At 41.9% G+C, this 60,948-nt stretch overlaps 1 protein-coding gene across 2 annotated transcripts; it reads right to left on the reverse strand.

Annotated features, from left to right (window-relative positions):
- Positions 1–24,360: 24,360 nt before the first annotated feature.
- On the reverse strand, positions 24,361–59,360 carry RCAN3 (RCAN family member 3). Of its 2 annotated transcripts, none has more exons than XM_060784411.2 (5): positions 59,293–59,360; positions 46,419–46,666; positions 36,219–36,392; positions 32,163–32,334; positions 24,361–28,463 (listed from the first exon to the last, which is right to left on the reverse strand). In XM_060784411.2, the coding sequence occupies exons 2-5, from the start codon at positions 46,611–46,613 to the stop codon at positions 28,255–28,257; spliced, it is 750 nt and encodes a 249-aa protein (XP_060640394.1). In that variant the 5' UTR covers positions 46,614–46,666; positions 59,293–59,360; the 3' UTR covers positions 24,361–28,254. The 2 variants fall into 2 exon arrangements, with proteins under 2 accessions (XP_060640394.1, XP_060640392.1); XM_060784409.2 differs by having other exon boundaries at positions 59,273–59,360.
- Positions 59,361–60,948: the final 1,588 nt, after the last annotated feature.

Here is a 60,948-nt window from a genome sequence, read left to right on the forward strand (position 1 = left end):
TGTAACTCCAGCCTGTCTGTCTGTCTGTCTGTCTGTCTCTCTCTCTGTGTATATTATATTATATTATATTATATTATATTATATTATATTATATTATATTATATATGCACAGACAGAGAGAGACACAGGTACATTTTGTAAGTGTAACTCCAGCCTGTCTGTCTGTTTGTCTGTGTGTGTGTGTGTGTGTGGTCTCTCTGGCCGGGGTGGTCCATGCCTTAGTCACCTCTAGACTGGATTACTGCAATGCGCTCTACGTGGGGCTGCCCTTGAAAACGGCTCGGAAATTCCAATTGGTCCAACGGGCAGCAGCCAGGATGTTAACTGGGGCCCATTACAGAGAGAGGTCAACCCTCCTGTTTAAGGAGCTCCACTGGCTGCCGTTTATTTTCCGAGCCCAATATAAGGTGCAGGTGCTTACCTACAAAGCCCTGAACGGTTTGGGACCACCCTACCTGCGTGACCGCATCGCTGTCTACGAACCCACACGCTCACTCCGGTCATCTGGAGAGGCCCTGCTTGTGATCCTGCCCGCGTCACAAGCGCGCTTGGTGGGGACGCGAGACAGGGCCTTCTCCGTGGTGGCCCCCCGCCTCTGGAACGCCCTCCCGAAAGATCTCAGACAAGCCCCTACACTGGCAGTCTTCAGAAAGAATTTGAAAACCTGGCTGTTCCAATGTGCCTTTTCAGATTAGGAATCTCCCAGTACCAAATCCCAGAAGCACTTTAGTACCAAAATCACCGCACACTGCACACCGCACTTATATCATAATCCCACACCCCTCCGATATATCAGCACTTTTAACCTTGTGCCCCTTCTCCGGCCGACTCAGTTTTTAATAATGTCTTGTCGTATTGTTATTGTCATTGTTTTTTTGCTTAACTGTTTTTATTTGCTAGATATTGTATTGTTGTATTATGTTGGGCTTCGGCCTGTTGTAAGCTGCATCGAATCCTTCGGGAGATGCTAGCGGGGTACAAATAAAGTTATAAATAAATAAATATATAAATAAATGCACAGACAGAGAGAGACACAGGTACATTTTGTAAATGTAACTCCAGTCTATCTATCTCTCTCTCTGTGTGTATCTGTACATATATGTGTGTGTATGTATTTCTGTGTGTGTGTGTATGCATGCATGTATGTATGTGCGTGTATATACACAAACACACACATACATATACACAGACACAGAGGTTTATAATTTGCATCATGTAAATATGAAAAATATAATTAACAAAATAATGTATGGAGTTTAAGTCAAGGCCATTAAAAGGAAAACAACAAATACACAGCGCAGCACTTTCTGGGAAGGCGCTTTCCCCTCTGAACTTTTTGTCCTTGAAGCATATGACAGCCTCTGTTCTCCCCAAGTAGAAAACAATTGAGATCACGGCTATTTCCAACCTATAGGACAAATATCTTAATCTTCAGCGTGGTTCCCCACATGTCCAAATCTAGTGATTGGACATGCCGCCCAACGAATCTGCAAGGAGAAATGTTGGAAGGTTTCTTTAACACTAAGCTGTATGAGATGTTTTTCCTAATCAAGGTTGACATTGGCCTAGTTGTGCAAAACAAAGAGAGGCAAAACAACAACAAAGGCCAAGCCTGCACTTGCTTCTGAGCGTGGGCAGCGCAATTGCATCAACGGAGACAACCTCACCCTTCCCAGAGCGGCAAAGGGACATTCATTGGGATCCTTCCAAAGTACGGGCAGAGTCTGACACACCCAGGTTGCATTGTGGGCAAACAGATGGTGATAAATGTCCTGAGCGCCTCTGATGTCTCGGGGCTCTCTCTGAAAAGAAACGCTTGGCCAGATCGCAATATTCTCTCTTTTGGCAAGACAGAGCCCTCACCATTTCCACAGGCTTTTTCTGTCTGTCCAAGTTGAAAGGTCTGTTACCTCAGTCCATAGCTGAGTGATCAGGCAGAGTCAGCAAGATACAGGACAAATCTGTATGTTTAGCTGCATCTTATTTGTGGATCTGATATATCCAACAGTGTATGTGCCGTCGCGCCTGGGGGCTCAATAAAGGAGGGATGGACGTGGCATCTTTCCCCCAGGGGATTGCTTCTTGCCCTCCTATAGGAAACTGGAACTCCCAAAAACCCAAAACGCTGTAAATAGCTCAAAATTAGTTTTATTGATCACAAAGTCATTTCTTCAAAGCAATAAGCTGGAAAACTTTAGAGGGGTGAAGAAAACATACTCTACAGTCTCAATTAGTCCTGGGTCCAAGGGGTTTGAAGCTGAGAAGCCTCACCAAGTTTCCTCTTTCCTCAATGGCTGTGAATGCCGGAGCAAACCACAACCCCAGTTCAGATGGCCTATGTCTTGAAGATTCAGAATCTTCCTCTGGTGCCAAAAGAACCGGCTTGAACGCGCCTGGGTCTCCTCAGTAATTGTCCAGGACGGTCTGGACATAAAGCATGAGTCCCAGGGGTAAAAAACCTCAGAACTGATGCTAAGAGGTAACTTAAATCAGGGTCCTTAAGAATGAAGTCTTTTACTCACGTCCATGTGGTATGATCTCTGAAGGCAGAATGAAGAGAAAGGAAGTTATCCCCTCTTGCAGGAAGAGGTGGAGCCAAACAGTACTGATTGACAGCTATAAGTAACCAATCCATACAACTGTACACAAGCAATGTAAAAAGGGGCAGGATTAAGCATGATACAACAGTTTAAGTCTTACAACTAACAGTTCTATACATAGGTGGCGCCACTCGCGCCGTCACAGTGTACAAAAGCCCCTTCATATCCACAGATTCTGCATCCATATGTTATTGAGAAATTGGACCCCCAAATTATGAATACACACATGCACACACACAGTGGAACCTTGAGCCACAAGAAGAGGTAGGTAAGAAATAATAATAATAATTGTAATTGTGCTGTCATGCGCTGGGCCTGTGAAAAGGTCTGTAGACAGGACGTGTTCTGTATGCCCAATGGGACGCCGGGGGTGCCTCAGATTAGAGGCCCTTTGGATTTCCCTAAACAAAGTCTTTAAAAACTTGGAAAGTTTAACAAAGTTCTTTATTAGTGCTTAGGTCTTCAATAAATCAAACAAATACTTCAAGGCTTTGAATCAACTGGTGGCTTTCTTAATCTTGTCCACAAGGGACAGGCAATTATCTTCATGAACTGTTTCTTCACTATCAGGGAAATCCTTGACCCTGGGCAATCTGGCTTAAGCTCTGCTGGCGTGGGCCCCTACACCCGGTACAAATTGCTTTATGGCTGCCGCGAGTGGTCCTTACCAAACATAGTCCTTTTGTAGATTTCCAAGAGGAAAGAAGGTCTTCAATTCCCAGCGAAGGCTGGCTGTAAAGCTCTGGGACTGGATTCCCCCAGCAAAGGCTATGCTTCTCTGTAGAGCTGTGGGACTGAATTTCCCCCAGCAAAAGCTGTAGAGCTGTGGGACTGGATCCCCCCCAGCAAAAGCTGTAAAAGACGAAGTTTTCTACAGGTGGAACTGATTCACGTCCTGTACGAAAGGCTTCTCTGTGTGAACTGAACTAGAGGTCCCCTTTTTCCCTCCTAAACCCAGAAAAAGGGGCGGAACTAAAGAACCTAATGATGATTGATGGGTCATTGGCCCTATAATTGCAAACCAAGGGAAGCCACCTTATTGCAAAATGCATGGAAGCTTGGAATACATGCAAACACTCAAAGAAAGAAAAAGAAGTTGGAGCTCCAGGTACAGCCTTACCAGAACAGTAATAATAATAATAATAATAATAATAATAATAACAACAACAATCTGACACGATATGAGGATTTAAAGATCGAACTGCAAAGACTCAGGCACAAGCCAGGCAACGTGGTCCCAGTGATGATCGGCACACTGGGTGCAGTGCCTAACGACCTTGGCCTGCACTTAAACACAATTGGCGCTGACAAAATTACCATCTGTCAGCTGCAGAAGGCCACCTTACTGAGATCTGCACACATTATTTGGCGATACATCACACAGTCCTAGACACTTGGGAAGTGTCCGACGTGTGATCCAATACAACAGCCAGCAGAATGTCTGCTATGGACTAATAATAATAATAATAATAATAATAATAATGTATTACTGTAATAATATACTTCATTTATATTCCGCTCTATCTCCCCAAGGGGACTCAGAATACATATAAGACAAACATTCAGTGTCATTATACAATTAACAACAAAGACAGACAGTACACAGACAGAGGTAAAGGCTTTCCTCTTTTTCATCTCTGGCATATGGAGGCTGTGCTCAACTCTGGCCATGGGGAGGTGCTCTTGTTCCATTTTCCATGCCAAGGAGCCTGTTGTCCATAGATGCCTTCCCAATCGAATTACCGGCATGTCTGCATGGGAGCCTTTTCCCTCCTCGCCAAAGCGGGATCTATTAATCTACTCACATTATTGTTTTTGAAGGAGCCCCCGGTGGTGACATGAAAAAGAAGTGATGTAATTGTGCCAGCAGGACTGAAGACCAACAGGTCCAGCCCCATGCGGGGACATGAGAGAAGCTGCCCGCAAGGATGGTAAAATATCAAAAAAGAAATCCAGGCATCCACTGGGCAATGTCCTTGCAGATGGCCAATTCTCTCACATTAGAAGTGACTTGCTCCTGACATGGAAAAAAAAAGTTTTCGAACTGCTAGGAAGGCAGAAGCTAGGGCTAACAGTGGGAGCTCACCCCAACCTGCGGCTTTTCATTACCAACTTTATTATTATTATTAGTAGTAGTAGTAGTAGTAGTATCTCAATTTGAGAATGTTTTGACGTCAGTACTGTCGCTTGGCCCAGGTTTCACTTTGATATAAGAGCAGCATTTTGAGTTAAGAGTGAGTGCCAGAGGATGCACCAGCACAAGAGGACAGCTTTAAGGCTTCAAGGGAGCCGCCTCCGGGCCTCATGCTCTTATCCACTTTGAGGAACTATGGGTTAGGACATTTTATGTGACTTTTATTCCTGGTATGTTTGGATGTCGGAAGGGTCGCCAAAGACCATCAGAAAAAACAGTATTTCTGTTGGTCATGCGGGTTCTGTGTGGGAAGTTTGGCCCACCTCTAGCATTGGTGGGGTTCAGAATGCTCTTTGATTGTAGGTGAACTATAAATCCCAGTAACTAAGTAACTACAACTCCCAAGTGTCAAGGTCTATTTCCCCCAAACTCCATCCTTGTTCATATTTGGGCATATGGAATATTTGTACCAAGTTTGGTCTAGACCCTTCATTGTTTGATTTCACAGTGCTCTCTGGATGTAGGTGAACCAGAACTCACAAACTCAATGTCAATGCCCACCAAACCTTTCCAGTGTTTTCTGTTGGTCATGGGAGTTCTGTGTGCCAAGTTTGGCCCAATTCTATCGTTGGTGGAGTTCAGAATGCTCTTTGATTGTAGGTTAACTATAAATCACAGCAACTACAACTCCCAAATGACAAAATCAAATTTTTTTGAGTGATGATCACTCCTTGGGTTAGTAGGTGTCTTGTGGCCAAATTTGGTGGCAATTAGCCCAGTGGTTTTTGAGTTATGACGTCACTCAAAACGAACAGAGCATTTATATATATAGAGAGAGAGATATAGTGAGAACTGCAGTAGATACCAAGGACCCAGTGTCTTTGAATGTGCTCAGTGGTTATCATGGCTGTGCAAAGAGCTTGGAGTTGGAAATGTCATTGTTTGGGAGGCTGATTCATTGAAAGCAAGAAGTATATTAGAGTTATCAGCATACCGATAGGACCTTGCCCCATGCGTAATAGTTTCATTAGCAGGAGGATTTCTAGATGGACTTAAAACTGTTTGGGCTCAACTTACCTGTCCAAATGCATCTCCCCTTATGAATCATCTAGGACTTTAAGATTGTCTGGGGAGGTCCTGCTCTCGATCCCGCCTTCGTCACAAATACGTTTGGCGGGGACGAGAGACAGAGCTTCTCAGTGGTGGCCCCTTGGCTATGGGACATTAGATTGCCCCCAGAAAAAAGTTAAGACTTGGCTGTTTGAGCAAGTGTTTGAAAATGCAGTGTACCAGACATAGGAATATGGAACAATTGGATAATGAGATTGGACAACGTTTTAACTAGGAGACACTAATGATTTATGTTTTTATTGATCTTGCTATGGTTTTATATTATACTAGCCGTCCCCTACCACCCATTGCTGTGGCCCAGTCTGGTGATCTGGAAAATAAAGTAATGAGAAAGTGTTGGTTTCTAATATATGTAATTTCTTTATGCTTGTGGGTAAACAGTATTTGATTACGTTTTCTTGCCTTGGTGAAGGGAGTTGGACTGGATGGCCTTAAATATTTTCTATTGGTCATAGGGGTTCTGTGTGGGAAGTTTGGCCCAATTCTATCATTCGTGGGGTTCAGAATGCTCTTTGAATGTAGGTGAACTATAAATCCCATTAACTACAACTCCCAAATGTCAAGGTCTATTTCCCCCAAACTCCATCTGTGTTCGTATTTGGGCATATGGAATATTCATGCCAAGTTTGGTCCAGATCCATCATTGTTTGAGTCCACAGTGGATGTAAGTGAACTGCAACTCCCAAACTCAAGGTCAATCTCCAGTATTTTCTCTTAGTCATGGGAGTCTGTATGCCACATTTGGTTCAATGCCATCATTGGTGGAGTTCAGAATGCTCTTTGATTGTAGGTGAACTATAAATCCCAGCAACTACAACTCCTAAATGACAAATCAATTTTTTTGAGTGATGGTCACTCGTTGGCCTAATAGGTGTATTGTGTCCAAATTTGGTGTCAATTCACCCAGTGGTTTTTGAGTTATGTTAATCCCACAAAGGAACATTACATTTTTATTTATATAGACTAGCCGTTCCCCTGCCACGTGTTGCTGTGGCCCAGTCAGGTGATCTGGAAAATAAAGTAATGAGAAAATGTTGGTTTCTAATTTATGTAATTTTTTTATACTTCTGGGTAAACAGTATTTCTTGCTGCTTCTTTGTCTGGTTTGCCTACTCTGGAATATGCAACATATAATTGTCCTTCTTTAGGGGTCCCTTTCAAATCTATGATACTATGTGTGTGTGTGTAAATTATACATATCAAACTATATCTATGGCTGGAGGAGTCTTTGTTAGGAGGGCTTTAATCACGTTTTCTTGCCCTGGTGAAGTTGGACTGGATGGCCTTAAGTATTTTCTGCTGGTCATTAAGGTTCTGTGTGGGAAGTTTGTCGTTGGTGGGGTTCAGAATGCTCTTTGCTTGTAGGTGAACTATAAATCCCAGCAACTACAACTCCCAAATGTCAAGATACTATTTTCCCCAAACTCCACCAGTGTTCACATTTAGGCATATTGAGTATTTGTGCAGTTTGGTCCAGATCCATCATTGTTTGAGTCCACAGTGATCTCTGGATGTAGGTGAACTACAACTCCTAAACTAAAGGTCAATGCCCACCAAACCTTTCCAGTACATTCTGTTGGTTAAGGGAGTTTTGTGTGCCAAGTTTGATTCAATTCCATCGTTGATGGAGTTCAGAGTGCTCTTTGATTGTAGGTGAACTATAAATCCCAACAACTACAACTCCCAAATGACGAAATCAATTTTTTTTGAGTGAAGGACATACATTGGGTTGCTAGGCATCTTGTGTCCAAATTTGGTGTCAATTTGTCCAGTGGTTTTTGAGTTCTGTTAATCCCACAAATGAACATTACATTTTTGTTTATATAGATGTTAATGTTTTAAAATGTTTTTATGGTGTTGTTGGGCATTGAATTGTTGCCTCTGTAAACGGCCTTGGGTCGTCTGTGGGCTGAGGGCAGTATAGAAATGCAGTAAATAAATAATAATAAATAAACTTAAGCCCATATATCACTTGTGTAAATAGCGTGCTAACTTATTATCTGATAGGATTATAACCAGGAATCCTATGGACACTTACATGGAAGTATACCCCACTGAATACAATGAGGACTCACATCTGAATGAGCATTCATAGGTTTGTGCAAGTAGCCATTTGATTGTTCAGGCTCTCTTTTTGTTCCATTACCGATCTTCTCTCCAAGCAATAAAGGTGATAATGCAGCACGACGTATGACATTCACTTCCTCCTTCCCAGCAGTGGCTTTGAGACCTGTCACATTATAGAGATAAGGGATCTTACTTTCTGTTGTGCAACGAAATGGGCTGAGCTGCATTGCTCTCACCTCATTGCTTCCCACAGGAAAACACCCAGAAACGGGCGGCTGTGATGTACTATTTTGGGAAGGACACTCCTCAGGAGGAATTCTGGAGTTCATGAGACAAGGGCTGAACACCAGCTCAAGAATAGTTTAAATTAGGGAAGTACTACACAAATATAATTTCAAAATGCGGGAAGTTCTGAGGAAGTGGAAGGAACCTTTTGCCACATGTGGTGATCATGCAAAAAAGCAAAAACTTTTTGGAATGAAATACATGACAATTTACAAAAAAATATATATTAAAAATAAAGATACCACTCAAACCAGAAATATTCTTATTGGGAACTAGCTGTCCCCTGCCACGCTTTGCTGTGGCCCAGTCTGGTGATCTGGAAAATAAAATAATCAGAAAGTGTTGGTTTCTAATATATGTAATTTCTTTATGCTTGTGGGTAAACAGTATTTCTTGCTGTTTCTTTGTCAGTGTTGATGTGGAAATTGTCTGGTTTGCCTACTCTTGCAACATATCATTGTCCTTCTTCAGGGGTCCCTTTCAAATCTATGATACTCTATCTGTGTGTGTGTGAATCATTATCTATATCTATGGCTGGATGGCTCTTTGTCAGGAGGGCTTTGATTACATTTTCTTGCCCTAGTGAAGGGAATTGGACTGGATGGCCTTGAGTATTTTCTGTTGGTCATGTGGGTTTCGTGTGGGAAGCTTGGCCCAATTCTGTCATTAGTCTGGTTCAGAACGCTCTTTGATTGTAGGTGAACTATAAATCCCAGTAACTACAACTCCCAAATGTCAAGGTCTGTTTTCCCCAAACTCAATCTGTGTTCATATTTGGGCATATGGAATATTCGTGCCAAGTTTGGTCCAGATCCATCATTGTTTGAGTCCCCAGTGCTCTCTGGATGTAGGTGAACTACAGCTCCCAAACTCAAGGTCAATGCCCACCAAACCCTTCCAGTATTTTCTGTTGGCCATGGGAGTTCTATGTGCCATATTTGGTTCAATTCCATCGTTGGTGGAGTTCAGAATGCCCTTTGATTGTCGGTGAACTATAAATCCCAGCAACTACAACTCCCAAATGACAAAATCATAATTTTTTGAGTGATGGTCACTCCTTGTGTTGTGAGATGTTTTGTTGCCAAATTTGGTGTGATTTCGTTCATTGGTTCTTTTGTTTTTAAGGTACACATTATGCACAGAGCATTTATATAGAGAGAGATTAACAAACAAAAAATGAACAGCAACACAGATAAACTCCTCTTCTTATCAATAATAGCCGCATAATATGCTATGCGAGGCTATGGAGAAAAAGTAAAATACCAAAAATCGAATACTGGAAAAAAATATTATGGATATAAGAAATATGGACAGATTAACCTACTTGATACGAAAATACAAAGAAATGATAGGGGAAGAGACAGACTGGACACTGATGATTGAATATCTACAGTAAGAACTATAAATAAGACAGCCAGAAGAATAGAAACCATCCATACACCAAAAGGAGACTTTATAGAAGAAAGGGAGAAAAAGTGATAAGAAGAAATACAAAGGTTGGAAAAAAAGGAAAAGGAAGAAAACCTCCAGGAAGAAGCCCAGAAGTGGTACCGATGCTTTACTTATTTTTTTCTTTATTTTTTATATTTTTTCTTTATTTTTATTTTTATTTTATTTTTGTCTATTTTCCTTCCTTCCCTTGCTTTCGTTTCCCCTCCTCTCCTCCCCCCATTTACTTCCCACCGTCTTTCCCCCCTCTTTTTACACTTTGTTTTCTTTATATACATGATCTTAAATTTTTACCTCTTTATTATATAAATACTCAATATATTTTTTTAAAAAGTAGTTTAAAGATCAGGAACTGTCCCAAGGAATATAGCTTATTATGATGATGATCATTGTTGTTGTCCACACTGCACATGGGCGGACAGAGATGGCACTTTGAAAATGGGTTGCTGTGAGTTTTCCAGGCTATCTGGCCATGTTCCAGAAGCATTCTCTCCTGATGTTTCCCCACATCTATGGCAGGCAGCCTCAGAGGTTGTGAGATCAGTTGGAAACTAAGCAAGTGAGGTTTATATATCTGTGGAATGTTCAGGGTGGAAGAATTCTTGTCTGCTTGAGGCAAGTGTGAATGTTGCAATTGGCCACCTTTATTAACATTTAATGGCCTCATAGCTTCAAAGTCTGGATAGTTGCTGCCTGAAGGATCCTTTGTTGGGAGGCATTAGCCTTGACTGATTCTTGTCTGAAATTCCCATTTTTTTAGTGTTGCTCTTTATTTATTAAACGGCGCTCCATGCAGTCATGCCGGCTACATGACCTTGGAGGTGTCTATGGACAACGTCGGCTCTTTAGCTTAGAAATGGAGATGAGCACCACACCCCAGAGTCGTACACAACTGGACTTAATGTCAGGGGAAAACCTTTACCTCTTTATTTATTGTCCTGATTTTGGAGTTTTTTAAAAAAAAAAAAATACTGGTAGATAAATAAACCCCACTTGCATAGTTTCCAACTGATCTCACAACCTCTGAGGATGCCTGCCATAGATGTGGGCAAAATGTCAGGAGATAATGCTTCTGCAACATGGTCAGACTGCCAGAAAACTCACAGCGACTCAGTGATTCCAGCCATGAAAGCCTTCGACAACACATTGTACTTTGAAAAGTTACTTATTTGGACTAAATCTTCCAAATCCTACAGCCAACAAGACCAGTGACTGAGGATTACTGGGGATTCCAAAAGTAATTTCCACAATTCCTGCAAATAGATCAGCTGGTTATTGTTTTTCCACATTGAAGAGAGAAGCCCATGGTAATGCTTAGGTAAAGGTTTTCCCCTGACATTAAGTCCAGTCATGCCCGACTCTGGGGGTTGGTGCTCATCTCAATGTCTAAGCCGAAGAGCCAGCGTTGTCCTTAGACACCTCCAAGGTCATGTGGCCAGCATGACTACATGGAATGCCGTTATCTTCCCGCCGGAGTGGTACCTATTGATCTACTCACATTTGCATGTTTTCGAACTGCTAGATTGGAAGAAGCTGGGGCTGACAGCGGAAGCTCACACCGCTCCCCGGATTCGAACATGTGACCTTTTGCTCAACAAGTTGAGCAGCTCAGCAGTTTAACCCCATGTGCCACCAAGGGCTCCTGTAACGCTTAACATTCACATAATCCTTCTAAAATCCCAATAGAGAGCTTCTTTGTAATAAATCTTGGCCTGGCTGCAACAACAACAACAACAATAACAATAATCTTTATTTATACCCCACCACTATCTCCCCAAAGGGGACTCGGGGCAGCTAACTTGAGGCCAAGCCCGAAGATACAATACAACAAAATAAAAATACAAAATGCAGACAACAAAAAATTACATCAGAATAAAATGCATACAGTAGCAAAATAAAATAAATAAAGCAAATTAACACAATACAAAATTGAACTGCAAAAAGCCAGTAGGGCTGATTCAGGAGATCTCTTGCACTGCCTGAAATGCCGAGACTGGTCTTTGAAAACAAAGCTATGAAACTCCTTCTTAGGAACAGTTTGTTTTTAATCATGTGCCTCCTTTTGTAAAGAGGAAGGACCAAAGAGCAGGCAACACCAGCACCAAGCTTTGCCTTCCTCCTGCCACCCACACAAGCCGAAAGACAAGGCAACAAACAGGCTTTCTTCTCATGTGAACAACAACAAAGGCTCCAATAACACTGTTCATTCAAAATGTCTTAGATGAAGGGTTAGATGGCATGCTCATCAAGTATGCAGACGGGACCAAATTGGGAGGGAGAGCCAATACTCCAGAAGACAGGAACAGAATTCAAAATGATCTGAACAGATTAAAGAGATCATTGGCCAAAACTAACACAATGAAGTTCAAAAGGGACAAATGCAAGAGACTCCACTTAAGCAGAAAAAAAAAATGAAAAGATACAGAATGGGGAATGATGTCTGACCCCAAAGACAGGAACGGAGCTATGTCAGTGAAACTGGTATCAACATGTTATAATTATGTAGTAATGCCTTTGGTTTTAAACAGACAACAAATATCCATTCACTTTAGAGAAGACCTGCTCCTGATAGAGGTAAACACTGCTAGAATTGTTTTGTTGGTGTGGATCAATGCCACTGTTTGCATATTTGAATCTCCTTAGGAATGTGTGGGTACTCTCATATGGGTTCTGACCCAATTTACCTGTCTGAACGTATCTCCTGTTACGAAGATCATCTGGAGAGGCCCTGATCTAGATCCCAACGCCATCGCAAATGCGATTCGTGGGGACGAGGGACAGGGCCTTCTCAGCAGTGGCCCCCCGTCTGTGGAACTCCCTCCCTAGGGACATCAGATTGGCCACCTCCCTCCTGTCTTTCAGAAGGAAACTCAAGACTTGGCTATGGGACAAAGCCTTCGATTATTGAATAGCAGCAAGTGAGAAGATTTAAGCTGATTTATTTATTTATTTAGTATCAAAAGCATTGCATAAATTAGCATAAAACTGACAAAAAAGAAGGTGTGCACACTGTGCAGGTGACTAAATATTTTTCGACCAAAAACAGGCAACAGCAACGGCATTTTCTGTAGCCTCTATCAATTCCTCCTCTATACATGAGGCAGGGCACAATGGACAAGAATACAGATGCAGAGTTGTCTGTTCTGCTCCACAGTCACACAAAGTATTGTTGTGACTCAGTTGGAATCAAAGAGTGTCTCTGGTGAGGATGATGGGACTCAGGTTCAAAATGTCCCTGTTATAGATGTCCCTGTTATAGACAGTGAAGAAGTGCAGTTTTCCACAGCAAGGAATGAGAGTGTGCCTCCTTTTGATCTACTCACATTTGCATGTTTTCGAACTGCTAGATTGGAAGAAGCTGGGGCTGACAGCGGAAGCTCATGCCAGGTGCAGGTGCAGATTGACTCAGAGAAGGAGGACAGTTCTCAGCCTGATAATGAGCAAGCACGGAAACAAGCTGACACGAACAAACTGACCTTGACGAAATGGGAACTTTTGATCGGGGTGACCGTTTGGAATTCAGAGTTCTAATGAGTGTGAGAATAGCTAACAAGAGGGAGGCCAGAGGCCAAAGAAACGCCTTCATATTTTGCAAAGGGTATTAAGCAGTGTGTTTGAGACCAAACCTTTGTCAAAGCAACTTTTCGTTCAACTAAGAAGCTTGCCTTTCCTTGTCTGGATATCTTACAGTTCTTGTGTTCATGGTTTCAGGACCTTGTCATGTTCTCTTGGGTTTCTGCTTTGCTGGTGCCTTTTTGGATTAAGCTTCAATGTGCTATCTTATATTGATCTTTTGAAACATTAACCTTTGCCTTTAAGAAGAAGAAACCACGAAAATGAACAAGATCTAGCTACCAGTATTATTTTTTTTAAAAAAACCCACTAAATTGTTGGCAATTTCTTCCTGGATGTTGGTCTTCAAATCTTGTAGGGTCCTTGGATGGTTCACATAAACACGGGATTTCAAAAAACCCCATAAAAAAAATCACAAGGGGCCAAATCTGGAGAGCGGGCCAGCCACTCCAAATCCCACCTAATTGAGATGAGTCGCTCTGGGAAGTGTTCCCTCAAAATAGCCATTGATGCTCTTGAAGTGTGTGCAGTTGCACCGTCTTGTTGGAACCAGATGTCCCCTAAGTCCAACCCATCTAGCCATAGGAAAAAAATTCCTGTAATATGTTTACATACTGGTCCGAATTCACCGTCACTGCGACTTCATTTTTCTCAAAGAACCAGGGACCAATAATTCCAGCTGAGGAAATTGCACACCACACTGTGATTTTAGATGAATGCAAAGGCTTTTGATGCAATTCTCGAGGATTGTTGTCAGCCCAGTAGCGCATGTTTTGTTTGTTGACGGAGCCACACAAATGAAAATGGGCTTCATCACTAAAAAAGGAGACCCGGTGGCGCAGTGGGTTAAACCCCTGTGCCGGCAGGACTGAAGACTGACAGGTTGCAGATTCAAATCCGGGGAGAGGCGGATGAGCTCCCTGTATCAGCTCCAGCTCCTCATGCAGGGACATGAGAGAAGCTTCCCACAAGGATAATAAAAAGATCAAAATCATCCGGGCGTCCCCTGGGCAACATCCTTGCAGACGGCCAATTCTCTCACACCAGAAACGACTTCTGACATGACAAAAAATTTTTACTAAAATAAACAATAGCATCCTCAGGAACGACTTCGAGAAGAACCTCACACGCGTTCCTCCGAGAATTGAAGTAACGTTCAGAAAGTTCCTGCACAATCGCCATCTTGTAAGGATGGAAATGAAGATCATCATGAAGAATTCTACTTACAGAACGATCGGAAAGTCCAAGGGCAGACACCGTGGTGTTCGCAACATTGAAGCTCTCACTGCCTCAATGTTCTCAGGTGATCTAATGGGCCAAGAGACTCCAGTTCTTCATCTTGTCGCACTTGCAGTTTGAATGTAGTGACCTATGTCACAATTGATTTCTGGTCTGGGACAGGGGCCAATGGGGCTAAGTTAAAGCGATTCCGAAAGGCGCGCTGGGTTGCGATCACAGAACATCCGCTCGAAGAGTAGGCCTCAATGGCAAAAGCATGCTCCTCACTATTCCAACGCATGATGGCGACTGAACTGTGTCAGGACAAAACTTTATACTCTCGAACAAGACCACTAGCGCTCCAATACGTCTTCAACCGACTGAATGGCACACATTTTAAAAAAGGAAGTTGTGTTGCCGCACCATGTATTTCCTTTTTGGAACATTCACAAAATGGCAAGTGGCTGATGTGAGCAATTCCATGCATTTAGGACAGTAATTACACCCAAGTTTTCAAGCAAAGACTAACTGAAATGTTTCAGCTAGTAGAATTTTTAAAAATGGCATTCTGCATATTATTAATTCCGTAATGTTAATGTAAACAAATGAGAATATGCTATTGTTAACTAAGCGTCTTATGCAACTGGAAATCCTATCACATTGAGAAGAGGATTAACTGTGGGCTTTTATAAGCAGATGTTGAGACAATTTACATGAGCCTTAAGTTAATATTTGTCTGAAATACACTGCAGCCTTGAAAATCAGGTATGTATGATTTAGAAAGGGAAACCACGTATTTATTTACAAAGAGGAGGTGCCTGTAACTTTCTATCAGCATGTATTCATTTGAGTGGGATGTGACGAATGTGACGTTTATTCTCAACTTTCCTAATGACATGACTCCTTAACACAGTTCCTCATGTTGTGGTGACTCCCAACCATAACATTACTTTAGTTGCTACTTCATAACTGTAATTTTGCTACTGTTATGAATCTAATGTAAATATCTGATATGCAAGATCATTCACTGGACCAAATTTGACACAAATGCCCAATACGCCAAAATTTGAATACTGGTGGGGTTGGGGGACGGGGATTAATGTACAGGGAGCGCACTACTCCTTTGTTGTGCCAGCTCCACTGGCTGCCAATTGGTTTCCGGGCCCAATTCAAAGTGCTGGTTTTAACCTTTAAAGCCCTGAACGGTTCTGGCCCAGATTACTTGTCCGAACATATCTCCTGCCATGAACCATCATGAAGCTTAAGATCGTCAGGAGAGGCCCTGCTCTCGATCCCACCACTCTCGCAAACGCGGTTGGTGGGGATGAGAGACAGGGCCTTCTTGGCAGTGGTCCCCTGTCTGTGGAACTCCCTCCCTAAGGGCATCAGGTTGGCCACCTCCCTCCTGTCCTTTAGAAGACAACTGAAGACCTGACTCTGGGGCCAGGCGTTTGATTAGATGAAAGTGACAATAGGAAAGGAATTTGGGTTTGTGACATTGGATTTCCTGATTCTTGATTCTTGATTTTTGGTTTTACTGGGATTTTAATATCATTGGTAAATGAATTTATTGACTGATGTGTACGATTAAAAAAAATATTAAATGCATTTCTACTTTAGTTTTACATAAAATCGGGGTAGACAAGAAAGGTAAGGTTTGGGCACAGAGATTGGGTTGGGGTATAGGTAAGTATTAGGTATTGAGTATTGTGCTTTCACAGGGGTGAGAAAGTGGACAAATAAGGAAGGTCTGAGGGATTGAGGGGAAGGGGATAAAAAGAAAACAAAGTGGGGGGGGGGGGGGGGAGGTTGAAAGGGGTTTCATTGACTTCCAAATCTCCTTCTCCGCATCTTCCGGTAGGATATGTTCCTATCTCGACTGCGCTCTTGGATCTCCTCCCCGCTTCTGAATCTGTTTGTGTTTTCCTTAATTCTCTTCTGTACCACTCCCTTATTCCGGACTATGTCGATCCTTTCTGCAGCTCTTTTTGTCTCTCTAACTCGGCCAAGTATTCATCGAATGCTTTCCAGTCAGTTTTCTTGATTGGTCTTCCATATGAGTCTTTTAAAGCAAAGGTCAGTTTATCCGCATCTCTTATTTCCTGAATTTTATTTAGCCATTCTTCCTTTGTTGATAGTTCTCTTTGTTTCCATTTTTTCGCGAGTACCATTCTCCCCCGGTGGCGCAGTGGGTTAAAGCACTGAGCTGCTGAGCTTGTTGATCGAAAGGTCGCAGGTTCGATTCCGGGGAGCGGCGTGAGCTTCCGCTGTCAGCCCTAGCTTCTGCCAACCTAGCAGTTCGAAAACATGCAAATGTGAGTAGATCAATAGGTACCGCTCCGGCGGGAAGGTAATGGCGCTCCATGCAGTCATGCCGGCCACATGACCTTGGAGGTGTCTATGGACAACGCTGGCTCTTCGGCTTAGAAATGGAGATGAGCACCACACCCCAGAGTCAGACATGACTGGACTTAATGTCAGGGGACTACCTTTACCTTTACCTTAACCTTACCATTCTAGCAGTGGTAATGAGTTACATGAATAAAATATCCTTATTTTGATCTAATTCAATTTCTTCATCCGTTAGTCCTAACAAAAAAATATTCAGGATTCAGCAGGATCTTTATTCTTAATATTTTTTCGCATAACTCTTGTATCATTTTCCAAAATGTTTTCACTTTGGGACATGTCCACCATGCACGATGGAATGTTCCAACTTGCATTTCGCACTTCCAACACTTGTTCTGAGCATTATTATACATTAAACCTAATTTTTGTGGGGTCATTTACCAGATATGTACGATGTTTTAAAGATGTTTTTACTGTTTTATTGTATTTGTATGATGTATATGTTGTAAGCATCGTTGACGCCTTTGTAAGGCCGTCCTGAGTCCGTCTTGTGGGGAGAAGGGTGGGATAGAAGTGTACGAAATAAATAAAAAATAAATAAATTTGGGAGTTGTAGTTGCTGGGATTTATCGTTCACCTACAATCAAAGAGCATTCTGAACTCCATCAACGATGGAATTGAACCAAACTTGGCAAACCAAACTGCCATGACCAACAGAAAATACTGGGTTTGGTGAGCATTGAACTTGAGTTTTGGAGTTGTAGTTCACCTATACCCAGAGAGCACTGTGGACTCAATGATAGATTTGGATCAAACTTGGCATAAATACTAAATATGCCCAAATGTGATCACTTGTGGAGTTTGGGGAAAATAGACCAAGATATTTGGGAGTTGTTGTTGCTGGGATGTATAGTTCACCTACAATCAAAGAGCATTCTGAACCCCACCAATGATAGAATTGGGCCAAACTTCCCACACAGAACCCCCATGACCAACAGAAAATACTTTAGCGACCCCTTTGACACACCCCTCATGACCCCCCCAGGGGTCCCGACCCCCAGGTTGAGAAATGCTGGCCTATACTTTGAGGATTCATTATAGCAGTGCAGTATTTTCACATTTCCACAGTGCTTATTCCTTATTCGTTTTTGTCCTAAAGCTTATTTGAGAAAATAAGAGGACATGGCAACACTATCGCCTATACTTTCTAAACCAGTGAGTTAGAAAAACTTTTTGCAATGAATAGTGCTCTTTTAGACTTCCCCCTTTTCATGCCCTGGGTAGAAAGAACCCAGGTAGTAACCTTCAAAAGGGCAGATTTCGCCCCAAGCATTGCCAGGTGCTGACCACTCTTATTCTGTTTTGCAAATGTAAGGATTCAGTTCCCTGACAGATACAATATATGGCGTCAGAATTGTACAAAAATGAGAATGGAAAGATCAAGTTCTGCAACCTGACAAATGTAGAAGTCTCACAAGATTTCTAAAAAAGAATCTGATGCCAGGTAACTAGTGGAATCAAGTTACGAGGGTTATCCGGAAAGTAAGGTTACAAGGTATGTAGCTCTTGTGGGGAACTTTCTCGGGGGAAATTGATCTTGCTGCAGTGAAGCAGGAAACCAACAAAAGTTAAAAAAAAAATTGTCGTGTCAGGAGTGACTCCTGGTGTGAGAGAATTGGCTGTCTGCAAGGACGTTGCCCAGGGGACGACTGGACGATTTTGATGTTTTTATCATACTTGTGGGAGGCTTCTCTCATGTCCCCGCATGAGGAGCTGGAGCTGATAGAGGGAGCTCATCCGCCTCTCCCCGAATTCGAACCTGCGACCTGTCGGTCTTCAGTCCTGCCAGCACAGGGGTTTAACCCACTGCGCCACTGGGGCTCCAAAAGTGAATGAGCAGTGCCAGACGTTAGTAGCTCATCAACTGGTGTTGTGATGAAAGTTAGACATGAGTGTCCTCATTCCGTTTCCCTCCAAGTGTGAAGTTTGTGCTGTAATACACTACCTCAACATGAAGAGCATGAACACCACTGCGATTCATCGCCAAATCATTTCAGTTTATGGAGAGGACGTAATGTCAAGACAACATGTGATAAAATAGGTTCTGGCCCTACTTACCTCTCCAAACGCATCTCCTCCTATGAACCGACTAGGACACTAAGATCATCTGGGGAGGCCCTGCTCTCTATCCTGCCTGCATCACAGGCGAGCTTGGCGGGGACGAGAGACAGAGCCTTCTCAGTGGTGGCCCCTCGGCTGTGGAACGCCCTGCCTGCAGATATCAGATTGGCCCCCTCCCTGCTGGCGTTTCGGAGGAAAGTGAAGACGTGGCTGTTCGAACAATCATTTGATTAAACAGTGTAATTGAACACAGAAATACGGAATAATGGATGATGAGACTGGATTCTGATTTTACTGTTGAGGCGCTAATGATTGTTATACGGATGTTTAATGATTTATGTTGTAATTGTTTTTAATTGCCCTATACTGGTTTTGTGATGTTTTGTATTGATGTTGTTCACCGCTTTGAGTCGCCTGAGGGCTGAGAAAAGCGGTATAGAAATAAAGTAAGTAAGTAAATAAATAAATAAATAGGTATGGAATACATTGTGAGACCATGAAGAAACTTTGCAGAGCCATCCAAAACAAACGTGGTGGGATGCTGATGGCGGGAGTCTGTCTCCTTCATGTCAATGCGCGTTCGCACACCACTCATGCAACACAAGAGTTGTTGACTTCCTTTGGTTGGGATGTTTGAAGCTACCCCTCTCACAGCCCTGATCTCATACCCAGTGACTATCACCTGTTCACTAAATTGAAGGAACACCTGGGTGGAGAACACTTTTCTGACAACGACAAGGTGAAAATCACCTTGGTGGCTGAAAAACGCGGAGGGAAACTTCTATGACACAGGCATCAAAAACTCGTCCCACAGATGACAAAATGTATTGAACTGATTGGTGACTATGTGGAGAAATAATGGAATCCCTATGCTACAATCCATGTAAATTCTATTAAAATATATTCATTCTTTGTATTAAAAAATCTTGTAACCTTACTTTCCGGATAACCCTTGTATGTCAGCTCGAGGTCACAAAATACTGTCAAATCTCTTGAATTCCTTAGAACTCCACAACCTTGTTGTTGTTGTTCATTCGTTCAATCATTTCCGACTCTTCATGACCTCATGGACCAGCCCACGCCAGAGCTCCCTGTCGGCCGTCACCACCCCCAGCTCCTTCAGAGTCAAGCCAGTTACTTCAAGGATGCCATCCATCATCTTGCCCTTGGTTGGCTCCTTTTCCTTTTTCCTTCCATTTTTCCCAGCATCATTGTCTTCTCTAGGCTTTCCTGTCTCCTCATGATGTGGCCAAAGTACATCAACTTTGTCTCTAATATCCTTCCCTCCAATGAGAGTTTCAAAGAATGCAGAAGTTTGGAGAGTACTTCTGAAATGCTCTGTAAAGTCATTCTGATAAATGTATTTTAAGATATAACTCACCAACTCGACTTTTTTTTAGCTAAACTGCAAACAGAAATGTCAAATTCTGGGAAAAATCAGGCCTCACATTATCAAAACTTACTTATTCTATATCCTTGTTAAGGCTGAAAAAGCCCCCCTAGGCTTTCATTCGAGTCAAGGTTATTTATTATTTTACTCTGTTATTATTATTACTATATTTATTATTTTACTCTATTATTGTTATTACATTTATTATTTTGTTTTATTTATTATTATCACATTTATTATTTTGCTCTATCATTACTGTTATTGTTGCATTTATTATTTTTATTGTTATTATTACATGTATTATTTTACTCTATTATTATTGCATTTATTATTTTACTTTATTATTATTTATTATTTTGCTCTATTACTGTTATTATTACATTTCCATTATTTTACTCTATTATTATTATTATTATTATTATTATTATTATTAGATTTATTATTTTATTTTATTATTATTACGGTTACATTTATTATTTAGCTCTCTTTATTATTATTGGAAGGATATGTAAACTATGGTTGCTTACCTGTAACCGTGGTTCTTCGAGTGGTCATCTGTGGAATCCACACTTAAAGTACTCTGGTGCCGATAGTAGCAGCTCCGGAAATTTTTACAAATAATTAACCCAAGTATGGCCCCGCCCCTTTACTCCCAGTCATGTGCCCAGCACTAGTTCCCTGCCACAGAAGTGGCAGAGACAAAAGCATGAGCGATGTGGGAAGGAAGGGCGGGATGTGTGTATTCCACAGATGACCACTCGAAGAACCACAGTTACAGGTAAGCAACCATAGTTTCGTTCTCGTGGTCTCTGAGGAATGCACACTTAAGGTAGATTAAAAATCCACTTACCGTGGAAGGTGGGCGTCATGCCAGAGTCGAGAATAGGACTGCTCTCCCAAACGCTGCCTGGTGCTTCGATAGGAGCTCGATCTTGTAATGTTGGACGAACATCAGCAGCGGCGACCAAGTGGCAGCCCTGCAGACATCAGTGAGAGGGACGCCGTGGGCAAAGGCGGTAGAGGCCGTGACCGCCCGGGTGGAGTGGGCCTTAAGGCCCTCCAGAGGGTCCTTGCCCACCAGGTGGTAGGAGAGGCGGATGGCTGCGAGGACCCAAGCTGACAGTCGTTGTGAGGAGACCGGCGCGCCCCTGGTGGTTGGCCTGTACTGGAGGAAGAGGTGAGACTTCCTGAAGGGCTTGGTGTGGTCAAGGTAATAGAGCGCCACCCTGCGGACATCAAGGAGATGGAGGGCACACTCGAGAGATGAGGGGTTCTGGAAGAAAGCCGGGAGGACAATGTCCTGAGCAGAGTGGAACGGGGAGGGAGGCGACTTTCGGTAGGTAGATGTCTGTCCGTAGGACCACCTTGTCCTTATGGAATCGGATGTAGGGCTCATCGGCACACAGAGCGGCAAGTTCGCTCACCCGGCGGGCAGTGGTGATGGCGAGGAACAATGCTGTCTTCCAGGAGAGGTGTGAGAGGTCGGTGGAGGAAGGCGGCTCGAATGGAGGTTTTGTGAGTGAAGAAAGGACGAGGCGGAGATTATTTTACTCTATTATTACTATTATATTACATTTCATTATTTTACTCTATTATTATTATTATTATTATTATTACATTTATTATTTAGTTCTCTTTATTATTATTGGAAGGATATATCAGATCGGCCCCCTCCCTGCTGGCGTTTTGGAGGAAAGTGAAGACCTGGCTGTTCGAACAAGCATTTGATTAAACAGTGTAATCGAACATAGGAATACGGAATAATGGATGATGAGACTGGATTCTAGGTTCTTGTGGGTTTTTTCGGGCTATATGGCCATGTTCTAGAGGCATTTTTCCTGACATTTCGCCTGCATCTATGGCAAGCATCCTCAGAGGTAGTGAGGTCTGTTGGAAATAGGAAAATGGGTTTATATATCTGTGGAATGACTGGGGTTGGGCACAGAGCTCTTCTCTGCTGAAGCTAGGTGTGAATGTTTCAGCTGACCACCTTCATTAGCATTTGAAGGCCTGGCTGAGCCTGGGAAAATGTTTTGTTGAGAGGTGTTAAGATGTGCCTGGTTGTTTCCTCTCTGCTGTTTTGCTGTTGTAATTTTAGAGTTTTTTAATACTGGTAGCCAGATTTTGTTCATTTTCATGGTCTCTTCCTTTCTGTTGAAATTGTCCACATGCTTGTGAATTTCAATGGCTTCTCTGTGTAGTCTGACATGGTGGTTGTTGGTGTGGTCCAGCATTTCTGTGTTCTCAAATAATATGCTGTGTCCAGGCTGGTTCATCAGGTGCTCTGCTATGGCTGACTTCTCTGGTTGAAGTAGTCTGCAGTGCCTTTCATGTTCCTTGATTCGTGTTTGGGCAAGGCTGCATTTGGTGGTCCCTATGTAGACTTGTCCACAGCTGCATGGTACACGGTAGACTCCTGCAGAGGTGAGAGGATCGTTCCTGTCCTTTGCTGAACGTAGCATTTGTTGGATTTTCTTGGTGGGTCTGTAGATTGTATGTTGTGTTTCCTCATCAGCTTCCCTATGCGGTCAGTGGTTCCCTTGATGCATGGCAGGAACACTTTAACTTGGGGTGGATCTTCATCTTTACTCTCGTGGCTTGTTCTTGGTCTTGCAGCTCTTCTGATGTCTGAGGTGGAGTCTCCATTGGCCTGGAGAGCCCAGTTGAGGTGGTTCAGTTCATCTTGGAGGAGGTGGGGTTCGCAGATTCTTTTTGCACCGTCTGCCAAGGCTTTAATGGTGCTTCTTTTTTGACTTGGGTGATGGTTGGAGTTTTTATGTAGATATCTATCTGTGTGTGTGGGTTTTCTGTAAACGGTGTGACCCAATTGTTGATCTGGTTTGCGGATGACTAGGACATCTAGAAAAGGCAGTCTTCCTTCATTTTCTTTTTCCATGGTGAACTGGATTTTTGGGTGGATGCTGTTAAGATGGTCCAGGAACCTGTTGAGTTCTTCTTCTCCATGGCTCCAAATGGTGAAGGTGTCATCCACACATCTGAACCATATTGTGGGCTTTTTGGTTGCTGTCTCCAGGGCTTGTTTTTCAAAGTGTTCCATGTAGAAGACTGGATTCTGATTTTACTGTTGAGGCATTAACGATTGTTATCCGTATGTTTAATGATTTATGTTACAATTGTTTTTAATTGCCCTATACTTGTCTCGTGATGTTTTGTATTGATGTTGTTCACCGCTTTGAGTCGCCTGAGGGCTGAGAAAAGCGGTATATAACTAAAGTGGGCACCACAATTCAAGAGAGATATTGACAAGCTGGAATGTGTCCAGAGGAGGGCGACTAAAATGATCAAGGGTCTGGAGAACAAGCCCTATGAGGAGCGGCTTAGGGAACTGGGCACGTTTAGCCTGAAGAAGAGAAGGCTGAGAGGAGATATGATAGCCATGTATAAATATGTGAGAGGAAGCCACAGGGAGGAGGGAGCAAGCTTGTTTTCTGCTTCCTTGGAGACTAGGACGCGGAACAATGGCTTCAAACTACAAGAGAGGAGATTCCATCTGAACATTAGGAAGAACTTCCTGACTGTGAGAGCCGTTCAGCAGTGGAACTCTCTGCCCCGGAGTGTGGTGGAGGCTCCTTCTTTGGAAGCCTTTAAACAGAGGCTGGATGGCCATCTGTCAGGGGTGATTTGAATGCAATATTCCTGCTTCTTGGCAGGGGGTTGGACTGGATGGCCCATGAGGTCTCTTCCAACTCTTTGATTCTATGATTCTAAAGTAAATAAATAAATAAATGTAAGCACATTTACAATGAAGAATGTTAGAATAAGGGTTTCATCAGAGCTGGGCAATCTTATCTTAAATTATACTTTTATGTAAATATTCAAAAACATTTAATCTACTGATGCCTCCTTTAATGTAATTTTATTGGCGTCTATTTTTATTTTTAATAATAGAGTAAAATAATAAATGTAATAACTAGAATACGAAAGTAAAATAATAAATGTAATAATAACTATAAAACTAAAGTATCCAATGTCATCTTCTTGTGCAAATGCAGACTCAAAAGTATACCACGGCAAACATGGACTAGGACTTCGACAATTTATTGGCAATCACCAATACTTTTTGCTAGAATAAATGTTATCAGATTTTTGAAAAAGTTAACAGAACATATTGTCATATTGAAGGAAATGTCAACAGTTTGTTGATACATCAAGAAAGAATAAGTACCCTGGTTCTTAATAAGCAGGTAAGAATTAAGATTCATTCTGGAAAAATAGCAGTTGCTTTTGATCTCCACTTAAAAATAATATCTGATTTGCATCCAAGGAACACATCAAATCCAAGAGAAAGGTGAGCCTGAGATCCTTCACTGGCCTAAGGCTCTCGAGTAAAATTTACAAGATCCTGAAATGAATCCTACTGGCCCTCTTCAAACAATCACTAAGCCAGAATTCTGGTCCCATACAATGATAGTCTTCATCCATTCAGAATGGTCTGATAAAGTTTGACACAATAGAGAATATCCTGAACAAGTGCCCACGTATTTGGCCTCAGTCGCTTGCTATTCTCCATGGCTATTCTCTTCCTTTCTGCCCACTGATCAGATGCAAGCCACTGGAAAGGCGTGACAGGAGAGGCTGTGTATATTGGACTTTGGGAATGGTTGCACATGCGCAATTAGGCAAGCTGATGAAAGGCAATGCAACATGACACAGTGAGACTGGAGACTGACATGGAAGGCATTGCGCCTCTTTTTGCCGCTGGGCAAAGTGAGGCACGCTTCTCCACCCTTCAGTCCAACATAATTCACAATACATTTGTTGACAAAATAAAAGTCAACACATATACTTGTGTTCCTGTGAGTTTTCCAGTCTATATGGCCATGTTCAGAAGCATTTCCTCCTGACGTTTTGCCTGCATCTATGGCAGGCATCCTCAGAGGTTGAGAGGTCTATTGGAAACTAGGCAAGTGGGGTTTATATATCTGTGAAATGATGTCCATAGTGGGAGAAAGAACCCTTTTCTGTTGGAGGCAAGTGTGAATGTTGCAAATGGCCACCTTGATTAGCACTGAATGGTCTTGCAGCTTCAAGGTCTGGCTGATTACTGCCTGGGAGAATCCTTTGTTGGGAGGTGTTAGCTGGCCCTGATTGATTCATGTCTGGAATTCCCCTGCTTTTTGGGTGTTGTTCTTTATTTACTGTTAATTTTAGAGTTTTTTTAGTACTGGTAGACAGATTTTGTCCCTTTTCATGGTTTCCTCCTTTCTGTTGAAATTGTTCACATGCTTCTTGTGGATTTCAATGGCTTCTCTGTGTAGTCTGGCATGGTGGTTGTTAGAGTGGCCCAGCATTTCTGTGTTCCTAAATAATATGCCATAGAATCATAGAGTTGGATGAGACCTCATGGGCCATCCAGTCCAACCCCCTGCCAAGAAGTAGGAAAATCAAATTCAAAGCACCCCCTATAGATGGCCATCCAGCCTCTGTTCAAAACCTTCCAAAGAAGGAGCCTCCACCACACTCTGGTGCAGAGAGTTCCACTGCTGAACGGCTCTCACAGGAAGTTCTTCCTCATGTTCAGATGGAATCTCCTTTCTTGTAGTTTGAAGCCATTATTTCTGCTTTGGTTAGACCACATCTGGAATATTGTGTCCAATTCTGGGCACCACAATTCAAGAGAGATATTGACAAGTTGGAATGTGTCCAGAGGAGGGTGACTAAAATGATCAAGGGTCTGGAGAACAAGCCCTATGAGCAGCGGCTTGAGGAGCTGGGCATGTTTAGCCTGAAGAAGAGAAGGCTGAGAGGAGATATGATAGCCATGTATAAATATGTGAGAGGAAGCCACAGGGAGGAGGGAACAAGCTTGTTTTCTGCTTCCCTGGAGACTAGGACACGAAACAATGGCTTCAAACTACAAGAAAGGAGATTCCATCTGAACATGAGGAAGAACTTCCTGACTGTGAGAGCTGTTCAGCAGTGGAACTCTCTGCCCCAGAGTGCGGTGGAGGCTCCTTCTTTGGAAGCTTTTAAACAGAGGCTGGATGGCCATCTGTCAGGAGTGATTTGAATGCAATATTCCTGCTTCTTGGCAGGGGGTTGGACTGGATGGCCCATGAGGTCTCTTCCAACTCTTTGATTCTATGATTCCCCGTCTTAGACTCAGGCAGCAGAATCCTCCCAACAAAGGATTCCCACCCCCAGGCAACAACCAGCCAGGCACTGAAGCTGCAAGGCCATTAAATGCTAATCAAGCTGGCCAGTGGCAACATCCCCACTTGCCTCAAACAGACAAGAGTTCTTTCTCCCACCCTGGACATTATTCTACAGATATATAAACCCCACTTCTCTAGTTTCCAACAGATCTCACAACCTCTGAGGATATCTGTAACAGCTGAAGGTGAAATGTCAGGAGAAAATGCTTCTGGAACATGGCCAGCCCGGAGAACTCACAGCAACCTAGTGATTCCAGCCACGAAGTCTTTCAACAACACATTATACTTCCTTTGCTCTCTATTTTGTCCCTTACTTCAGCAACGAAAGAGTAGCTATGAACTACAAAGTGTCGGAATGACAGGAAACTGGGTATATGGCATCTTAAGGTGCTATTTGGTTCAAGAAGGGAAACACAGTGGTAAGAGAAGGCTTGTGCAAATAGGTCTAGCCTTATTTGTCAAGCCAGGCAGCTGGATTGTCAGCACTTTTTTTCGGCAGCGGCAGAGAGAAAACTATCTGGCTGCAAAATATTCTCCCTTCCTGAGAAGAGTAAGAAGAACAGAGTATTTGATGCCGGGGGCAGCAGAGAAAGGACGAGGCATAAACAAAGCAACCCAAGCAGACATTTGCCAAGAGTTGCGGCCTTGCTTTGAAAATAAAACAGTGCAGTACACTTGGGAACTGAAGAGGGGGCAAACGTCAAAATGTAGGAGAGATGAAGAGCAGGACTGTAATAGCCCAGCCAGACCAATACAGCCAGACCTGCTCACCTTTAAGGAAGGGAAAGAGGGGGAAATGATTCCACATATTCTTCTAGGACACTGCTATACTATCACTGCTACAGGGGGTGATTGTGCATTTTTTTTTACATTCGTACCTATCTTTGCTGGGGAGAACATACCATATCCCAGACACAAGATGGGAAATCCAGTTGCTACATTTGGCAAAAGACTATGGATGCAGGACCCTCGCTGGCTGCATAGTTCCTACTGCTGGAGGTACAAAGCTAAACATATGTACAGAATCACCTTGCTTTAGGAACAGTCACAGCAAAGAGGCACACAAGCGAGGAAACGTTACAAAGCGAGCGCTCAAGAAGGAGCCTATCCATAACCTGCAGCTTCCTTGTATGCAATTCCATTTTCATTATCGCGCTGAGCAGAAAGACAACCAACGATAGAGTTCCCATTCTGGGTTTTCTTTTGGGGAGGGGTTGCCTCACATCGATTCACAAGGATACTCCAAAATTCAACAGACACCACTATGGCATGTCTAAGGGAAAAAACAAAAGCCACAGAACAAGACTGCTCAGAAATGTGGTTCTATCACCCCCAAGCCAGTTTTGAGATTCTTCTACTGATAACAATGTACATTGTACATTACATTTATTTTTCATCAATATATTATTATTCAGAACATCGTGTTATACATCAGCACACAAAACTATACATGAGAGACTCACATACAAAACCAAGTGGTGACCCCTACAGAGGTGGCGGCAGCCACATTCCTTTGAGCCTTCTGAACATCAAGAAAATGGCAATAACACACATATTCCAGAAATGGCACTCTCCTAGTTGTCTGGGACTTAAAACCCAGTTGATTTGCTACATCTTGAAAGTTAACCTTAAAGTGCTCTTCAAAACGTTGGCATCTAAAATCGTCTTGACACGAGACAACTACAAGAGAAGTCCGTTGCTGCGATGCATAAAGCAGCAATGCAAACACGACCGCCATCCGCTGCTCTTATTAGTCTCAGGTCAGTAGTGCATCCCACCCCCGACCTCGAGTGCACATTCAAGAGTTTTTGTTTCATTTAGTAATGTGGGCGGTGGATCGGGACGCCTTGTCTGCACAATCTTCTGCTTGGGGTTTTTAATGTCGTCTTCCTCTTCTGTTTCACTTTCACAGACATGGACCACCACACTGGGTGTGGACTCTGTTCCTGCGTGCAGCTCATACTTTTCTCCTAGAACACAGGAAGAATTGCAGCATTACAATGCAAGCATAGTCAACAGTACGTAACATAAGTGACTGATCTCTAATTGATTTTGGAGTAGTGTACAAGGGAGAGGAGCCCCTAGTGGCGCAGCGGGTTATACAATTCAAAGTGCTGGTCTTGACCTATAAAACCCTATACAGCTCCAGCCCAGCGTACCTGTCCAAACGTATCTCCTTCTACGTCCCCACTTAGGAATGTAAGACCTTCTAGAGAGGCCCTGCTCTCGGCCCCACCCTTGTCACAAACGAGACTGGTGGGGATGAGGGACAGGGCCTTCTCGGTGGTGGCGCCTCGCCTGTGGAATTCACTCCCCAGGGAAATTAGATCATCGTCATTCCTCCTCTCTTTTAGAAGGAAATTAAAAACATGGGTATGGGACCAGACGTTTGGGTAATCTGGCAGACTGACAAGGACAATGATGACAAAAGCTTCGGAAATGGACTAAGATAAGCTGAATGGACTAACTAATTACAGAACTCGGAGGAATAATGGCCACCAGGCTGGCTTTTTTCAATAATAACAACAACAACAACAACAACAACACTTTATTTGTACCCCGCTACCATCTCCGCAAGGGACTCGGTGCGGCTTACATAAGGCTGAGCTCAAACACAACAATACAAGCAAAATAACAACAATACAAGCAATTAAAAACACATAGACAATAAGATAAACAACATTGTCAATAAAACAACACATAATTAAAAACAGTGGGAAGGCCAAATGTTAAGTTAAAATTGGAAATAATGCTGGGACATGAACGGAAGGTGATACTGGTGCTTGTGGAAGGGCATACCAGCAGACTTAAAGAAATGTAAAGTGCTTTGGAGGACAAAGTGCTATGGGGTCATTATTCCAGGAGGGCACACTGGAACAACCAAGTCTTCAAGTTCCTCTTGAAGACTGTCAAAGTTGGAGCCTGTCTGAGGTCTTTAGGGAGTGAGTTCCAGAGTTGAGGGGCCACCACTGAAAAGGCCCTCTCTCTCGTCCCCACCAATCGCGCCTGCGATGCTGGTGGGATCGAGAGCAGGGCCTCTCCGGATGAGCGAAGGGATCGTGTGGGTTCGTATGCAGAGATGCGGGCATGCAGGTAGGTGGGTCCCAAACTGTTCAGGGCTTTGTAGGTAAGAACCTGCACCTTGAATTGGGTCCGGTAGATGAATGGTAGCCAGTGGAGCTCCTTGAACAGGGGGGATGACCTCTCTCTGTATTATATTTTTTCTATTAGATTTTATTGTATTAATTTAATGTTTTAATTATTTGTAACTACTATTATTTGTATTTTACTGTATTGAATTGTAGGTATCGAATTTGTGCCGGTTGAGCCGATATAAATAAATAAATAAAATAAATTATACCACTGAACTAGCTGACTAAAAGGTCACTACCTCTGAGGATGCTTGCCATAGATGCAGGCAAAACATCAGGAGAAAAATTGCCTCCAGAACATGGCCATATAGCCCGAAAAAACCTACAACAGCCCACTGATCCCTTTTCCTTATGACATTCTTTCAAATATTTAAACATTGTCCTCATGTCTCCTCTCCGTTAGGGGAAACTATCCTAAATATAGCAGAGCATCCAAAAATCAAACATGATACAAAAGTTGAGCATCAGCTCATTAGTGAGCAGAGCGTGAGGTGCCGTGTGATGTGGCTGTAAAGAATTCAGAGCTTAGGAGGCAAACGTGCAATCTTAATAATAATAAAAGATGTATTTACAATAATAAGAAATAACTACATTTCTTCACGGTAAAGAACCGGTTATGAGCTACTCTAACACCCATCTCTTCTCCACTTAGGCAGAAAAAATGAAATGCAAAGATAAGAATGGGGGACACATGGGTCGAGAGCTGAATGTGTGAAAAAGATCTTGAAGTCCTCATAAACGACAAGTTAAACATGAGCCAACAATGTGATGCGGTGGCAAAAATGGGATTTTGGCCTGAATAAATAGGAGTATAATGTTTAGATCCAGAGAAGTCATGCCACCCCTCTATTCTGCCTTGGTTAGACCAAATCCGGAATATTGTGTCCAATTCTGGGCACCACAATTGAAGGGAGATGTTGACAAGCTGGAATGTGTCCAGAGGAAGGCGACTAAAATAATCAAGGGTCTGGAGAACAAGCCCTACGAGGAGTGGCTTAAAGAGCTGGGCATGTTTAGCCTGGAGAAGAGAAGGCTGAGAGGGGATATGATAGCCATGTATAAATATGTGAGAGGAAGCCACAGGGAGGAGGGAGCAAGCTTGTTTTCTGCTTCCTTGGAGACTAGGACGCGGAACAATGGCTTCAAACTACAAGAGAGGAGATTCCATCTGAACATGAGGAAGAACTTCCTGACTGTGAGAGCTATTCAGCAGTGGAACTCTCTGCCCCGGAGTGTGGTGGAGGCTCTTTCTTTGGAGGCTTTTAATCAGGGGCTGGGTGGCCATCTGTCGGGGGTGCTTTGAATGCAATATTCCTGCTTTTTGGCAGGGGGTTAGACTGGATGGCCCATAAGGTCTCTTCTAACTCTATGATTCTATGATTCTTCTAATGTTCAAAGAGAGGGAAAAATTGCCTATCACTACATCTCTCCTGACACGCAGAGAGAGATCTCAAAGCACACAGCACATACTCTCTAGACTCAAATGTGTGTTGTTCATTCATTCAGTCGTCTCCGACTCTTCGTGACCTCATGGACCAGTCCACGCCAGAGCTCCCTGTCGGCCGTCACCACCCCCAGCTCCTTCAAGGTCAGTCCAGTCACTTCAAGGATGCCATCCATCCATCTTGCCCTTGGTCGGCCCCTCTTCCTTTTGCCTTCCACTTTCCCCAGCATAATTGTCTTCTCTAGGCTTTCCTGTCTCCTCATGATGTGGCCAAAGTACTTCAACTTTGTCTCTAGTATCCTTCCCTCCAATGAGCAGTCGGGCTTTGTTTCCTGGGGGATGGACTGGTTGGATCTTCTCGCAGTCCAAGGCACTCTCAAAACTTTCCTCCAACACCACAGCTCAAAAGCATCTATCTTCCTTCGCTCGGCCTTCCCTAAGGTCCAGCTCTCACATCCGTAGGTTACTATGGGGAATACCATGGCTTGACTAGGCGGATCTTTGTTGCTAGTCTGATGTCTCTACTCAAGTGTAAGAAGGCAGAAATCAGGTTCAAAAAGCTTACAGTAGAAAAGTATCTATTGTAAACAATCAATCAGAATGAGAGCAGAAACAGTGAGAAGAAATTAGATACATTCCAGCTGTCATATAGGAGACATGAGGGAAGGGTATTCCTTCATACTATACTAAACTAACTGTTCCTCGTTGAGGACTTGAGACTTGGGCAGTGTGGGTTCAATTCCAACACTCTCAACCTTCGCTTCTGCAAGCTAAACATATGGCAGTGCTAATAGGGAGTCACAGTTACCAGACCTTTGATCATAGCCTTAACAAGACCTTAAAACAAAAAGCAATACAACCAACTCAAAAGATTTGAGCAGTTATGAATGCCTTGATCTGGCACTGAAAATATGGAATCATGACAGCAGCCAAAGTTTCTAAGAGGATGCCACAAGAACCAACTTTCAGAAGGTTTCCTTGCCTTGTTATCTGGAGAATTACTACATTTACAGGCCTACTTCTATCAATTTTATTAACACCAGAGAAAGTAGGGCAGAAAGAAAAACTCCTACCTGGCCCCAACTTTGAGACGGCGCAGAGTAAGTCATAGTTTATCATGGGAGTGGCATCTTCACTCGGCTTCCATCCTACTGGGGGGGATGCAGGTGGTGAGATCAGGAACTGTTTGACGGGTTGTGGAGGCAAGAGGTAAGATTTGTCTCCTGCTTCGTTGGGCATCTGGATCTGAAAGAACAAAGCAATCCAACACGTAAAAGAAGGAAAAAGACCAGCCTCATATCAGATAGATTTTAAATGCTTTTGTAGCCCAGACTTCAGCCACCTTGTGCCCTTCCATACATGCAGGAAAGCAATTCCTATCATTGTCAACTGGAAGAGTTCAAGGGAGATATTATCTAAGACACCAGGAGCAGTGAAATCAGGTCAGTAGTGGCTGTTCTCACTTCCCATCCAATCTAACCAGAGAAGACAGAGAACACTGCTGGAGAAAACATCTTAATATAAAATGAGGAGTTACCATACATACTCGAGTATAAGCTGAGTTTTTCAGCCCTTTTTTAGGTTGAAAAAGCCCCCCTTGGCTTATATTTGAGTCAATATTATTTATTATTTTTCTCTGTTACTATTATTAATATTATTAATAATTATTATTACATTTACATTATTTTACTCTATTATCATTATTATTATTGCATTTATTATTTTTCTCTATTATTATTGTAACATTTATTATTTTACCCTATTATTGTCATTACATTTATTATTTTATTCTATTTATTACTATTATTATTTATTATTTTTCTCTATTATTATTATTATTATTACATTTATTATTTTACTTTAGTACAGGGCCCATGGGCCAGATATGGCCCTCCAAGGTCATTTATCTGGCCCTCGCTCAGGGTCAACCTAAGTCTGAAACGACTTGACAACACACACAACAACAATCCTGTCTCATCAGCTAAAAGCAAGCCCACACTTTCCATTGAAATACGAATAATTCTATATTTGTTCTTCATTTTAATTATTGTATTGTTTGTAAGTGTTTTTTGCACTACAAATAAGAATTCATACATGTCTTTTTCAAATTAAAATCCGACCCTCCAACAGTTTGAGGACTGTGACCTGGCCCTCTGTTTAAAAAGTTTGAGGACCCCTGCTTTAGTATTATAGTTATTATTACATTTATTATTTTTCTCTATTATTATTATACATTTATTATTTTACTCTCTTTATTATTATTGGAAGGATATGTAAGCACATTTACATTGAAGAAGGTTAGAATAATGGTTTAATCAGTTTTGGATAGTCTTATCTTACAGTTTTATGGAAATATTCAAAAACATTTAACCTTCGGATGCCTCAATTAATGTAATTTTATCTATTTTTATTTTTAAATTGACCAGTAGCTGCTTCATTTCCCACCTTTGACTTATACTCGAGTCAGTACGTTTTCCCAGTTTTTTGTGGTAAAATTGAGTGCCTCAGCTTATATTCGGGTTAGCTTATTGCCCCAGGCACTGCCAAGCCATCAAATGCTAATCAAGGTGGTCAGTTGAAACATTCACACCTAGCTCCAGCAGACAAGAGTCCTTTGTCCCACCCTGGTCATTCCACAGATATATAAACCCATTTTCCTAGTTCCAACAGACCTCACTACCTCTGAGGATGCTTGCCATAGATGCAGGGGAATCATCAGGAGAGAATGCCTCTAGAACATGGCCATATAGCCTGAAAAAACCTACAACAACCCAGTGATTCCGGCCATGAAAGCCTTCGACAATAGCTTGTGATCCCTTTATTTTATCAGCTTTAGATAAACTATTTTATGCAATGCTTTTGACATGAAATAAATAAATATTGGCAGCAAAGAAAATCCAGGCAAAACTTATTGCCAACATTATAGTTGACTGTTTTGGGGATGCTCCTAGCTAAAATAATTTTATCTTTGAAGTTATATTGTATCATAATTGTACTGAATTTTAATAGGCAAGACCTGTATGCTCATCGTTTTATGGTGCATTGTTATAATGTTTTATATTGTCTTTATACATATTGTATTTATTTGTGTAAATGCCAGTGACCTATGGTCTCTACATTAATAAAAGAACAAAAAGTACAAGCAAGGCACTGAGAGAGGAGGAGGCTGTGCAGTGAAATCTGAGATACGAATGAATTATAGACAAAAAAACTTGTTCTTCTTCTTTGTGGCTTTGGTGACTCATGCATTCAGGTGACTGATTCCTCTTGCTAACTTACCAGAGTTAAGTACACATTAAACAAAGATCAAAGACAGGGCAGTTTGATCAAAGGAAGCATACACTCATGGTTGGATACCAAGTCCATAACAGTTCAAGGAAGTGGAAATCTGGGATGAGGTGAAGGGATATCCCTTCATATAACCACCCACTGAATTTGCCACTGTGTAGCTAATATGACTCTGCAGTCCTTCAGGTATGAGTAGGCACACAGATCTGCAAGCCAACAAAATGGCCTCTGCTATCTACCTTACACAACACCGAGATGAAATCAATAAGCACCTCAATGGCTAACACAAAAGAGAAAGAATCTATTTGAAAGGATGCAGTAATGTCAGCATGACAGACTAACAGAACAGCTTCCCAAGTGAGATAAAAAGATTCTGCAAAAATATTCGCACAGCTTTGTCCTATCTTACTAGAACTGAAATAACTTTAAGAAGAAAAAGATCTCTGACTAAAAGACCATTTTATCCTATTAACGACAGATATGAAGGAACTTAATGAAAAGCACATCACTCTCCAAAACATCTCACAGAAGTGACAAAACAAGCTCGTTTAAGTGTGAGTAACTTACATGTCACTAAAGTTTTCACCTTTTACAAATCCCCTTTACCACTTGATTATGATGATAATGAATGAGGTTGCAGTACAGACATGTAAAGATTTGCCAGATTGTGTTGAAAAATCTTAATGAGAAAATCAGAAAACAATAGAATTGTTCTCAGAGATGAAGTCTCAGTAGCCAAATTTTGGGCAATAAGAACAAGAGCTTACAAATCAAGATGAGCACCACCCCCCAGAGTCAGACACGACTAGACTTAATTTCAAGGGGAAACCTTTACCTTTACTATGCCTCTGAACTTCAGTGTTATCATTTCGCTTTAGACCTCAGTGAAGGTGGATACAGTACGCTTTTGGACTTCAATAGAAATAGATGTCTTTTGGACTTATGCAGGAACAGTTTACTATATGTTTGCTTTGAGAAGCAGTGAATAGTTATACAGTTTGGACTTTCATAAGATGTATACTTAAAGACTTTGGACTATGGACTATTGGTTAAGAATCATGCCCTGTGTTCTCAACACAAAGAAGTCACATCCTATTCTGTAACTGAACTTTAATAAGAAATGCCCCTGTATGCTAAATTAATTGATGTTTGTGAGTCGCCTGAGGGCTGAGAAAAGTGGTATATAAATAAAGTACATAAATAAATAAATAAACAAGATATGTTACTTTTTAAAGAAGATTTTTTGGGGTGGTTGTTTTTGTCTCTGAGTGCATATTTTAAACTAAGAGGTTTCAAGGGAGAAAAAATTTTTGGGCAACCTCAATTTCAACTTCAACTTCAAAGAAACATTTCAAAACTCTGCTAGCTAAGCATATGTTTTTTATTTATGCAATGGCATGTCTTTGTCCCTGGCAGTTCAAAGACATGGTTTATCAGTTTAACTGCTAAGTTGCCTGTGTGCCATTTACATGAATGCTTGTGAACATCACTTTTTCAAAGGGTTGACTTCTAACAAGGTCATGCCTTTCCTCGACTATTGGTTTTCAAAAGGTGGTCTCCAGATGTTCATGGAAATACACATTTGCCAAAAAAAATATACAATTTTTCTTTTCAAAAAGGGTAGGATTACCATTTTTCCCAAAATGCAACAGATTAAGTTTGCCCACAGAGATTTAAAGTTCATTTGGAAAAACAAAAAAAAATGAATAACTGACCTTGAAGGTTAAGATGGGACATAGACTCTCTAAAGACTGTGTTTACTCCTGGATCATATATAAATTATACCATCACTATGAATTTAACAGTAAGGTGGGACTCGTATTTCGGTAAAGAATATGTACCTGGGCAAAATACAACTTCAGCTTTTTCCCGTTAAATTCTGTCTCGTGCAGTTCTATTCGTGCTCTTGCTGCTGCTTCTGAATTGCTGAAATTTATTCTTACTCTTCTAAAGCTTTTAAATAGCTGGAATGTGACGTGATCATCATAGATTGAGAAGAGTGCTTCAAATCGTTCCTAAGGATTGAAAGAAGAGATTTTTTTTTCTGTTAAGATTTAAGCTTTGAAAGTACAACCCATGTGTAATGTTTTAAGAATCTTATACATTTTGATGCAGCATCCACAGAATAACAAAGCAAACAGCATTGAAGTCATCTGGTACAGTGGTTCTCAACCTTCCTAATGCCACGGCCCCTTAATGCAGTTCCTCATGTTGTGGTGACCCCCAACCATAACATTATTTTCATTGCTACTTCATAACTGTAATTTTGCTACTGTTATGGAGAGTAATGTTTAATATGCAGGATGTATTTTCATTTACTGGACCAAATTTGGCACAAATACCCGATATACCCAAATTTGAATACTGGTGGGGTGAGGTAGTGGGGTTGATTTTGTCATTTGGGAGTTGTAGTTGCTGGGATGTATAGTTCACCAACTGAGAAGCCAGCCAATAATAGCAGGAGGAGGGCTTTTAGTGGGAAGATTCACAGTCTGTTTCCAAAAAACGAAGAGGAGGAGAGGCAAAGAAATCTTCAGGCTTCTTTGCCAAAGAGGTTTCTACGACCATCAGAAATATGTGTTTCTGATGGTCTTTGGTGGCCTCTCTGAAACCCCCTTGTGTCCCCCCTCAGGGGTACCGACCCCCAGGTTGAGAAACACTGATCTAGTACTTGCATTTAAACATAAATAACAATCAAAAGATAAAGTAATGCTCACAGTGCCATCTACTGGCCACCATCAGGATAAGGTCTTACGGTAAAATATAAATTGCTATATAGTTCAGATTATAAATACATTTCAAAGTAACATGTCCTTGAACTGAACAGATAAATGTAAAAGCCAACATTTTTAAGGATCAAACTATTACTCCTATTGTCAAAGTTTCCCTTCTATGGAGTTTAGTTGATAAGATTATAAATGACTCATACAGAAAAATTATTCTGAAAATACCTTACACTCTCCTTGTTATTCATAGGAATATCTTGAGATAAAATGCTGAAACAATAAAGCTAGTGATGTTTAAAATTATGCAGTGATCATATCATTCAGCAAACATTTATCCAAACATGAAAACCCCTCAATGAATAAATAAATGAGTGGTTTTCTACCTTTGTTCTTCCAGATATTTTCAATTTCAATTTCGAGAAGCCCCAGACAGCACAAACAGTGGTAAGTGATTGTGGTAACTGTGGTCCAATACACCAGAAGGGCCAAAGGTTGAGAACCTATACCTAAGGAGTTTCACTTTACAATTTCACGCTACAATTGCTCAGTTACTTCAATAATAACGTCTTTGTTCCTCTTCCTCCAACCAGATTTCTTGTCATAATCACCAGTTTCTCCATCCCAGTACTTCACATCTGAACAGGGCCAAAGGAACAAGACGGAGGCTGCAGGATTCAGTAAGAACTTAGCAGCATTTCTCTGTTTTCCTGGAACAGATTTGGAATTTTCAATTCTGGCTAATCAATGATTAGCTGTCATAATACGTATAACAGGTATGGCTACAGATTTTCTATCTGGGTTGAAACAGGCTGTGGTTAGACCACTCTTATATCTTTTAGAGCAGAAATGGCTGTTTCGGGTAGATTGGTTACCACTGTGTGTTTTATGACAGTTTTAACAACACCAGCAAGTTGCGGAGAGATTTATTTATCGTGTCAGGAGCAGACCAAACAGTTGCTTTGCATTTTTTTAACAAACAAAACACAAAGTTTGCAAGCTTGGTAGTTGATTAAATGTCCTTTGACCAGTAGCTGGCCACTTGGAGTGCTTCTGGTGTTGCCGCAAGAAGGTCCTCCATGGTGCATGTGGCAGGGCTCAGGTTGCATTGCAGCAGGTGGTCAGTGGTTTGCTCTTCTCCACACTCGCATGTCGTGGATTCCACTTTGTAGCCCCATTTCTTAAGGTTGGCTCTGCATCTCGTGGTGCCAGAGCGCAATCTCTTCAGCGCCTTCCAAGTCGCCCAGTCCTCTGTGTGCCCAGGGGGGAGTCTCTCATTTGGTATCAGCCATTGGTTGAGGTTCTGAGTTTGAGCCTGCCACTTTTGGACTCTTGCTTGCTGAGATGTTCCAGCGAGTGTCTCTGTAGATCTTAGAAAACTATTTCTTTATTTAAGTTGTTGACGTGCTGGCTGATATCCAAACAGGGGATGAGCTGGAGATGTCACTGCCTTGGTCCTTTCACTATTGGCTGCTACTTCCTGGCGGATGGGGGACATGAGAGAAGCCTCCTCGCACGATTGCAAGACATCCGGGCGTCCTCCAGGCAACGTCTTCGTAGACGGCTGATTCGCTCACTCCAGAAGCGAAGTGCTGAGAGATGTAATACAGTTAATGGGTATAGATTTTAGGAGAATAAACTAGGTACTGGTAAGATCCTTTATGTTTCTAAAATTATGTTATCTTATTTTTATGTGTGTTGATAGTGATTGTTTTTATAACTTTATGTGATATTGTTTTATACTCATGTGCTGTTTCTGTTATGCTGCACCTTGGCGTGCCTTGTAAGTCACTCCAAGTCCCTTTTGGGAGATGGTGGTGGGATATAAACAAAGATGATCATGATGATGATTGTAGTTCAGCCTTTGAGTGTGCCTGGACTTGATCTCTCTGGGGATATTGTACCTGCAAGTCATTCTGATGACACTGGGGATTCTGGGTCTGCAAGTCACCAGAGGAGCCAGCAAGAGATTTTAAGCCCTAAAAATGAGCAATCTGTGTCTGAAGGCCACATTCCTGAAAGGCAGTTCGCAAGGTCAGGAACAGATCAGAGCTCAGAGGATGAAAATGAAAGTCCAGGTGGACAGACTAATGAGCAGTTAGAGAGGAGATTTACGTTCCGTAAACATAGGGCTTCTCTGGAGAGTTTACAAAGGTCAAGATGAAGCCCTTATCAGTTTCCCAGGGGAAAAGATTTTCTCTCTATATTATAGATTTTCTCTCTATATTAGCTAGCCCAGCAGATGGGTCCGTTAGTCCAGGCAATGTTGGTGATTGAGTATAGATCTATTGTCAAGTCAAGGGATCTCGAGTTCCATGTTTCCTTTTGTTTGTGTCTCATGATTCCAAGTTTTGAAGACTGTTCCTGAATCTCATGTTTTGGATTTATTCTGCTTTTGTATTCCTGGTTTTTGATGCTACTCCTGTACTTTGATTTCTTTGGATTATTCCTGATATTTGGACTTTGGGTTTTTTATACTGTTTTGCCGGATATATATTCTTCAATAAACTGCTTTGCTATTTTACCTTGAACTGGCGTGTGTGTTAGGTACACAGGGGGTTCTTTTTATTATTTATGTGTATCTTGGAAACTATATCTACTTGTGTATAAGCTGAATTATATATAAGTCAAGGGCAGATTTGGGGGTCTAAATATGTACAGACAGTCCTCAAGTTACGAACAAGGTTAAGTTCTGTAGGTTTGTTCTTAAGCTGAATTTGTCCTTCAGGAGTGAACTTCCCATCTAAGGCGTAGATTTCTCAAACTTCCTGTTGCCTCACCCCCATTCATAACTATGAGTCGTGTGTAAATTGGTTGGTTGTAACTCAGGGACTGCCTGTACTCAAGAGAAGACACGGTTCCTTTTCTTTTATAAGAGTTAAGGCAGCACAGAAAATCCAGGCAAGACTAGTTTCTGATATTGCAGTCGACTGTGCTAGAGATGCTTTTAACTAATAGTGGCTGTTTATATCCAATGTGTCTCCTGCTTAAGTTTTAATAATGTTATATTTACTCGGTTTGAACCTGGTTCTTAGTTATCCGGGTGCTGTCCATGCAGTATCTTATGTAGTATTTTAAGGGTGTATCTTGTTATTGATATATGTAGCATTTTAATGATTTATATAGGATTTTAATGGTATATTTTATATTGTATTTAATAATCTGGTTTTCATGCATTTATTTGTTTGCCTTATATGTGAAAGACCTATGGTCTAAGCATCAAATAAACATGACATGCTATACATACTGACCATGGATAAACCAACCCAAGTTTTAGGGTCCATATTTTGATTAAAATTTCTAGACTTATACAAAAGTACACACAGTAATGAAGATCCAGTGACTGTGAATCTTTTGTGCCCTTTTGACTGCTAAAAATTGATAATTTGGTTTTGAAGATTGTTTTCCCCCACCTGTGATTGAATAGATAAAAGACCTAGCCACGCTCACCATATTTGAAAGAATTATCTACAGACAAAACCTATATTTGGATTTGTGAACAACTTTTATAGAAATTCATTATTAACATGGTTGTTTTTCTCTTGTTGGGCTTTTCCCAGTCCAACCCACTGCCTTGAAGAAATGTACAATCAAAGCACTCTTGACAGATAGCCATCCAGCCTCTGCTTAAAATCCTCCAGAGAAGGTGACTCTTTGGGCGTGTACATTCCATTGTTGAAACGCTTTTACTGTTAAGAAGTTCTTCCTAATGTTTAGGTGGAATCTCTTTTCCTGCAGCAACAGAAAACCAGTTTGTTCCATTTTCCCTATGCTGTCCTTTCAAATATGTAAACATGGTTATCATATCCCCTCTTAACCTTCCCTTCTCCAGGTTAAACATAACCTGTTCTCTAAGTGGCTTCTCACAGGACATGGTTTCCAGGATGTTGATCACCCTGACTGTCCTTCTCTGGACATGTTGCAGCTTGTCAATATTCTTCTTGAATTGTGGTGACTTGAACTGGATACAGTATTGCAGGTAATGACTGGCCAAAGCAAAACAGAGCGGTACTATTACGTTCCTCAATGTATACTCCACAGTCATATTGATACAGCCCAGAATTGCATTGGCTTTTTTTAGCTGCTGCATCACACTCCTGACTCATGTTCAGCTTGTGACCTACTAAGACTCATAGATGCCTTTCACACATAGTGCTGTCAAGCCAGATATCACTCATCCTATATCTGTGCATTTCTTCTGTCTTACATTTCATCCTGATGAAATTTCTTTTGTTAGTTAACCTGTCAGTCATTTTGAATGTTTATCCTGTGTCAAGGATACTAGCTACTTCACCCAATTTGCTGTCACCTGCAAATTCGATAAGAATACCCTCTATTCTGCCATCTAAGACTCTGACAAAAATGTTAAATAGGACTAGGACAGAGTCCTGTGGCACTCCGATAGTCCCTTCTCTCCAGGATAGAGAGAAGCCATTAGAGCTTTGCATTTGGCCAGTCGGCAAATTACCAGTCCACATAACAACAGCCTTGTCTAGCCGATATTTTACTGGTAGTAAAATATCGGTAGTCATCATATTATTGATAGGCACAGGTGCCCATGCATATGCAGATGATTATTTTAACATACTTCTGCTCATTTACTAGAATCATGCCCAGAGAGCATATGTACTACTACTACTACTACTACTACTACTAATAATAATAATAATAATAATCTCTATTTATATCACGCCCTATCTCCCCAAGGGGACTCATGGCTGTAGTAGAGTCAGTTGGCAACGCTGCAACTAGTAGTAAGGGTGTCAGAAGTGGGAAGAGGGGTGCTCAAGAGTTAGATGAGGATCAAAAGAGGAAGAAGATCCGGGAGATACTTATGTCACCCACTGATGAAGATTCCTTTGAAGGGTTTTCTGAGAGTGAAATACGTGAGGAGGAGGAAGGAGAACAGTGGGTGTGAATAGGGGAACTAAGAGGGTTACTCAGGAGCAGGAATCGGATGAGGAGCGACAGAGGAAGAAGATTTGAGATATACTTACTGCTCCCACAGAAGAAGAAGATTTCATGGGTTTTTCTGGGAATTATGGGTCTGGGAGTGATGGGGATGAGGATGAATCACTGTATTGGACTAAGGTGCAAGAGGTTCGGGATGTGTGTACTCAACCAACATCTAGTGACACGTTTGCAGGGATTTCTGGTGGAGGGGGTTGGCAATCGGGTGATACTGTGGAATCTTGGGGAGATCTAAGTCTTGACAAGAGGTGGAAGAGTTGGAGGGATGGGCGTTGGTGTTCAGCTGCAGAAGCTAAACCAGCTGAAAGTGAGGATGACGGGGTGGAGGGCAACTCATCATCGGATGATGAGTTGTAAGATAAAAGTAGGCATTGGAGTGATAGAACTTTGCAGTAGGCAAAGTATTGGTTTCGTGCCTTGGGTCTTGCCGCTTCTCGTAAATGCGGATTTCTCCTCTCCATGACTTCAGATTGCTTTTTGACGACAACGCTGCCTTGTGGACTTTGGAACCTCGCAACTTTGGACTTGGCTTTCTTCGACTTCAGACTTCATTTAGACGACGGCTCTTCTTCATGGCTCTTTGTTTGTCTTCATTTGCTGTGTGATTTTGCGGGATTTTGGAAGTACTCCAGTTTAATCCGGATTTTTTGCCTGGATAATCCGGATTATTGCTTTAGTTTACTTTTCAAGCCAATAATTGCTGCTACTTTTAAGTTTTGACCAGAGGCACTGAAGCAAGTGTCTCTGAGTCTCTTTTACTTTGTATTAATAAACTATTATTTTGGACACATTCCTGAGTCTGGCACTTTAAGGCGTCTGGGTTCCAACACTCATAACCCAGTAATCTCCCCAACCTTATTCAGTTTGGCATCCTTAATCAAGGAAATACTGCAGGTATTATATATTTGGTCTCTACAGTTTCCAAGTCAAAGGTTTGGCATTTAAGATGGTTTCCATTATACTGCCTATAGCTGCTAAAACTACTGTATATAAAGGGTACACTCAAAATTCTTTCAGCAATGATTTACATTTGGTTTTTTACTAACTAAAAATAGTTACAGCTGTCTTTGAATCAATTTCTCATTTAAAAGAGCTTTATTCTTCTAATCAGTATAATCAATGACTGATTCTTCAAATAATTTTCAATATTTTTATATTTCGGAGCTGAAATAAAACACATAAATAAAATTGTAAGGAATAGTGACTAGGAAAGAGATATAGAAAAATTTCTTTATAATACAAATTGAGTATTATTTAGTTGAAATGCTTGGGAACAGAAGTGTTCCATTATTTCATATTTTGAAAACTTGCACAAACATAATGAGATTATCTTAGAGATGAGACCCAAGTATGAACACATAATTAATTTATGCTTCATATACACCTCACTTTGAATCGTGTGTTTCAGATTCGCATTCTATTGTTGGGGTATGTTGATCTTTGTACTCTGTGTTTTGGTGCATGTTTTTATAGTGGTGTGTTTTAATATATGTATTTTATGTACATGTATTGTATGTACGAGGGTTATATGGAAAGTAAGGTTACAGGATTTTTGAAAAATACAAAGAATGAATATATTTTAATAAAATTTACATGAATAGTAGCCTAGGTATTAGATTATTTTTCCACATAATCACCATTCAGTTCAATACATTTTGTCATCCGTGGGACGAGTTTTTGATGCTTGTGACATAGAAGCTTCCCTCTACCTTTTTCAGCCAGTTCATCACTTCGATTTTCACCTCCTTGTCATCGGAAAAGTGTTTTCCACCCAGGTGTTCCTTCAAGTGAACAGATGATAAGTCACTGGGTGCAAGATCGGGGTTGCGGGCGCGCATTGTCATGAAGGAAAAAGACTCCCGCCATCAGCATCTCACGATGTTTGTTTTGGATGGCTCTGCGAAGTTTCTTCATGGTCTCACAATATATTCCGTACCCATTTTGTCACATGCTGTCTTGACATTATGTCCTCTCCATAAACTGAAAGGATTTTGTGATTAATCGCAGCAGTGTTCATGCTCTTAGCATTTAGGTAGCGTATTACAGTGCGAACTTCGTATTTGGAAATGGAATGAGGACGCTCTTTCTCTAACCTTCAGCACAATGCCAGTCGATGAGCTACTGACGACTGACACTGCTCATTCACTTCTGCTAACTTCCTGCTACACGGCAGTGATACCAACTTCCCTCGAGAAGATTCCCCCACAAGAGCTACGCGCCTTATAACGTTACTTTCCAGATAACCCTCGTACATACCACTCTGGAATATGCATGTTACAGAACTGTTTTAGACTCCACTAAGAGCAAACTTGGATCTACCAAGAACTGCTCCAACCACACCATCAGAATAAGTATACATTCTCATCTAGCCACCCTTCTTCATACAGGCAGCAAGAGGAATGTTATTACATCAACGATTACATAATTTTCCCTCTATACGAGAGCTGTTAAATAAGCTGCTTTAAAAATTATTCATATATTAGACTGATATGAAAATGCTGTCAGCTCATTTTCTAGAGAGTGGACAAATACTGTAGCTGCTTCCCACCATTTCCCCTGATGTATTTCAGAGGCCGGAAACATCTCAGCACACATTACAATATGCCCTTGCTGGAACCATGAAGGCAAAGAAGTTCTCATTTGTGGATGAGTAGGAGTACCCACTGCCAAAAATAAATGCCTTCTTTTGCTATGAACCCACTCCAGCTTTAGTTCTCTGATACAGATGGATCCCTCTCAAGGTAAGGGTGTAGGTGCTGAAAACTGTAAATTGAAAGAACAGTTTGCAATAAAAGAAAGCTATGCAGTGTAGTTGTTGCACTACATCATCTCCAATTACGGTTCCTCAAAATGACCTTGTGAGGTGGATGAATCAGTTTTGTTAAATCACCATGTTTTTCAGAACACTGGGAAATGAACATGCAGAACCAGCTAAATGATCAGGCTTATGGGATAACATATCAGGCAGTTAATGAGATGAATAAAAAGGATTATAGCAAACAAGACGAAAATAATCATGCGAGGTTATTTTTACAGCTCAACATTCCCTGGATGGGTCCTTGAAACAACAATATAGTTTGACTAGAAAGCAAGTGAGCTCAGTATGAATCACTAATATACAGCAAGCTGGAAATCTCATGAAATGACTAATTTTGAAAAGAATGGAAACAAGCAGTCAGGTTGGCAACATCATCTATCTGTAAATAGAATATCTGTGCCTCAAGTTCGAAAATTAAAACAACCTCAACACAAGGAAATCAATTGTCTGAAATAAGATAAAAGCAAAACTAGTTTCAGATTATAGCGGTGTGGCTTTAATATGGTAATTCACTTCCACACACATGCAGTGCCTGAAAAATCCGGATTCAAAACTACTGGTGCTATAAATCTGTTTGGATTTTTATCCTATTCAATCTCAAATGCTCCACATGAATTACCATTATATAGGTAAAGGTTTCCCTCACATTAAATCTAGTTATGTCCGACTCTGGGTGTTGGTGCTCATCTCCATTTCTAAGAAGAAGAGCTGGCACTGTCCATAGACACCTCCAAGGTCATGTGGCCAGCATGACTGCATGAACCGCCATTGTCTTCCCGCCAGAGTGATACCTATTGATCTACTCACATTTGCATGTTTTTGAACTGCTAGGTTGGCAGAAGCTGGGCCTATCAGCAGAAGTTAATCCTACTTCCCGCACATGAACCGCCAACCTGTCGGTCAGCAAGTTCAGCAGCTCAGCAGTTTAACCCGCTGTGCCACCAGGGGGCCTATATTACCATTATATACAACAAAATAAAAATAAATAAGTATTCAATCTTTCACTTCATCTCTTCCAGTTCTGCTATTATTGCTTTATGCTACAAGAATCATCTCTCAACTCTAGTTCAAAGACAATACAATGGACTCTAGCTTGGAAAGTATTCAAATCCCACTATACAGCCATGTGTAAACCAATGCTTTGGGCTCTTCTATCCTACATACTAGCACAGTAAAATCTATCGAAGTCGCTTTCCATTCTCCATGGCCACGCCCTGGCATATGATGGTGCTTCATATGATGGCGCTCCATGCAGTCATGCGAGCCACGTGACCTTGGAGGTGTCTACGGACAATGCAAGCTCTTCGGCTTAGAAATGGAGATGAGCACCAACCCCAGAGTCGGACACGACTGGACTTAATGTCAGGGGAAGATCTTTACCTATATGACGTATTGTGGTTATATTGTCTGTACTTTTGCAAAAATAAATGCATTTTTTTAAAAAACAGCCTAAAGGTATCCTGCAAATTTGAACACAAAGTATTGTGATATCTTACAAAATAGCACATTTTTCTGGATTTTTCCCATACCTTTTGCTCTTGAACTTCAAACACTGCTTCGTGAACACTACAAGCAAAGAGTGAGGTAGGCAGGTCGCTTAAATCCATCATCTCTTCCAAATCTTCCTCATTTTCTCCAAAAATCATTTCTTCCTCCTCTTCTAAGTCACTGCTGTAAAGGTCTGACTGACTGTCACTCCAGGCCTTCATTGTGTCTCTAATCATTGTCCACTCAAAGCAACAGAACTTTTGTTGAACTCCAAATTTGCAGGAGGTGGCTAATTAAACACACACAAAAAGAACAAATGAAAATTAGTTTACCAGATTTTCTTTTTTACAGCTTAAAAAAATTAAGTCATTTATAAAGGGGTGCCATTTCACTAGCAGAAAAAAATCTGCTCGTCATTCAGTCTACCCTGTCCTTATGTAGCATTGAACTTAGGATAGTATACGCAAGAAACAAGACTGAGAATATTTTTAAAAACATATTTCCAACGATTCAAGCATATCAAATGTGAGAACATAATTGACATTTGTTCAAAGTTGAATGAGATGTTTTAAAACCAGGATTTTATCATTAGGATAATCAAAACAAGGCTCACAAGCAGCCAGTCTAAATGAATACTATTTAAAAATCTATCCAAGTCTAAATCCAATTGCTAGTTCCAAACATATACACCGAATCAACTGCTAAATGGTAAACCCAATTGATTCAATGGGATTAGCAACTGCACTGAGTTTTTTGTTCCTTCCATCAGGCAGTTTACATAAATAAACATATAAAATGCATACGATAGGTGGAAAAAGTGCCATTAGTTACTAAAACTCAGGCTGATCACACCAAAGGTGAAGGGCAGGGCATTCGATGGGCTGTAGGATATTGCAGGCTTTCCTGTAGGCCAGTGTTTCTCAACCTGGGGGTGTGACCCGGGGGGGGGGGGGGTTGTGAGGGGGTTTCAGAGGGGTCACCAAAGACCATCAAAAAACACAGTATTTTCTGTTAGTCATAGGTGTTCTGTGTGGAAAGTTTGGCCAAATTCTATCATTGGTGGGGTTCAGAATACTCTTTGATTGTAGGTGAGCTATAAATCCCAGCAACTACAACTCCCAAATGTCAAGGTCTATTTTCCCCAAACTCCACCAGTATTCACATTTGGGCATACTGATACATGCCAAGTTTGGTCCAGATCCATCATTGTTTGAGCCTACAGTGCTCTCTGAATGTAGGTGAACTACAACTCCAAACCTCAAGGTCAATGCCCAACAAACCCTTCTAGTGTTTTCTCTTAGTCATGGGGGTTCTGTTGTCAAGTTTGGTTCAATTTTATCGTTGGTGGAGTCCAGAATGCTTTTTTTATTATAGGTGAATTATAAATCCTAGCAACTACAATTCCCAAATGACAAACATTTCCCCCCCATTCCACCAGTATTCAAATTTGGGCGTATTGGGTATTTGTGACAAATTTGGTCCAGTGAATGAAAATACATCTTGTATACCAGATATTGACATTACAATTCATAACAGTAGCAAAATTACAATTAAGAAGTAGCAACAAAAATAATTGTATGGTTGGGAGTCACCACAACATGAGGAACTCTATTAAGGGGTCACAGCATTAGGAAGGTTGAGAACCACTGCTGTAGGTGAAAGGAGGGGTCTGCAATAGAGGCAACTTCGGGTTAAGCATGCAAATGTGAGTAGATCAGTAGGTACCGCTCCGGCGGGAAGGTAACAGCACTCCAGGCAGTCATGCTGGCCACATGACCTTGGAGGTGTCTATGGACAATACCAGCTCTTCAGCTTAGAAATGAGATGAGCACCACCCCCGAGTTGGACACAACTAGACTTAATGTCAGCGGAAAACCTTTACCTTTTATGTGCACAATCAGCTGGGTCTTTACTGTTACTTTAGAAAAAGCTACTTACTTTTAAAATGCTGTCAGTATTAAAAACCAACAATTTATTATATTATCTTCTTTTTAAAAGGTCAAAAGCATGAAGCGTATCATCTCAGATGCCTTAGTACCTACTATTGATTCCCCACTTAAATAATTTTCTGCAGTTTTTCAACAGGCATCAACATAAGGCCCATTCAGTTCTTTGAGGCAAAAATAGCATGAGCAATTACAAATTCATAATATTCAAATCTTATTGATCATTTAGTTCAATAGTATGAACAAGGTGTTCACAAGCCAATTGTATGTTATATTGTGAGTACTGATTCTCTTGAAGAACCTTGGAATTGTCAGTCTATTGTTATCTGTTTGTAAATGGAAAAACTGAAGCAGAGGTCATTTGAGGTTACTTATGTCATCTCAGTTCAGCAATCCACAAAGCTGGAAGCTAGTGTTATGTCCAGGAGCAGCAGCCTCTTTTCATCAGATAACACAATGGATTTTGTGTGTTGTAGATTCCTTATCAGATCCACATTTTGCTTCTGTTTAAAGGTCTTTATGTTCAAAATATTACCTCACAATGTTTGTTGGTTAAGGTGAAGAGTCTTTGAACAGAAAGCAAGTCACCTTAGTCATACCTATGTTCTTTTAAGCAAACATTTTAGTTTCTTCTTCATTTTTCTTCCTCTTATTGTAAAGAAGATAAAATAACATCTTCTGCATTGCTGCTAATCAAAATGGCCTAATTTGGAGAAATTATTTTGAACATGGAGTTAACTGCTGAATACTTTATGCAAACATAACAATTTCTCTTTTTGAGCTATTGCATATTATTGCTCAAACACCCATCTTGAATTGTGATGCTTTTGGACTTTTAAATTATGAGATTTCTACCGTAAAGGGTAAAGGTTTCCCCCTGACATTAAGTCTAGTTGTCTCCATTTCTAAGCCGAAGAGCTGGCGTTGTCTGAAGACGCCTCCAAGGTTATGAGCTGGCATGACTGCATTACCTTCCTGCCGGAGCGGTTCCTATTGATCTACTTACATTTGCATGCTTTCGAACTGCTAAGTTGGCAGAAGCTGGGCCTAATAGTGGGAGTTCACACCGCATTTGAACTGCCGAGCTTTTGGTCAGCAAGTTCAGCAGCTTCACCCACTATGCCACTGGGGGGGGGGGGGGGGGCTGAAAGTGCACATACATGTTGATAAAAGTAGATAAGGCACATAACTTCTAATTTACATTTTAATGAGACTCTGAAGTCCACCAAAGTCAGAGGCAAAACACTGGCACAGGCAGAAAAACCTGAATACTTTGATTACCTGAATTAAGGAGCCGAGTGCCTATGATTATATGCTTAGCCTCAAGCTAAAACACCTGAATTATATATGACCCAGGGTGTGGCTGCTAGGAATTCTGGGAGTTGAAGTACAAAACATCTGGAGGGCCTGATCTACACGGTAGAATAATAATAATAATAATAATAATAATAATAATCTTTATTTATACCCCGCCACATCTCCCTCAACGGGGACTCGGAGCGGCTTACATGGGGCCAAGCCTGAACAACAAATTACAATACAAAGAAAAAAAAATACAAAATTACAATAAAATAAACAACATAACATTAAAGTATAAAAACATCAAAGCATATAAACAATATACACAGAACATAGAAACCAAACATAATGACAGAGAGCGGGCCGCATGTACATAAAATGATTTTAAAACTCCAGGTGAGATAAAGGGATAAAACTGATTATAGGGAGAACTCATGGAGAGACGGGAAAATAAACAAACCTACGTACGGGGGTGGGGGGGGGGATATTACAGTTTGACACCACTTTAACTGCATTAATTGTACAGTATAGATGCATGTCTTGTAAGGTACTATACTCATGTACTAGGATAGTCTTTTGGCAGACAAATAGGAACAATAGTATTGACAGAACAGAGAAATTTTTAAATTATTTTGAACAAAGGGATGTCCTTGTTAAGACTTTTCCAGAATAGACATGTTTTCTGTTTACATGATGAGGAAGAAAATGTAGTGGGAGGGAGAGATGAGAACAGCTTATAACTGAAGGCTTCTGCAAATTAAGGCTGCAATCTTATTTATTTATTTATTTACATCACTTCTAGCCCGCCCATATCAGCCCGAAGGCGACTCAGGGTGGTGTACAAATCGGCAACAATTAGGTGCCATATATAAAAATACATACATCAGTTAAAAGCAAAAAAATCACATCACAATACATTTTAAATTCATAAAAGTAATAACAATTATAAAAGCTATGTCTTCTTGTTCAATTCCTCAACTGTTCCAATCTTATGCAGGCTTCTGAGTGTAAGGCCCATCAAACACAATGTAAGTGTGCACAGAAATCCTGCAAATCTCTTGGGAAGACAAGCGGACAAACGTCAGCGTGTTGGAAGAAGCAAAGACCACCAGCATTGAAGTGATGGTCCTCCGCCACCAATTCCACTGGACCGGCCACGTTGTCCGGATGCCCGACCACCATCTCCCAAAGCAGTTGCTCTACTCTGAACTCAAGAACGGAAAATGGAATGTTGGTGGACAGGAAAAGAGATTTAAAGATGGGCTCAAAGCCAATCTCTGGCATAGACACTGAGAACTGGGAAGCCCTGGCCCTTGAGCGCTCCAGCTGGAGGTCAGCTGTGACCAGCAGTGCTGCAAAATTTGAGGAGGCACGAATGGAGGGCAAAAGGGAGAAGCGTGCCAAGAGGAAGGCGCATCAAGCCAACCCCGACCGAGACCGCCTTCCACCTGGAAACCAATGCCCTCACTGCGGAAGAAGATGCAGAGCAAGAATAGGGCTCCACAGCCACATACGGACCCACAAGAACACTGGAAGACAATCATCTTTGTAGGAAAGCGAGGGATCGCCTAAGTAAGTAAGTGCACAGAATTGTCTTGCTAAAGCTGGGAGGCCAAACTTGAACTGAACAATAAACAATACAATTTTTAAAGCTTATTCTGATGTTTGTAAATGGGAGCTTACTCAAATATTATCCACAATGTAAGTGCAAGAAAACTGATGTGGATTATGCTCTAATTTCACTTTACGGCAAGGATGTACCTCTGAATTCTCAAGGAAGCAAACAAGGAGTGTAGATAGCTGATCTGTATACATATGATACTTCTATACAGATAAATAAGATAGAATTATACATTCTAAGATGTGTAAAGTATTTTACTTTTTCACAAATAAAAGGAACCTCAGCTTCCTGGCCATACCGACTCTTTCTACTCCCTCTTGGAAGCAATCCCATACCATGTCAAACTACAAGTCCAGCTAACCCAGCATTATTGATACTAGCTGATAATGGCTTTCTCAAGTTTCAGGCAGGAGAATTACCAGGATCTTCAGGCAAGAGAAAAAGGCTGGATCATGAAAAGCATGTGCTCCACCGGTGACCTCCAGCTACTCTTGGATGACAAGGAACAAAGACGTATCACCCTGCCAGATGCTTAATTCAGACAAAACAGAAAACCAGTTTCCCACTGTATCAACTAATCTACAACAAGGCATGCCCCCACTCCACCTCAACTTCTGTTTGTTCTCCTCCCAATTTTAAATTGCAGTTTGTTTAAAATATAGTTTCGGAATAAACAATGATCCCAATTTGATATACAATGACGAACTATAAATCGCACAGACCCCAGTCCTGACTGCAAATCCCAATTTGGAAATTTCAATCAGTTTAAAACTGAAAGTGCATCGTTTGAAACTAGCACTCCCCAAAAGAGAGAGGGGTGAGCAAAGTCAAGACTTTGTCACTCTTCCATGTCGTGAGAAGTCATTAACAAAGAGAATATAACTCTAACAACAATAATAAAACATTGACCTAACTTTTCATGGACTGTACTCAAGAAAGCTTGTAGCAAATTATATTTCTTGAGTCCTCTAGATGCCACGAGATCCTTTGTTATTTTTGCTGTTGTGAGTTAACATGGGAAACCCTTAGAAATTTATTGGGGGAGGGGGGGAACGGACAACACAAACTATATGGGAGAAGCAGCAAGGAGGGCAAGAAACAAATGCCAAGTCAAGAATAGACATGAATGGCAATGAGCATCCGTAAGGCAGGACCCTGTGTGGTGGAAAGTGAGCAATACAATTGAATGAAGCATTCTGAAAATGGTGATGACCACGAGGAGGAAAACAATGTCTCGGTGGTTGTCTTAAAGGACAAGGACAGAAATAAGGAAGAACAGTAAAGCCACAAATTGAAAGAGAAGGTGGTAGGAAAACTGTGGAGAAGTGGGGGAATCCTTGTGAAAAAGAAAAAGAAGCAGGGCATATGCAACGTGCTGTCGAAGGCTTTCATGGCTGGAATCACTGGGTTGCTGTGAGTTATTCAGGCTGTGTGGTCATGTTTCAGTAGCATTCTCTCCTGAAGTTTTGCCTGTATCTATTGCAGGCATCACACATCTGAAGATGCTGGCCACAGATGCAGGAAAAACGTTAGTAGAGAATGCTACTGGAACATGGCCATGCAGCCTGGAAAAATCACAGCAACCCAAGTAGGACATAAATGGCATTTTAATTTTGTGTCAGGAGCAACTTCTGATGTAAGAATTGGCCATCTGCAACGACGTTGCCAAGGGGACATTGCCCCGATGTTTGATGTTTTACGATCCTTGTGGGAGGCTTCTTTCATGTCCACACATGGGAAGCTGGAGCTGACAGAGGGAGCTCAGCCCACTTTCCCTGGATTCGAATCGCTGGCCTATCAGTCAGAAGTCCTGCCAGCACAAGAGTTTAACCCATTGCACCACTAAGGAAATGACAATGGCATCACAAGCAGAGGTAAGAAATCATTAGCAGAAAGACCAGAGGTAAGAAATCACTAGCAGAAGCACATATCTAGGGGAAAAGGGAAACACAGAGGAAAAACCCAGTAAGAATTGGGAAAAGGGGGTATTGCTAACACACCGTAGGAAACAAAAAGGGAGGTCACTTTACGCAAAGTGTGAGGCGATAACAGAGACAATGTGACCTATTTGGGAGAAGGGAAAAGAAAAGGAAGAAGCCCCTGACCCAAGCTGCAAGGGCAACAAAGAGACATCACTCATACTCACATTGCCATCTCCTTTGTAAAGGAAGGAATGAAATTCAGGGAAGAAAGAGTAAAGAAGGATGCTGGGAGGAAGGAAGCCCTCCTGGATGCACCCTTGATCAAGAGATATGTGGAGAACACAGTGTCCTTCCAAGGAGGGAGAAAAAGGAGGAGGGATGGAAATGTAGAGGGATACAACAGGTTGAGAGGGGGAGGTTAGACAAGGCCTTGAAATCAGGAGCGGCCTTCCTAGAGGGACATGATCCAGAGGCTTGTCTGGCCCAGCATCCTGTTTCTGCCTTTAAGAAATAGTGCATCAAGGCGACCCACTGTCTTTCCCTCCTGCCACCATTGCCTTGGATTGAAAGAAAGGTTGCCCCTGTCCAGGTAGACTCCATGGGCAGATTCATAGTTGGAGGAGACACCAAGGGCCATTTAGTCCAAGCTCATTCTTCCAGGCAGGAAAAAAAACACAAATACCTCCAACATAAATACCAATCGGTAACCTCTGCTTCAGTGTTTAAAATATGTCCTTCTTTTAAAATCTGCCTGGAAAGACAGTTTTTCGCCTTTGTTTTTAGCCAAATCTGCAAATTTGACAGCCGTGTCATCTCTTCTGTCATACAAATCATTCATAAAGGTGTTAAATAGGGCCCAGGACATAACTCCGAAGCAAGTCACTATTCACTTCTCTCCCATCACTAGTGACTATTCCTTAAGTCTGGTATATCAGTCAATTCAAGTTCCGACAAACTGTGTAGCAATTTGTAGCCCACCGTTAACCAGATATGAAGCAATCAGGGCCAGCTCACACCTCCAAAAAAAAAAAAAAAAGGATTTCCTCAGGCAGTAAACAGCCAGACTTTGAAAGTGAAAGGCTAATCAATGCTAATCAAGGTGGCCAATTGAAACATTCATACCTGCCTCCAACAGACAAGAGCTTTTTCTCCCACCCTGAACATTCAACAGATATATAAACCCCACTTGCCTAGTTTCCAACATACCTTACAAACTCTGAAGATGCCTACTATAGATGTGGGTGGAACATCAGGAGAGACTGCTTCTGGAACATGGCCAGACAGTCCAGAAAACTCACAGCAACTCAGTGATTTCGGCCATGAAAGCCTTCAACAACACGTTAACCAGGGTGCTTGTAAGACTATCATGGGGAACACAGAGTCAAAGAATGATGAAGTTGGAAGAGACCACAAGAAAAATCAAGTCCAACCCCCTACCATGCAGGAAAAGCACAATAAAAGTCCCCCAACAGATGGCCATTTAGCCTCTGTTTACAGCCTCCAAGGAAGGAACTTCCATCACACACTGAGGCAGAGAGTTCCACTGTTCAGCTGTTCTTCTTACAGTCAGGAAGTCCTTCCTAATGTTCAGGAGGAATCTCCTCTCTTGTCATTTAGACCCATGGCTCCATTGAGTCTTAAGTCTCAAGGGCAGCAGAAAAGAAGCTTGCTTAGGCCATCCTTTCACATGTCTCTCATCCTTCTCTCCTGCAGGCTAAATCAGGCATGAGTCAACTTCAGCCCTCCCACCAGATGTTCCAACAATTCCTAATAGCCTACCGGCTGCCGAAGGCTTTCATGACTGGAATCACTGGGTTGCTGTGAATTTTCTGGGCTATCTGGCCATGCTCCAGAAGCATTATCTCCTGTCGTTTTGCCACATCCATGACAACTATTCTCAGAGGTTGTGAGGTCTGTTGGAAACTAGGGAAATAGGGTTTATATATCTGTGGAATGATGTCCAGGGTGGGAGAAAGGATTCTTGTCTGCTTGAGACCGGTGTGAATGTTGCAATTGGCCACCTTGATAAGCATTTAATGGCCTTGCTCCTTCAAAGCCTGGCTGATTGCTGCCTGGGGGAATCCTTTGTTTGGAGGTGTTAGCTGGCACTGATTGATTCATGTCCTGGTCACCTCTAACCCAACCAACAATTGGGCCACATAGTTTATAGAAAACCTACACACACTGATAGATACCTACATAAAAACTCCAACCAAGAAGCACAATTAAAGCCCTGGCAGACTGTGGAAAAAGAATCTGGACAATTCACAAACAGGTTCCTGTTGGAGGTGCAAAACAAAGAAAGGGACTTTTTTCATGTATGGTGGTCTTGTGAACTGGTGCAGGTCTATTGGAAAAGAATAATAAAGGAAACAAATAAAATGATTCACAACAAAGTAAAAAAAACAACCCAGGGATGTGCCTATTAGGGATATTCAGAAATGCTTAGAACAACCAGAGAGAGAATTTTGTTTGTACAGCTTTGTGGCTGCAAGCATTACAATTGCCAAAGATTGGAAAGGGGAGAAAACATTAAGCATCAAAAATTGGAAGGATAAACTGTGGGATTATGCACAGATGGCTAAGATTTCTAGCAATTTGAAAAATGAAAATCATGAAATATTTGAAAGAAACTGGAAGTTGGCCTTAGCATATTTGACGGGAGAGCTAAAGAAATAAAAACAAGAGGAATTTATTGAATTAGAAGTATAGGGTTAAACAAGATGTGCATAAATCCTGCAGGGATCAGTGATGGAAACCAAGGTGGTGGGGAGCACTGGAGGTGGGTTGAGGGATAACTATACTGTGGGTGGCGGGTTGTCTACATATGTGTATGTGTTTGTGTATATTTCTGCAATATATATGGTTGGTGTATTATCTTTTTGAAATAAAAAATTAATTAAAAAAAAGAATCTGCGAAGCCCACCTCCTTCAAGGTGAACTGAACCACCTCAACTGGGCTCTAGAGGCCACCGACATCAGAAGAGCTGCAAGATCAAAAACAAGCCATGATAGTAAGGACAAAGATGCACCCAGAGGAAAAGTGTTCTTACCATGCATCAAGGGAACCACTGACCGCAGAGGGAAGCTGAGGAAGAAACACAACCTACAAACTATCTACATTAAGAAAATCCAACAAATGCTCTGTTCAGCAAAGGACAAGAGGGATCATTTCACTTCTGCAGGAGTCTATCGCATACTGTGCAGCTGTGGACAAGTCTACATTGTTGTTGTTCATTCCACGACTCTTTGTGACCTCATGAACCATCCCATGCCAGAGCTCCCTGTCGGCCATCACGTCCCCCAGCTCCTTCAGAGTCAAGCCAGTCACTTCAAGGATAACACGCATCCATCTTGGTCAGCCCCTCTTCCTTTTTCCTTCCATTTTCCCCAGATTGTCTTCTCTAAGCTTTCCTTTCTTCTCATGATGTGGCCAAAGTTCTTCATTTTTTCCTCTACTATTCTTCCCTCCAATGAGCAGTTGGGCTTTATTTCCTGAAGTATGGACTGGTTGGATCTTCTCATGATCCAAGGCACGAAGTCTACATAGGGACCCCCAAATGCAGCAGCAGCGCTGAAACACGAATCAAGGCACATGAAAGGCACTGCAGACTACTTCAACCAGAGAAGTCAGCCATAGCAGAGCAGGTGATGAACTAACCTGGACGCAACATATTATTTGAGAACACAGAAATGCTGGACCACACCAACAACCACCATGTCAGACGACACAGAGAAGCCATTGAAATCCACAAGAAGCATGTGGACAATTTCAACAGAAAGGAAGAAACCATGAAAATGAACAAAATCTGGCTCCCCAGTATTTTAAAAAACCTTCTAAAATAAGGACAATAAATAAAGCAAATAAAGGGGAATTCCTGACAGGAATCAATAAGAGCCAGCTAAAACTCCCAACAAAGGACTGCCCCAGGAGGAAGCAGCCAGGTTTTGAAGCTGCAAGGCCATTCATTGCTAATCAAGGTGATCAATTGCAACATTCACACTTGCCTCCAACAGTCAAGAGTTCTTCCTCTCACCTTGGATATCATTTCACATATATATAAACCCCTCCTACCTAGTTTCCAACAGACCTCACAAATTCTAAGGGTGCCTGCCATAGATGCGGAAAACTCACAGTAACCCAACCTATGTACTACCTGTTAGGAATTATGGGAGTTGTTGTCCTTGTGGACAACAAGTTAAACATGAGCCAACAATGTGATGTGGTGGCAAAAAAAGCCAATGGAATTTTGGCCTGCATCAATAGGAGCATAGTGTCTAGATCTAGGGAAGTAATGCTACCCCTCTATTCTGCTTTGGTTAGACCACACCTGGAATATTGTGTCCTATTCTGGGCACCACAATTCAAGAGAGATATTGACAAGCTGGAATGTGTCCAGAGGAGGGCGACTAAAATGATCAAGGGTCAGGAGAACAAGCCCTATGAGGAGCGGCTTAAAGAGCTGGGCATATTTAGCCTGAAGAAGAGAAGGATGAGAGGAGACATGATAGGCATGTATAAATATGTGAGAGGAAGCCACAGGGAGGAGGGAGCAAGCTTGTTTTCTGCTGCCCTGCAGACTAGGACATGGAACAATGGCTTCAAACAATAATCATAATAATCATAATTTATTTATACCCCGCTACCCCAAGGGACTCGGTGCGGCTTACATGAGGCCAAGCCCACAGTACATCAATAACAAAAGCAATAACAAAACAATCAAGCAATACAATTAATATAAATCACATAGACAACAAACAATAAACATGCAAACATTTAAAAACCAATGGCCGGGCCAAATGTAATAACTTTTAAATTTAAAAAGAACAAGGTAGGACATAACTGGTACAGGGTTTTCAAAAAGAGATGAGGGAACGCAGTCAGTCCTAAATCAGTGGTAAAGTGCATTTCGAGGACATATTGCTGAGAGTTTTCCGTATTCTGGGAAGACACACTGGAACAACCACATTTTCAGGCTCCTACTAAAGACTGCCAGAGTTGGGGCATGTCTGATGTCCTTGGGAAGTGAATTCCAGAGTTGGGGGGCTACCACTGAGAAGGCCCTCTCCCTCGTCCCCACCAGTGAAGGAGGTGGGAGCGTGAGCAGGGCCTTTCCAGATGATCGAAGAGATTGTGTGGGTTCGTACACATATTTTTTTGTCATGTCAGGAGTGACTCCTGGTGTGAGAGAATTGGCCATCTGCAAGGACGTTGCCCAGGGGACGCCTGGATGATTTGATGTTTTTTATCATCCTTGTGGGAGGCTTCCCTCATGTCCCCGCATGAGGAGCTGGAGTTGATAGAGGGAGCTCATCCGCCTCTCCCCGGATTCAAACCTGCGACCTGTCGGTCTTCAGTCCTGCCAGCACAGGGGTTTAACCCACTGCGCCACCGGGGGCTCCAGCTTCGTACACAGAAATGCGGTCACGCAGGTAGGCGGGTCCCAAAGCATTCAGGGCTTCGTAGGTAAGAACCTGCACCTTGAATTGGGACCTGAAAATGAACTGCAGCCAATGGAGCTCCTTAAACAGGAGGGTTGACTGCTCTCTGTAAGTCGCACCAGTTAGTAACCTGGCTGCTGCCTGTTGTACCAATTGAAATTTCCGGACCGTTTTCAAGGGCAGCCCCACATAGAGTGCATTACAGTAATCCAATCTGGAGGTGACTAAGGCAAGAAAGGAGATTCCATCTGAACATGAGGAAGAACTTCCTGACTGTGAGAGCCGTTCAGCAGTGGAACTCTCTGCCCCCGAGTGTGGTACAGGCTACTTTTTTGGAGGCTTTTAAACAGAGGCTGGATGGCCATCTGTCAGGGGTGCTTTGAGTGCAATTTTCCTGCTTCTTGGCAGGGGGTTGGACTGGATGGCCCATGAGGTTTCTTCCAACTCTAGGATTCTATGAATTCCAGAATCTATTCTATGATGGCCCCAGCTCTTTAAGATGCTCCTCATAGGGATTATTCATGGCCTTCAGACTGGGCTATCTAAAGGCCTTTCCACACAGCCATATAACCCAGAATATCAAGGCAGAAAAGTCCCACAATCCCTGCTTTGAAGGGGATTCTATGAGTACCCTCCCTCTCTTTCTCCCCCTCTCCCTCACTCACCGCCTCTCGGAAAGACTCACCGCGTCTGGGCAGCGCAAGCGCCTCACAACCGCGCACGCGCTGTGGCACGCGCCTGCTTCTCAACTCCCCGGCGCGCATGTGTGCGCATGCCCGCGCGTCTCTTTCCTCGCTCTCTCACTTTGGAAAGAAGAACCCGGATGGAGGCTTTTTTTTTCTTTTTCCACCTCCTGGGGAGGATGACGCCATCGTATCTTCTGCTCGCTATGATTGGTGGGTGGCGTCACGTGCTCAAGCTAAAGCCCGCCCCTCCCCTTTCCTGCAAGACAGGGAATGGGGCATCGGCCAACTTGGGTCTTCTTTTAAGATGTTTTGGATTTCGACTCCCACAATTCCTAACAGCTGGGGGCGAGACAACAGAAAGTGAGGCGAAATCTTCTGAACAGGGCCACAGACAGCAAAACAAACCCTTCCCTATCTATCTTATCTATCTATCTATCTATCTATCTATCTATCTATCAATGCTCTGTGCATAATGAGTATCTTAAAAACAAAAGAACCAATGAACGAAATCACACCACATTTGGCAACAAAACGTCTCACAACACAAGGAGTGACCATCACTCAAAAATTATGATTTTGTCGTATTGTCGAAGGCTTTCATGGCTGGAATCACTAGGTTCTTGTGGGTTTTTTCGGGCTATAGAGCCATGTTCTAGAGGCATTTCTCCTGACGTTTCGCCTGCATCTATGGCAAGCATCCTCAGAGGTAGTGAGGTCTGTTGGAATTAGGACAATGGGTTTATATATCTGTGGAATGGCTGGGTGGGGCAAGGAGCTCTTCCCTGCTGCAGTTAGGTGTGAATGTTTAGCTGATCACCTTCATTAGCATTTGAAGGCCTGCCTGAGCCTGGGAAAATCTGTTGCTGGGAGGTGTTAATCTGTGCCTGGTTTTTTCCTCTCTGTTGTTTAGCTGTTATAATTTTAGAGTTTTTTAGTACTGGTAGCCAGATTTTGTTCATTTTCATGGTCTCTTCCTTTCTGTTGAAATTGTCCACATGCTTGTGGATTTCAATGGCTTCTCTGTGTAGTCTGACATGGTGGTTGTTGGTGTGGTCCAGCATTTCTGTGTTCTCAAATAATATGCTGTGTCCAGGCTGGTTCATCAGCTGCTCTGCTATGGCTGACTTCTCTGGTTGAAGTAATCTGCAGTGCCTTTCATGTTCCTTGATGCGTGTCTGGACAATGCTGCGTTTGGTGGTCCCTATGTAGACTTGTCCACAGTTGCATGGTATACGGTAGACTCCTGCAGAGGTGAGAGGATCCCTCTTGTCCTTTGCTGAACGTAGCATTTGTTGGATTTTCTTGGTGGGTTTGTAGATTGTTTGTATGTTGTGTTTCCTCATCAGCTTCCCTATGCGGTCAGTGGTTCCCTTGATGTATGGCAGGAACACTTTTCCTCTGGGTGGATCTTTGTCTTGACTCTCGTGGCTTGTTCTTGGTCTTGCAGCTCTTCTGATGTCTGAGGTGGAGTATCCATTGGCCTGGAGAGCCCAGTTGAGGTGGTTCAGTTCATCTTGGAGGAGGTGGGGTTCGCAGATTCTTTTTGGACGGTCTGCCAAGGCTTTAATTTTGCTTCTTTTTTGACTTGGGTGATGGTTGGAGTTTTTATGTAGATATCTATCTGTGTGTGTGGGTTTTCTGTAGACGGTGTGACC

Source organism: Anolis sagrei, chromosome X (genome assembly GCF_037176765.1).
Source record: "Anolis sagrei isolate rAnoSag1 chromosome X, rAnoSag1.mat, whole genome shotgun sequence".
Taxonomy (NCBI): domain Eukaryota; kingdom Metazoa; phylum Chordata; class Lepidosauria; order Squamata; family Dactyloidae; genus Anolis; species Anolis sagrei.

What these genes read in the sequence shown, in the direction of transcription:
- RCAN3 (XM_060784411.2), bottom strand. Translation starts at nt 46,613, where the DNA reads ATGATTAGAGACACAATGAAGGCCTGGAGTGACAGTCAGTCAGACCTT. An exon ending in TTGAAGTTCAAGAGCAAAAG is followed by an intron (nt 36,393 to 46,418) that starts GTATGGGAAAAA and finishes TTCAATCCTTAG; the next exon opens with GAACGATTTGAAGCACTCTT. An exon ending in CGTCTCAAAGTTGGGGCCAG is followed by an intron (nt 28,464 to 32,162) that starts GTAGGAGTTTTT and finishes CCTGTGTTCTAG; the next exon opens with GAGAAAAGTATGAGCTGCAC.